The sequence below is a fragment of the Anarhichas minor genome, unplaced genomic scaffold (genome assembly GCF_050575085.1).
Source record: "Anarhichas minor isolate MPS153535 unplaced genomic scaffold, ASM5057508v1 ptg000136l, whole genome shotgun sequence".
NCBI lineage: Eukaryota > Metazoa > Chordata > Actinopteri > Perciformes > Anarhichadidae > Anarhichas > Anarhichas minor.
Window position 1 is genome coordinate 1,451,865 of NW_027466582.1, and position 53,986 is coordinate 1,505,850.

Consider the following 53,986-nt stretch of genomic DNA (forward strand, 5'->3'; position numbering starts at 1 on the left):
GAGTGCCCCCAAGAATCATCTCCGTACATTCTTATTTATACCTTTACAAACAAAGGAGACAGTGAGAAGAAGGGGGGGACAAGTCATACGTGTGCATCAGTGTCTGGTACATGTCCTCTTCATTACAGGAAGGTGCCTCATTCTCTGTCGCTGCCCTATATGGCTTGCATGTTTCTCGTCTTATGCTATTGCCCTATATGGAATGTTTTATGTCACAGCGGGCACTTTCCTCTTACAGAGTCTATGCAGAGAACATGTTAAAACATATTTTACCGTTACAATACATCTGCCAATCACTCCTCATGCATGCTCGTTATTTCCTTACTGTCATTGTTTGAGGCTGTCAATCATATCAGCTGTTTAGATCAGCTGGTCTCATCTATTCAATAGCACAACGAAACAATTTCATCGTTAGCCTGTCATCTTGCTGCTGTCTCTTTTAAATATGACTGTCTCTCTACCTTCAGCGGAGGGTTATCTTGCTGCTCAGGGCAGACGCCCCTCGATTACAAATCTCCCTGTAGAGTCTGAGCGCCAAAGACTCTGAAGACTTTATCATCACATATCATTTGTTCACAATAAACCATCGTCTTTTCTTTATCTGACTTATCTCTCCTGATTGAACTGCCCTTTGTGGACTCGTTTACATTACGCAACAAGCACAAAGTCAATGTTGACTTTTGGTTTCACAAGGACACAAAACGCGGTTTGAACGTCCTGTGATTGTGTGACCTATATCAACTCAAAGAGGACTTTGTTTCTTTTTATACTTATTATACCACTTAACTTCGGGTGACGGTGGCTCGATATGCTATGTATGTTGCTCAACACGTCACTCGTTCCACCGTAGGCTACGTCACTTACTGCAAAAACGTTGCTATGTCACTTACATACGTGGCTTATGTCGTTTTTTATAACTCCAACCATGACGTTTTCTCTGAACCAAATCACCTAGTTCTGTTACCTAAACTTAAAACACCTGGAGTGGCGCTATTTTAGGAATCGCTCCTGTCGCTCGTATAGAGTGCTGCTTGAATGAGTCCTAAAACCTGGAAATGAGTCAGCATTTTGCACTTCCGTTTCCCTCGTCTCAAAGTCAATGTTTTTGGTTGGATGCAGGATAAGTTGAATGTTGATGTTTCTGAACCAAAAATGCATCACATAAATGTATTAGCTTTAATCTTGAAAGTCATTATTTGATCTGTTTCTTAAAAACTGAAATAATGTGACACCTACTGAAGTGTTAAGCTGTGGAGGTGTTTCCTCTCTGAATATTTTAGAAGTTATAAAAAGACGATGATGTCAGAATCAGTCTTACATCACTTCCTCTCGGCCTGCTGGTTGGTGACACCTCACTCCTGCAGACTAAACAGGCTCTGATAGTAGCTGCATGTGTGCATGTACATGCATATATGTGTGTGTTTACAGACCATGTGCTTGTATATTTGATGTGCATGTTTGAATTTTTGTGTATTTATATATGCATGTGTAGAATCTTTAATACTGCACTAACTGTAAGTTAAAGTATCATAAAAGGTATCGGACCGTCTCCCTGCAGGTGAGTCACCAGATACTTAGAGGGTCAACAAGCAGTCGCTGCTAACGAGGTGATGAGCTCTCTGATTGAACAGGTGTTGCACTTTTCTCTGTTGTCTCGATTCCTGATGAACTCAAAGATTCACATTTAAAACAACCAGAAAATCAATAAAACATGCAATGAACCACCTCCACTGATGGATCTGATGTCACAGACCTCACTACAGACTTGCTTCTGCTCAGCTCTCACAGTAAAAAGTCCCTCTGTTCAGGTGAACACCTCCGTTTGCACACGGCTCTAACTTTACTCTAAATAACATTTGAATGCATCTAAAGTGATGTGAGCTCAGGCTGCGTTCAGAGGTTCACTGGATGCTCATGACCTCTTTACTGTAGCTGTTAGATGACTCCATGTTATTCTCACACATCGTTAAAACCCTGACGTGGTGACGTCACACACACTCTGATAAAACATCAACTTTTAGTTTTATGGTTGAAAACAAACTAGTTCAGCTACTTGTTAACATTTAGGCTTTTAGAGACGTTGAGTCAGACACTCGTGAACGTGTTCATCATTTATGTGTCTCATGTCCTCACTAGAGGGTCAAACCTCCAGATCTCTGCTGCTGTTGTTTCCCACATTCTCACCAGAACACTTCTCCTTCAGTTCTCAGAAAAGCTGCAAAGACACAACGAGGAACCAACAGGTGTCAAACACCACATGTTGCTCTGCTGCAAACATTTATCTTAAATAACAGTCTTCACACGCTCAGCTTCCTCTATTTTATTTTACCCTCCCTGTAAATCAGAATGTAGATTTTAATAAAATCAAACTATAAAGTTTCAAAGTGTTTCACTCTCTTGACATCCACAAGAAACTCAGAGAGAATAAAAGTTAATATCACGCATCAATTCATCAACAGAGGAGAGATGACGTCATCGTGAGGAAGTGAAGACAGGAAGTAGATGCTGCGTTCATGTTTAAGAAGCAGCGCGTCGGAGACTTTGACAGTCGAGAGCGTGAAACCAAGAGAGGAACACGATGGCTGAATTCAGATGGATTGTGATGTCTTCATTTCTGATGCTGCAGGTGTTGAGCTTTAGAGGTAAGAGTTCAGGTTCTGTTTGTAACTTCATGATGAGTTTATTAACTCTTGGAAACCAAAGAGTGAGACACGTTTGCAAACTTATCTAAAGTTATCGCAACACTATGAATTAACTTCACTGTTATATTCATATTTCATTTTATTTTCTCAACAGCAGCAGCTCTATATTCATCCTTCACTGTCAGAGATGGAGATGAAGTCACTTTGCCTTATAAGAATGTGACACATGATCAGGATGAGTGTAACTCTACTACGTGGCTCTTCACTGGTTCAGGAAAAACAGTACCGCTGTTTGAATATGGGAAGATTCATAAAGCAGCCGAAGCTAAATCAGACAGACTGAGTGTTTCAGAGAACTGTTCTCTGGTTATAAAGAATGTCACAGTTGAAGATGCTGGTCGTTATCACTGCAGACAGTTCAGATCAGGACAAAAAGAAGGTGAAGACGTGTTTTATCTGTCTGTTGTCACCAGTGAGTATTTACATCATGATGTTTTCAAACCGTCTTGTTGGAACAATAAACTGAAACATTATAATAATCATGATGACAGTGATTCCAAGAAGTTGATTTGACTCTTGTTGTCTCTCACAACGTCTCCATCTTCACCAACAGTGACTGAACAGAAGAACAATGATGAGGTGACGTTGAGCTGCTCTGTGTCGACATATGGAGGATGTAGACACAGAGTGAAGTGGCTGAATGAGGGTGATCAGTATGATGTGGTGACACCACAACATATCTGTTCAGCCGGGTTGAGAATTAAAAAACCTCACCTTGATCAGAAGTCAAAGTCTTTATTGAAATGTGAAGTGACTGATAGAGACACTAGAGAAGTGCATCTGTTCACCTTCAGCCCTCCTCAGTCCTCAGGTGAGAATATGATGAGCTGTTTAAAATCTCTTGTGGATGATCACACAAAGTATTTGTTCATATTTGAGCTTTTAAAATCACATCGTTCTTTAATCATGATGTCAGATGCTTGAGTTTGTTTCTAACTGTACAGTTTGTTGCATTTTATTTTATTGGTTAAGATGATGCTGCAACAACGACGACTACAAAATCAACAACAACAATTCTTTCAACATCGACAACAAGAAATAAATCAGAAGTGACGAACAACGAAACATCTGAAAACAACTCGAATGAGAAGAAAGCAGAAGGTGACTGAACAGAACAGAATACATTTACATTTAGAAAAGACATGCAGACAACAAACCTCTTTGTTGAGATATCAGAGATAGAGACAGCACAAGAACACGCTAACAAACACCTCGTCATCATGAAACCCTCTGACTACATCTAACTCTTCTCTTCTCAGGCTGGTGGAGGATTCTTATCTTTGTGTCTGTGGGTGTTGCAGCAGTCTTGATCATCACTGTGTGTGTCATCGCATGGAAGAGAACTAAAGGTGAGAACATTCACAGATCAGAGTTTAATAAACAAGACGTTTTAATCAACTTAGAATCTCACTGGAAGCTAAACCCAGTTCTCTTTCTTTTGTCTTTTCAGGGAACAAAACAAAGACGGACGATAACGTGGTGAGTTTAAAATCTGAATAATCAAACGTTCATATAATCGTGATTTTATACATCAAAGCAGGGTTTTATTAACTGTGTAACTCTACACACAAAAGAGTGAGTCAGTGTGTCACTGAGCAGCCATGACGGTGTCCTCTCTGTGCAGGCTGATCCTGAAGGTGTTTCCTACGCCTCCGTCAGCTACATCAAGAAGACCAACAGTAAAGCCCAGGTGAGCTCTCTGAGTAGTGATGACGTTATGATCAGGTTGACGTCACATTGACTGTAAATATTCATGGTCACCAGGGGATGAACCGCTGTGTTTTGTCTGTGACCCCTTCACCTTTCCTATAGAATGGAGCCGCCGTCAGATATTTCATGATCTAATCAGCAGAGAAAAGCTGCAGCGCAGTGAACATTTCATCCGTTATAAAGCAGCAGAATGTGGATTTTTCAGAACTCCTGTCACATTAAGTGTATTTGTACGTCGTTTATGAGTTTCCCTCTTCCTCTCCAGGCTCACATTCAACATGATGATGAGGATGAAGGTGACGCAGTGACCTACAGCACTGTGAAGCTTCCCTCCTCTTCTGCCGCAGCCTCGGCTGACCCCAGCCACCTCTACGCCACCGTCAGCAAACCCAACAAATAAGGCGTCACTTGTTAAACGTTGAGCTTCTTTTAACAGTCACATGACTGTTTGTATCATAGATTTAGTATTTTAAGACCAAAGCAAGCAGCGTTATGAATCGATTGATCCTGATAGTTGATCTGTGAAGACATGAGGCATTGAGAGAGTTGAGGAGGCAGACATGTTGGATAAATGTGTTCTTTATACTGCGTCCCTGCACGGACACCATGAAGGTTTTGCATTTATTTTGTTACCATTCAAGTGAATGTTGCTTTTTTAGTTCAGTAAATTTGACTGTGTTGTGTTTTACTGAGTAAAGTTTTCAGCTTACAAGAACACAAATGTATTTACTTGTGTGGTTTTAACACCTTTTGAGTAAAATTGGTTTATTCTGTGTTTTACATTTTTATTTTCAAATAAAGATGAAATAAAAACTCTGTTCTCAGTTTTCTTGCTCATCTTTCTCATATTTCAAACACAACAACCTAAATCATTTATGTTTCTGACCAGAGAGTGGCACCAGAGATCCTTCACGACAAACACCTCCACTGATGGATCTGATGTCACAGACCTCACTACAGACTTGCTTCTGCTCAGCTCTCACAGTAAAAAGTCCCTCTGTTCAGGTGAACACCTCCGTTTGCACACGGCTCTAAAACGCCTCGTATAGAGTGCTGCATGAATGAGTCCTAAAACCTGGAAATGAGTCAGCATTTTGCACTTCCGTTTCCCTCGTCTCAAAGTCAATGTTTTTGGTTGGATGCAGGATAAGTTGAATGTTGATGTTTCTGAACCAAAAATGCATCACATAAATGTATTAGCTTTAATCTTGAAAGTCATTATTTGATCTGTTTCTTAAAAACTGAAATAATGTGACACCTACTGAAGTGTTAAGCTGTGGATGTGTTTCCTCTCTGAATATTTTAGAAGTTATAAAAAGACGATGATGTCAGAATCAGTCTTACATCACTTCCTCTCGGCCTGCTGGTTGGTGACACCTCACTCCTGCAGACTAAACAGGCTCTGATAGTAGCTGCATGTGTGCATGTACATGCATATATGTGTGTGTTTACAGACCATGTGCTTGTATATTTGATGTGCATGTTTGAATTTTTGTGTATTTATATATGCATGTGTAGAATCTTTAATACTGCACTGACTGTAAGTTAAAGTATCATAAAAGGTATCGGACCGTCTCCCTGCAGGTGAGTCACCAGATACTTAGAGGGTCAACAAGCAGTCGCTGCTAACGAGGTGATGAGCTCTCTGATTGAACAGGTGTTGCACTTTTCTCTGTTGTCTCGATTCCTGATGAACTCAAAGATTCACATTTAAAACAACCAGAAAATCAATAAAACATGCAATGAACCACCTCCACTGATGGATCTGATGTCACAGACCTCACTACAGACTTGCTTCTGCTCAGCTCTCGCAGTAAAAAGTCCCTCTGTTCAGGTGAACACCTCCGTTTGCACACGGCTCTAACTTTACTCTAAATAACATTTGAATGCATCTAAAGTGATGTGAGCTCAGGCTGCGTTCAGAGGTTCACTGGATGCTCATGACCTCTTTACTGTAGCTGTTAGATGACTCCATGTTATTCTCACGTCGTTAAAACCCTGACGTGGTGACGTCACACACACTCGGATAAAACATCAACTTTTGTAGTTTTATGGTTGAAAACAAACTAGTTCAGCTACTTGTTAACATTTAGGCTTTTAGAGCCGTTGAGTCAGACACTCGTGAACGTGTTCATCATTTATGTGTCTCATGTCCTCACTAGAGGGTCAAACCTCCAGATCTCTGCTGCTGTTGTTTCCCACATTCTCACCAGAACACTTCTTCAGTTCTCAGAAAAGCTGCAAAGACACAACGAGGAACGAACAGGTGTCAGACACCACATGTTGCTCTGCTGCAAACATTTATCTTAACTAACAGTCTTCACACGCTCAGCTTCCTCTATTTTATTTTACCCTCCCTGTAAATCAGAATGAAGATTTTAATAAAATCAAACTATAAAGTTTCAAAGTGTTTCACTCTCTTGACATCCACAAGAAACTCAGAGAGAATAAAAGTTAATATCACGCATCAATTCATCAACAGAGGAGAGATGACGTCATCGTGAGGAAGTGAAGACAGGAAGTAGATGCTGCGTTCAAAATAAAGATCAAATAAAAACTTAACTTGTGTTTTTATGCTCGTCTTTCTCATATTTCAAACACAACAACCTAAATCACTTCTATTTCTCACCAGAGAGTGGCACCAGAGATCCTTCACGACAAGCTCTATGCACTTCACGGCACAAACACCCAAACACACACTCATGTGTTGAGCGTCTTTATTCTAAAATCCATGAGTGTAATTCTGTGCGCTGCTGAAACTGCTCAGTAACATCTACTGGACGATTCACTTTCCAAGAAGCTCAATCTTGATTTCATGAAAGTAAAAAGGGAACAATGACATGAATAGTTCTGCAAAGTTAAAGCACTGACTGTTCATGTGTGAGACCATCTTTTTCCTGTTTTCAGATCAATGAAGAAGAGAATAGTGAATAAAGAAAGTGAAAAATAAAATAGATATATTGTAAAGATACAGAAGAACAAAGGGAGAGATGGATGGAGTGATATTATATATGTATGTCTGCAAATTTAATTTAAAAAATAAATATATATCTACTATCACTATGAAACGTCCCCAGTTGATTACTTACATTAAGACAATTGTATTTTGTATTACAAGTTTTCTGAAAATGTAATGTTTAAATATGCAAATGAGGAATTTTGTTTGCAAATGTGTGCTAATTTGCATACATTCTGCAGAACAGAAATCATAACATTGAATTTAGGAGAAATCTACAGTGAAAATTGACCAGTGCATGAAAAACCATGTTTTTGCCTGTAGTGTGTCGCCTTAACATCACATCAGATATGTATTTATCATAAGGCTTTGACGGAGGAGTGAATGTCTTTAAATCACCAATAAAAGATGAGTTTGTTGACACCTGTCACTCGTCTAATAGAAGTCACAGTTTCCTTCCTTCCAAACTCCATCGATACAAATGTTGAAGCAGATTAGACTCGAATGTACATTTACTTTGTGTGAGAAAGCAGAACCTACACACACACACACACACACACACACACACACACACACACACACACACACACACACACACACACACACACACACACACACATTTATAGACAGTAATTAGTGTGTGTGTTGAGCATGAAGAAATTGCAGTTTTGGGGGGGGGGGGGGTTGTTAACGCAGATTAGGACAAAGGGCTGTCAAACTAACTGATTCTGCTTCACTGGTGCTCCCCTACAGTAGTACATGGAACATTCCAGACACATGAAGGCCTGTCTCTGAAGACGAGGGGATTAGGATGAGGAAATTAATTACAACATAATTATATATATATACATATATATATATATATATACATATATATATATATATATACATATATATATATATATATACGTATATATATATATATATATATATATATATATATATACATATATATATATATACATATATATATATATATACATATATATATATATATACATATATATATATATATATACGTATATATATATATATATATACATATATATATATATACATATATATATATATATATACATATATATATATATATATACGTATATATATATATATATATATATATATATACGTATATATATATATATATATATATATATATACATATATATATATATATACGTATATATATATATATATATATATATATATACATATATATATATATATACGTATATATATATCAGCCCCTGAAGATCGCTAAATGTGTGGTCAACTCTCTGAAGCAAGTTTCAGATAACAAGTTTTAAGTTTTAAGGGAACTTTAGTTTTGAATGTTTCTCTGTGAGTTAAATCCAAACTTTCATTTTGGTGAAATGCAAATTCATTTTTTATGTGGATTAAATGTGGATTTTTGTTAGGCTGAGATATGGCAAGCACCACACTTTATCTCTCCAACCCCACCCATGAATGAGAGTAATTACATCATTCTGCATACAAATGGGCTGATTTAGGAGTTTTTTTCTCTTTCTTTTATGCTAAGGGTCCGTTAGACCATGACCCACTTTAAACACCCAATCACAACCGGGAGAAAACCTCCTGAGCCAATGGGACGCTTGGCGCCACCCACCTTCATGCATAATAATAAGTAGTGGAATAATGGCACAAGGGGGGACTCTTGCAGAAGCCGCAGCTTGCCTCAGTGTGTTTTTGGAGATTACTTTGCTTCCCCGAAAAACCTTCACCATGGTCGACGCCTTCTGTGCCACTTGGAAACTGGTCGACAGTGACAATTTTGATGAGTACATGAAAGCGCTCGGTGAGTAACAGTTTTTATTCTTTATTTTTTCTTCCTTTCAGTTTGCTCTGTTTAATTTCACTCACACTGGCAACAGATTCAGAGGATGTTAACGGCCACATTTCACCCCTCTGCCCTGGTCAGGTGTGGGCTTTGCCACCCGGCAGGTCGGTAATGTGACCAAGCCGACCGTAATCATCAGCCAGGACGGTGACAAGGTGGTGGTTCGCACCCAGAGCACCTTCAAAAACACAGAGATCTCCTTCAAGCTGGGAGAGGAGTTTGACGAAACCACCGCTGATGACAGGAACTGCAAAGTAAGTTGAAAGAAAGAAAATCTTCTTCATAAAAAGATTAAGATCCACTAACTTTCAGATGCCAGCAGTGCTTGGATGGTTTCTAAGAAGTGCCCTGCAATAGTAGAAGTACTTTAACTGGGTTTTAATTCAAATAATCCTCAATATAAAAGTCACAACTCTTATTTAATCCAAGATCTCTTTCTCACCACGTTCATGTGTCGAGAAGATGTTAAGTTAAAACGATTGTACTTCTGATCAAACTTGGAGTCGGGGCGGTTCCTTTGTTCCTCTATTTGTGGGTCACTGAGACGACGGGACATCTTGAGATGTGAGGAACCAACATTCGGCAGCGTCTGTACGCGCTGATTCTTCGCTTCGCTCGCTGAAAGCATTCTCCTCTTTTGCCTTTCAGTCCACGGTGACCATGGATGGAGACAAGTTGGTCCACGTCCAGAAGTGGGACGGCAAAGAGACCAAGTTCGTCCGGGAAATCAAGGATGGCAAGTTGGTCATGGTGAGACGAACACAACCCTGATCACACACATTCCTGTCCTGTCCCACTTTATCGACATACACGACTTAAATGGAGCATAATTACATAAATATCAGAGTACTCTCACTGGAAGCACTGATAATAAAACTCTCTTTCTGTGTGTGCTCAAATGAAAATAATATTTCAAACTTATGGTGAATCCAGAAGTTTATATTAGTGAGCAACTAAACTTGTTGTGAGGGCAATGCTCAGTTTGTTAGTCATTAAGACTGCAGGTTGTCTCTTTAGGATTCTTGCAGAAACTAAGGACTTTAAAAACACAGGCCCAGGGGCCCAAAGTGTCAGGGGCCTCTCTAGCCTTCACCACCAAAATGTTATTTAAAGAGACACACACCAAACAGGAAGAGACTCAAAATAACCACAGAGAAACATAAAACGATTACGAATAGACGCAACGCAACAGAAAAGAGAAACAACATGACTACAAAATAAGACAAAATGACCACAAAGACACACAAAACAAAAGAGATGTGTAACAGCTACAAAAAGACGCAAAACTCACTACAGCTGCCAGGAGCTGCCTCTCTCGATCCTCCGCTCAGTCTCAGCTCTTCTCTGTTGGTATGATGGTGGATTTGTGAACTTTCACCTCTTCGTCATGGTAACCGTCTTCTCTCCCCTGCAGAATCTGACCTTTGACGACATCCATGCGGTGCGCAGCTACGAGAAGGCGTGAGCGCTCCGACAGCATCCCAAACCGGCCAAGAAGTGTTGATTTTATAATTATTATTGACTGTCTGCTTCTCTTTGCACTTCATCCTCCTCTACATGTACACGGCCTGCAGGCTGCGCATGTTTTGTAATTTTTTTTTTTAATATGAAAACATTTCTGTCATTATGAATGGATCGTCTTTGCAACCCTGTGAAACATGAAATTAAAATAAAACACAGAGAGTAAATGTTTGTCTCTTCTCTTGTTCATTGATGTTGTGATGGTTCCATCATTCAATATGGCCGACGAGAGAATAAACACTCATTAGATTTAACCCGATGCAGATCTGTAAATGTGCCACTTTATTATAATTATGTCAATTGACAAAAAAAACACTACTTCCCACCCCGGCTTCAAACCTGGTGGCGCAATAAGACAAAGTTGGAGAAATTGCATCAATATGCTAAATGTTTCCTCTCAGAGTGATCAGTTTGACTCTGATGAGATATTTGATTTTAAGGCCTCAAATGATTCTTCAATCCTCGCTTCAGAGTTATGTTGTCGAAGGGTCAGTTCACCCAAACATATTCTTTATCGCTCACCTCAGGTATCTAGTCTTTGGTTTTACCTGCCAAGGTTTGAGAAATGTTTTCATTGAAACTACTTTCTGACAAAGAAATAGTCCCGGGGAAATCTGTTGAAAGCAATGTCTGTAAGAGGGGCTGATTTTAAAGCTCTGAAAACCACCAATGAAAGTATGTTCACCTTCAATGTGTCACGCGGGAAACAGAACTCTTAGAGACCAATTTCTAAAGAGGAAACTACCCGCTTGGCTCGTGAACTGACCCTTTAATCCAAACATATTGAGGCGTCACGATAATTAAATTGAGAGGAAAGAGAAGAAGATTCATGTTGCACAAATTGTTTTGTGTGTGTGTATTTTTTTTTCCAATCTCTACCAGGAGAAACAAGCGATTGCTTGTGTGTGTGTGTGTGCATGCATCTGTGAGTGATTGTGCACCTTTGTGTCTGTCCACGGCTAATCTCGCATTCTGCTGCAGCCAACTGCGTTATATTTTGGGTGGCCAGTTACGGCTGCATGGTCAAGGACCTCTCGTGGTTAAAGTGACTCACACGTTCTCAACATTGCCTTGTATTGCCTGTTTTATGCTGCCAGCGACTGCCTGCTGACTCCTTACTCACTATGTTTTTTTTAAAAGAGTGAATAGTATATTTGCAGTCTATATAAACATGTATAGTTCTTGCTGTTTTTCTGTTGTGAAATACTTAGTTGTAGTTTGACCTCTTTGGCTCCTCTTTAAACCCTTAAAATTAAACAATCCAATAAGGAACACGCTGCATTAATCTGTGATGGGACATGTAGACATGACCGCGTATCAAGGGGTCATAAACCAAAAGGTTGGGTGGGTGTTGGGTCACAAAGAGTACCATTAAAATTTACAATGTGGTAGTTTTCAGGTTTACTTCAGTAAAAGTATATCAGACTGTAGAAATACCATTACAGGTAAAAGCCCTGCAATGTAAATGTTAATTAAGTATTAATTAAGTAAAAGTACACAACTGTTATCGGCAGATATTGAAAGCATCAAGCACCGGTGACTGCTCTAGATAATATATAATGTACAAGCACCATTTTACTGGTGTAGGTGGTCAAAGTGGAGCTAATCTTAACAGTTTTGTGTTTTGTTGTGTAGATAATCTATAATAATGAAGAATATTTTACAAGATTTTACAAGAAGTCTTAATTTGTAACCTATAACTGTCAAATAAATGTGATGGGGTAAAAAAGTACTATAGTAAGTAAGGAGGTAAAGTTTAAGTACCTTAATATTATGCATAATTACAGTATTTGAGTAACTGCTTAGTTACATGCCACCAGTGATTCTTCTCCATAAGTCCCTCCCCCTGATCCAAACATCACATGACCACTGGAGGCTACTTCCTGTTTGTTACAGAGGAGAGTGTTCCAGTACTTTCGTTTACATGTGATGAATGTAACACACTTTATTACCGTTTTGTAACACAATGAACGCGGTTCAGCTGTTGTGTTTGCTGCCGCTGCTGCTGTGCGGAGCGGCTCCTCTTGCAGCGGCTCCCGCAGGCAGCAGCCACCTGCCGGGCTCAGGTGAGTGCGCGTTTGGTAATTCAGCGACAAAACTCTGTGTTTTCCTGAATGTAGGGCTGCTCGGTAGATGTCCTGCTCGCCGAATTTACCCTGAGACATTGCGGATTGATGTTGGACGGTTAATGTAGCTGTGAACGTTACGTTCTTCTTTGCAAATGATGAGGAACGTAATAATGGACAGATTTATCAACGGAGTTTGGTCGGAAGCTCTTCAAATATACATTAAATGTTTTTTATTATTATTGAAAACAGGTTTGGAGTTTGTTTTGTAACCCTTGCATGAAATAAGACTTAAATCATCATAAAGACAGTGCTTTAAGATACAAAATAACAATGAAATAGGACTTTAAAAAGCCTGTTATCCCAGTGCAAGCATGCAAAAATAAGCCTAAAATAAACTAAATGCAATCAGAGCGATACATTATAACATTGTTGTGACACATTTCTAAAAGCTACGTGTTGCGTCTTCATCTCTTTCATCCCTTCTTCTTCTTCTCTGTCCATCCATCCAGGCAGGTTCTGGCACATCACTGACCTCCACCTGGACCCCTCCTACCACCTGAGCCCGGACCCCACCAAGGTCTGCTACTCCTCCAAAGGAGCCCCCGCCACCCACGCCGGCCTGTACGGGGACTTCCTGTGTGACTCTCCCTACGCTCTCATCCAGTCCGCCTTCGCTCACATGGCGCCGCTCACTCAGCCACAGGACTTCATCATATGGACCGGGTCGGTACCCTCATGGAGGGCGAGCGGTAGTGATTCTACTGCTCTGTTCTTCTTCTTCTTGCATGAAAATGATCGGCAATGTGACTAACCAGCTCATAGAAACTATCTGTGGCTCTACAGTAGTTTCATATCCTGTTCTCTCACTACTGTATGTGTGTGTGTGTGTGTGTGTGTGTGTGTGTGTGTGTGTGTGTGTGTGTGTGTGTGTGTGTGTGTTCTGTTTCATGGGAAACCACTCTGAGGTTTTAGACTTGAAGATTGAGGAAGCTTTTGTGAAGTGAAGCCTCTCTGGATTGCTCTCACTTCCTCTAGGAGTGCTGTTTTAATGGTTTGTTGTTTAGCCAAGATGGCGGCCATTTTTATTATGTTCACACATTCATGTTCCCCACAAGATGCATTGTAAGAACTTTTTAAAGCTACAGTTGTATAACTTTTTGTCACTGTATCATGACAGATAATCTGTGGATAAAACAGGTTCCTCTGCCTCCTTCTGGCATTTGCAAGATTCCACCGTGCCCCGAAGGAAAACGGCCAATCAGAGCCGAGGAGCCTCCAACGCAGCTGTCAGTCACTGCTGGTGAAGCTGGTGAACTCCCATCACACCGTCAAACTAGGCAGCGTGGATCAAATGTGAATCAAGAGTCTGTTTCTGCATTGCACTGCATTTCTCACCTCACATGTTTGCAGAAACATTGTTTTCAACATGGCGGTCGAGTCACAAAGTTCCTTATTTTTACAGTTTCTTGGAATCTTGCAAATGCACAAGAAGCACTAAAGGGAGGCAAAGGAGCCTGATTGTTTTTGCTCATATAATCTGTCTAAACCTTTATTATAATCATCATATACAGACATGACATTTGACCTCTGCATTAGCAGCAGGGGAGGAACTCGGGGTTCAGTGTCTCGCTCATGGACACTTTGACATTCGGACAGTAGGAACCAGGGATCGAACCGGCAACCTTGTGGTCGACAGCCAACCCGCTTCTCCCACTGTTAAGAGGAAGTTATTTACCACAGAGGCAGTGGTCGTAACACACACTCAGTCACTATTGTGCTACAGTCAGGATACAGTGACAGTTAGCAAATTAGACAGAGAAGTTATTTTTATTGTAGGAACCAGCTGTGACGAACCTCTGACTTTTCATATAGCGTCTCATAATGTATCCAACATCTTGGTTTAACCCCAAATACCTGCAAAACTAATGAACACACCCATCAACCTCTTATCCACCAAACAGAAAATAATCTTATTTTACTCTCTGCAGTTCTCTGTACTCAGCTGGTTACCGTAATTAAAGCTGGAGAGACTGATGGTGCACAGTGTGTTTAAAGGCCTGAAAGCTCCCGGCCTTAGTGAGAGTTCTCCACTCCACCGTTCTCTTGGAGACTAATGTTCACTACACTGTGATGATGACAGCAGCAGTTCCTCCGTACAGCTTTCTGTTAAATCAGCAGCTGATCAGCTCAGCCAGGAATTCATGAGCTTATTGAACATGCTTTAGAGAACGCCCGCCGTTTAATCCTCTACCCCAGGGAGTCTTTTATTCCATGTTTTAAGTTACTACGTAGGCAGATTTGTGCTTTATTCTATTGTTATCGGGCTTTGTAGCATGACTCTTAAGAGGAAATCTGTCGTGCGGTGGAATTCGTGTTATTTCTGCAACATTGTGCCGCTCTGCTGAGCCGACCGTGTTTGGAAAGAACTGATTTGATGAGCAGGAAGCACAGTAGTGTTGAGAAATGAGGGTTCTTCCTGGATTTCTACTTGTAGTGCTGAGTGCTAACTCATCAGATAATGCAGCTTCCTCACATTTAAAGTCATTCTCTTTGCAAAAAGCTCAGGAAAACCGAGAGCAACAAACCCCGTTCCTGTTCTGTGCCTCATTAGAATCACAGTGGATGTTCTCCTCCCTCTCCACCAGTGACAGTCCGCCTCATGTCCCTGTAGACGAGCTCTCTACGGACACAGTGATCCAGGTGATCAGTAATATGACCCAGACCATCAGACAACACTTCCCCAACCTCACAGTCTATCCTGCCCTGGGAAACCATGACTACTGGCCACAGGTAACTGTATTATGAGCTCATCGGATGGCAAACACTGAGAAGGATTCAGCCAGGCAGCAACCTCTAAACCTGCATTCTCTCTACTGTCCACCAGGGGGCGACTCCTCTGGTTGTATAGAAGTCTATGAGAAAATGACTCTACTTCTCTCTTGATTTATTACCTCAGTAAACATTGTAAACATGAGTTTATGGTCTCAATCTCTAGTTTCAAGTCTTCTTCAATACAGCATGATGTTCATTTAGTACATTATGGTCCATTTAGAGTCACACAGACCATAAAGCAGGGGATGCTTTAGGGCGGGGCTACACGGTGATTGACAGTTTGCTAACGGAGCCTGGAACGGCGTCTCTAGCACGGCGTCACTCCTCCGTCCAAATATGGTCACTTCTGTTCATTGGTTTAAAAAAAAAAACAAGAAGGCGACGGCGATTAGATTAGATAGTTTAAATATTGCATTTAAGTGGAGGAGTGTTTCTTATGATAACTGCCTTGTACGTGAGATGTTTGTATTGTCGTGCTGCTGCGTAACAGTTGGTGTTCCTGCTGTTTTCAGGACCAGATGTCGACCTCCACTAACGCCATCTACAAAGCTGCTGCCCAGCTGTGGAAGCCCTGGCTGCAGGCTGAAGCTCTGCTCACACTCTCACAAGGTAACATCTTCTGTCACATGACTGCTTATCTAGGCCTCCCAGACCTACAGAATGTGGCTGTTGGGTTTAGCTATAATGCAAGTTTTTAATATCCAAAAATGAGAGCTTTTGTTTCATTACACTGCCGACACTTTAATACGATTCTCTCAGACGTTGGTATTTAGATTGAAGAGGTTTGCATGGAAATAGTGTGTTTTCATACCTAAAACATACATGTTCTATTTGCTATATCTTCACTCAGTTCTACTATGAATCTACTGTTCTCTAATCAGATGATTTCAAAGATGTGACAGTCATTTTTAATATTGTGAAAGACGGGACAAATATCTACACAAACGTCTGCAAACTGTGAAGTTCCTGCATTCAAAACATGAGGAAGTGAGAGAACCACAGTCAAAATGTGGCTGATGGTTATAAATGATGGTTCATACATTATGTAATAAGTTGATGCACATGTGTCAGTGTTGGTATTGTGTTCATTCACATAACAGAGCCGCAACTAACGATTGTTTTAATATTGATGAATCCGTCAATTAGTTTTTGGATTAATCGCTCAGTTTATAAAACGGTGAAACTACAACCATAACGATTCCTAAGACGGTGACGTCTTCACATCGCTTGTTTTGTCAAACCAACAGTCTAAAACCAAGAGATATTTAAAGTTCAATAACAACAGTGAAAAGCAGCAAATCCTCACATTTGACCAGCTGGAACCAGATGATATTTGGTATTTGTGTCCCAGTGACTACAGCGTCTTTATCTTCCGTACTGTGTTGTGTTGTGCTTTGTTCTGTTGCTGCAGGTGGTTTCTACTCCCAGCTGGTAAAGCCTGGTTTGCGGGTGCTCAGTCTCAACACCATCCTCTACTACGGCCCCAACAGAGTCACCAAGAACATGACGGACCCTGCAGGACAGTTCGAGTGGCTGCGGAAGACTCTGGAGAAAGCCGCTCAGAGTCTGGAGAAGGCAAGAATGTTTAATAAGAACTGGATACGACGACGACGCTCCAATTCTGCCCAGTGGGCACTCGCCACAAAATCCCCTTGAAGCCAAAAACTATATTTCCCCGTAGACCTCCTTTGTTTAACAGGACACCTCGAACTGCAAACAAGCTCAACTGTGACTCTTTATATTTAAAGTTATTTAAAAATGAGCATTTCTCATTGGACTGAATAGGCGCCACCTTGGGGTCCGGTATCCAGTTCTTATTCTACATCTCTGAGAGAATATTTAAGATGTGCTGTCTTGAACTCTGACCCTTTGAGTTGTGTGTACAATGAAAGAAACAGTAAAAGCTTCATGCGGTTATTTTTTGACACCTTTACTTCCGTTCTGCACTTGAAGAGCTGAGATTTAGATGCGTGTCACTCCCTTGCTCCAGGTGTACATCATAGCTCACGTACCAGTGGGCTACCTGCCCTTCGTCAGGAACACCCCCGCTGTCAGAAAGAGCCACAACGAGCGGCTGGTCGCCATCTTCAGGGAGTACAGTGATGTCATTGCGGGACAGTTCTACGGCCACACCCACCGCGACAGCATCATGGTGCTGCTGGACCAACAAGGTAAAACATATTGATCTGTGACTGTGACCCTAATCTTCACTTCCATCGATAAGTCGTCTGCTGACGGATCTTTTGAGATCAGCTTGTTCAGAAAGGGAACGCAGACACATTCACTACTTCATGCAACTGACTCGTGGGGTATTTGTGTTTTCTCGTTCTGCAGGTAAACCGGTGAGTTCTCTCTTCGTGTCACCGGCTGTCACGCCTATCAAACATGTTCTGGAGCCTTACTCCAACAACCCGGCTTTCCGTGCGTACGTGTACAACACCAAGGACCACGCTCTCCTGGTGAGGAGCCTCTACGAGGAGCTTCAACAGTAAAATAACACAATGAGACCTTAAAAGACATGTAATACAAAGTTTGACAAGATGTTTGAGTTTGCGAACATGTTGACAAAACTCCGGTCGAACTAAAAGTGTCCTGCACTGACTACATGTTATTTAAAGACAGAAGAAGAACCGTCCTGATGATTAATCACGCTGTCAATCAGCACACAAACACTGTTTCTGGCTTTCAAAACGACTCAAAGCCCTTTTCTCCCTCTCTCCCCTTGTTGTGTTGTTTTCCTCTCCTCCTGAAGGATATCTGGCAGTACTATCTGAACCTGACGGAAGCCAACGAGAAACAAAGACCTGACTGGAGGCTTGAATACATCATGACTGAGGCGTTTGGACTGGCTGACCTGCGGCCACAAAGCCTCCTCCAGCTGGCCCTGAGCTTCAGGCTGCCGCAGACCAAAGCCTTCGACGTGTACTTCAGTCACTACATGGTCGGTTACGACAGCAGCATCGTCTGCGAGGGCGACTGTAAGCTCAGCCAGGTGTGCGCTGTGCTCTGCCTGGACCAGCTGTCCTACTCCAAATGCGTCGCAAAGGGACGACGGTTGTAAATTAGTCGTTTAATTTAAAGAAAATACTGTGATATAATGAATGAAAAGGGAAATGACAGGAAAACAGATGCAATCCAGACTACAAATAGCAACCAGCCACCACTGCATACTGTACATTACATACACCGACAGTTAATCACGTTATTGAAACACACGTTAGTTAAATATAAACTTCCAACGGGACCCAGAGGATGAAATGTGTAAGAATGAACTGTTTCCTGTTACAAACTAAATGTGTGACACGTTACGAGTGACATGAAGATGAAGAATGAACTGAGACAATAAACCATGTAGCATGTTGCTGTGTTCACGCTACGAGCCAAACGGCAACAAACCGACGCCCGATCACTTTTGTTCAGCGCTCCAATGACGCGCTGAAGCCTCGACCAATCACATGTTTTGGTTTCAAACTGTTGTGTTCCATCTAAATTGTTCAGATAGCCACTCAGCGCTAATTAACGACATTAACGAGCGACTCGTCGACCATGTAGCTGACCGCTGTGTTGCTTCTGTCGCTCGTCGTGTGACCACAGCATTAGACATAGAAAGTGTTGATTTTAATGCTGCGGTGTATTTTTCTACTAAATAAAGAAGTTTAAACCCGCTGGTCTGTTCCGGAGGCTTAACTTGGAATCCACAGTAACAACTTGAGCAGTTTGTCTCTGCAGGGAACAGCGACTAACCTCATCTGACCCTCTCACTTCTTTCTCTTCCCTCCCCCCTCCAGCCCCCCCGGGTCTCTTTTCATTCCTCTCCTCTCGTCTCTCAGCCGCCACCTCAAGCATTCGTGCCCCCCCCCCCCCCCCCTCCACCCACCCCGGCTCTTTTGTCCCTTCGCCTCCCTCCCTGAAATGTTGATCGCACCTCTTTAAAGCTCCGCTGGCAGCTTTTTGTGTGTCAAACTGCACCGACTAGAACCTCCCAAAGCTTTGCTGCAGTAGAAAAGAGCCAAAAGATGGAGTTGCACCAGTAGAAGCTTGTGGCAAAGGAGGCAGGGAGCCACGTAGGACGAAGAAAAGTTATTTTTAGACTCCTCTTCACTGCATTTGTTGTGAATTACTAGATCAGTTTATCTCTTCAGACCCCTTCAGTTAACCAAACATGAAGGGAAGAGTTACTTTTTGGTTAAAGTGGTCACAACCCAAACATAAATGCAACATGTGCCAGGGACAAGAAAAGCTTTATGCTAAGCTACATTAGCATTTGCATGACATGAAAGGTCTGGATTCCCAGAAGTGTGATGATACTTTGTATTATTCCTCAGATGGAGAGAAAGAGAGTCTGTGTGTTGAACCCTTTCCCCTCTTGTGGCCCCGATGCTTATTATTCCCGACTCCCTCAAACTCAGCGCCCGACGGAACGTAACCGTGGAGACGGAGTCGGTGCTGAGCGTGACGATGGAGAGGACTGCGTCGCCACGGTAACGGCGTTAAATCTCCCGGTCCTGTCTGTGAGGTCATCGTTAGCTGCTGCTGGTCAACCAACGACGAGCCTTCAACCAAACTACATTCAAAACACTGTTAATGTTGCTGTGATGGGAGAGAGCGCGCAGGTTTCCATTGTTCTTTATTTTAAACATATATATATATATATATATATATATATAATTATGATTTTACTGGCACCAAATAGTACAAAGCAGGAGAAAGCAACTAAGTATATTTACTCAAGAACTGTACTTAAGTTTATTCTGAGGTACTTATACTTTGCTCAAGTATTTCCATTTTCTGAGGCAAATATTGTACTTTTTACTTCATTGCTACATTTATTTGGTAATCTTTTGTTACTTTGCAGATTCACATTGATAACACAAAATATAATCAGCACATCAGTTATAAAACTATAGTTTAAGATAAGATAAGTATTCACAAGCAGTAAAACTTTGAATGCAGGACTTTTACTAGGAACCAAAGTACTTCTACACTGTGGTATTGTCAGAGAGCTTCTTCCTTCACAGCGCTTATGTTTTATAATTTTACAATTTTGAATAAAAGTAGATTTCATGGCTTTTGACAGTGATGAACAGAAGAATCCGCCTCAATGTCGAAGTGAAAGCATCTCTGCAGCGTGACCTCGATGGATCACATAAAGTAAATGTCTGATGCGTGTGTTTCACAGGGTCGACTGATTAGCTGAATGGACATCAGCTGTGTGGAGTCGAGAGCTTTCAGTCCATTGAGGTTTGAATACACCGTCATCTGGACGAGTCAACTGTTGGTGAGTCAGTTTCTGGTTTAAAGTTTATAAAAGTAGCTTTTTATGCGCTTTGTATCATGGTTTGTTTTAAGTACCGTGATGATGCTGATCTACAAAATACTTTTACTAGTTCTAATGTACTTATATGTCAGAAAAAAGACTGAAGGGACGGACGCACCAAATGTTCTGCTTCTGAATTTTTCCAAGATATATGGAGTCAAAAAAAAACACCCAACGCCAGGATATTGAATCATTTCTCATGTTCCTGAAACCTGCTGCAAGTTTATCTCTCAACAGGTTACACTGGCGCTTCACTTAAACACTCGTTATACTTGTTTAACCTATTATTTTACTTTTACAAAGAAGTAGTTCCAAATTGCCACATGTCCTATATCGCAATTTGTAAAAGAAAACAGGAGACGAAGACAAACATGATGATAAACTGGGAGACTTTTCGTCTTCCTAAATGTCCGTCTGTTTGTCTGGCCGACCCACGTCTTCAGGTTTGCATACATTTCTGCTTTTGTTCCAGTTGGCCGACCGGCTGCCTGGTGGCTGACTGGTGGCTGACTGGTGGCTGCCTGGTGGTGCCCCACAACCAGTTAATCTGAGGATTACTGTCAGGACAGTATAGCCGTCCAACTGGCCGCTCCTGGGGGGCTGGTGTGTGTGTGTGTGTGTGTGTGTGTGTGTGTGTGTGTGTGTGTGTGTGTGTGTGCACCGTTACCCCTCAGACTTCCCGCTCACCTAATCCCTTTAAACACCGTCCCTCTCTGTAATATCTCCTGGTCTCATATCTAATGTGCTTCATTGCTGCACTGTTCAGAGTTGCACTAGACTGCTGATGACACCCAATGACTTCACACGGTAGAGGAAGGGAGGGAGAGAAATAATATGAATATGTATCACATTCTGTAAATGTCTCCCTGTCGTCTCTTGAATTTATTAAAGAAGTCAGAATGTCTTGATCCTGAGTAAACGTTACATTTAAAGTTGATTCTCTTGAAGCCTTTTTACAGCCCAAGAGATCCCACTTAGGACTAGTCAGATGGAGCATCATTACTTCTTTTTCTTCCTCTACTTTAGACCCAGTGAGCATTAATTGGTGGTGAACATGTATGGAACATGTATGGAATGCCAAAATGAATGGCAAATAAGATGTGAAATGAAAAGAAGATGAAATGCATAACATAGAAATAAAACCCACTGAATACTAATATTAAAATCAGTATATTTGCAGCATGCACATCCGTCAATAAACACTGCAGCAGCATCAGAAGTCTCCATTCTTCTTTTATTCTTGTTCTTTTCTAATTTTTTATTTTTAAAACTATTTGGCCTCAAGAGCAGGAAAGCGTTGCTGTCGGACCGTAAAGAAAATATGATTTAAAATGTAAACTCTGAGTGTCCTTGTGTGCCTTTTCTGTGAGTTTGAAATCACTGAATGTGCAGTTAAAGTTAAAATAAATGAACCATCACTTTGTCTCTACAAGTTCCGCCTGTTTATTACTAATATAAGGAATGACACATTGGTACTTTATATTCTGTTGAAACAAAGGTAAAATAACACTGAACACAACATAGTTAGCCAGGTTTGCCTGCAAGGGGCCCACATGCAGCTAGTGTATCTCTGACCCGTCACCTGGAACCTTCCCTTGGACGTCCTTACAGTCCAGTCACCATGCACACAAGGCCTTTGAGGGGTTTTTGAGCATCTTTTCACCTCACATGCAAAGTCAGCAGTGGCCTGTGACCGCAGGTGACCTCCTCCTTCTGGACTTTGGCTAATCCTTCTGTGTAGAACAGGCCTTGTCTGGTCGGGATTGGACTAAAAGTGATTAGCGCTGTTTGTTGCCGAGTCGCCGTTATTAGTTACTGTAGGTCTGCCAACATGCAATATTTTAAATTTGACTTGCAGGTGAAGTTATTGAGACAATATAATATGTATTGCATATCTTGCATTAAAAACATCCTCCTCTCAGTCACACCTCTCTGCATCATGTGTGAGCTAATCGCTGTGCAGCTGATCTCATTAACAGACGTAAGTGAGGCAAAGAAAAGGATTAATCTGTCCGATCGTTCAGGTCCGAGGCCAATATTTTTAATTCTGTTCACACTTTTTTTGTTTGTTTCTGCTGTTAAAGCTGAAACTTGTCTTTTGGAAACACGCAGGGCAAAGAACTCAAGACGCAACATTTCAGACCAGTATCATGGCAGTTAAATAGTCACAAAATGTGTGTAGAGGGATAAAAGTGATGCCAATGGAAAGTCAACGAGGAGCTTTATTTATGGTGGAGACACGGAGGAGATGCGTCCACGTGACTAAGCAACAGTCAGAGCAAGTGACGTACTTTATAATGTCAAAAAACACACTTTTTGGCGGGCAGTGGAGGTGGATGTGTCCAACAAACAGGACCCGCAACCAGGAGACAGGTGTTGGACACACCGTTGTGGTTTTCCAAACTGTTCGTGACAGATTTCGTTAACGAAATTATTTGGTTTGTTGCCTCAACCTAACTTTCCTTTTTAACATATTGTCATCCCGAAAAAAAAACTTGTGCAGACGTACACAAAGCAAAAGTATAATTTGTGTAATTGTACACACAACTAATAGATTTAATTTAAAAAAACAGACATTGTCCTGTTGATGCATAATGCTCCTTTCATAACTCTGGTGTCCCGTGTGATATTCTCTCACACCCAAGTCTCACACGGTCTATAATGGGGAGGGAGAGACAGACAGAGACAGAGGGGTGGGGGGTGTCTTTAGTCTCATGCTTCAGTAGTAATTTGTCAGCGGCCATGAATGGGCTCCTTCATCAGCGAGGGGAGACAGCAACGAGCTGTGTGTGTGTGTGTGTGTGTGTGTGTGTGTGTGTGTCTGTGTGTGTGTACACTAGTGGGGGTCCGGCCTCAGATTGAAGTTTGCTTTAAGCTTCTTGTAGCCCAGATCTCTCCTTTGTATGGGCCCACCATAGGCAGTTCCCCAACAGCCAATCAGACTCCACAGAGCCCATTACTTCACTCTCTGATGGCGGCTGTGTCGAGTTGGACGAGCGTCCGCCCCCCTAAAAAAAAAAAGCTTTTTTATTTGAAGCGAGCAGGAGAAGCAGGACAAAGAGCAGAAAAAAGAGATTCTGTGAATAAAGAAGTTCACTTTTGAACTTAAAAACCCAAACTCCAAATTAAATGTTTATATTTTCTAACTTAGCCTTTCCAAAATAATATAAAACCAGATAATAAATAAATAAAGAATCACCACCCAAATGAAAAAAGACTTTCAAGAAGAAAACATTATTCTAATGTTAAATATTTGTCGCTTCTACGACGTAAAGATTTTCAGGTTTCCTCTCACTTGCATCAGTTTAACAGTATGAAGCAGAATGAACTGATTCAGGCAACAATATAAATGGAAAGACAATACTTTGTGTCAGGCGTCGAATAGCCTTTGGTGTAAATGTCCCGGCTTCTAAAAGAATGAACCTTTTCATTTTGAGGACTCCAGGAGCGTTGATAGATTACTGAACGGGCCTACTGGACCTCAACGACTCAACATGACTGCAAAGAGACACAAAGGTGCTGCACAGACTCACAACGACGATGAAAAGCAGCAAAATAACCACAAAGACACACAAAGAGACACAAAATAACCATAAAGACACACAAAGCAACTAAAAAGAGACTCAAAATAACAACAAAGAAACAAAACAACGACAAAAAGATGCAAAACAACTATAAAGAGTCTTAGAATGACCATAAGGAGAGACCAAACAACTACAAAGAGTAGTTGTTTTTGTTGTTATTGATATAATAATACAATAAAAATAATCATATATTATTATAAGTGTAATATAATAGTATAATAACTTGTATTCATATAGCACCTTCCAAAGCAGGGTCACAAACTGCTGTGTGTGTGTGTGTGTGTGTGTGTGTGTGTGTGTGTGTGTGTGTACTGTCAGTATGAACGAGTTGGACGGAGGCCAGCTATTGACGTCCCGGCTGCACGGTCGAGTCTCCGCTTCCAATTAAAATTTCCCCCAGAAACGGGGAGTTGGTACATTTCCCACTGGAGTAAAAGCTATTGTCCAAGAACACAAAGCTCTGATTATTGTGGAGGTGCTGAAATTTATGAATGGGCATGAAAGATGGCGGCCATTGAAACATCTTTGTGTTTCTTTTGTGCATTCATTGAATGACAGCGTAGTGTACTGTTTGGCATTTTGGCCGTCACCATCTAGGATTTTAGCTGCTGCCGTTCTGTTTTCTTGCAACCAGTGTCAATCACCGTGTAGCCCCGCCCTAAAGCATCCCCTGCTTTATGGTCTGTTTGACTCTAAATGGACCATCATGTACTAAATGAACATCATGCTGTATTGAAGAAGACTTGAAACTAGAGATTGAGACCATAAACTCATGTTTACAATGTTTACTGAGGTAATAAATCAAGAGAGAAGTAGAGTCATTTTCTCATAGACTTCTATACAACCAGAGGAGTCGCCCCCTGGTGGACACTAGAGAGAATGCAGCTTTAAGACATTGTCTTTTGAGTACACGTGTATCTTGGCGTGGGCTTCCTGGACAAGTCTATCATTAGATAAAAAAGTGTATTTATCTCAGAGAGACTTTACCTGGAAAAGGTGAGAACAAAGAAAGTTTCCGTATAAATCCCGTTAAACAATCTTTAATATTTCAACAGTTTAATTTGCTTGGTTAGAGCCACGACGGACATCAATTAATCAAAGCAAGTAACATTAGGAAGTGATAAGAGGAAGCAATGAACCCCAAAATCTAGTCGTCCTGCTACCCGGCCGTATTGCAAAGAGATGCAACAAGTAATAAATCTCTGGGGGAATCCAGGAGGTTAAACTGACTGTTAAAGCTCAATCTCTCTGTTCTTCCCTCGACCCGTCCCTCCATCCATCCTTCCCTCTATACACCCCCCCCCCTGCTCGGTTTGAAGGGTCAGTGAGTTTGCCCTCAGAGAGGTTTGTACAGGAAGAGAGGGGTAGAGGGGTGTGGCATGTTGACCAGTGTCTTTGATCCCTCTGGGGGGGGTTACAACCCCTTTTATTCCACCTGATCAACACTGTGCTGACCTCGTGGTCCGACCCCCAGTGGAGAAACCACGGCATCTGGGGCTCAGCAGAGGTGCACGGGGAAGGCTTTGTCTTCCCGACTGTTCCTCACTCATCAATTCCTCTGTTCATGTAAATTCCCTGTTGAAATGGTTTCATTTTATTTCAGATTATTTTAACACGTTTTTCTTGTTCAGCTGCAACCTAAGCCGCGTACAGATGTTATGAAACATCAGCTTTATTAAACTCCTTATTTAAATGAAATGTGTTGTTGTTGTTGTGACCTGTGAGAGAGAAAACAGATTTAAAAAAACAATGAAAGACGCATTTTTCAACCTGGCAAAGAAAATCGAAATAAGAGCTTTTTTATATTTTATTTCAAAGCTACGGCCGATGGATGTAAAGGGTGAGAAAAGGTGTTAGAAGCTCTGTTGTCATAAGGAAGGAATCACAGGAGAGGTTCTGGTTCAGTAACTGCATCAATGCTGCCACCTGCTGTTCTGCGGGTAGTGTTGCCTTTAGTAGTGGACGATGCGTTCAGTGCTTTGAGAGCTGACTTCAGCAGCTCTTACATGCACCAAACGTTACACTTTCATTCCTCTCTATAGTCTGAAGGTTGACAGAGGGGTTTGCTCACACTGCATTCAGAGACTCATTTATACTACATTTATTAATAAAAACATGGAGAAATAGTTTTTTTTAGTGCTGTATTTCCTGATTTATGAGTTCATAAACAGAGATATCTAAAATCCCTCTGAAAACCTTTGACTCTAATATGTCAAATGAAACAATAATGTTGAACCTGACGTTATCCAATGTTCAGATTTATGTTCTGGAGATGTATGAAAATTAGCACATGTCTGATAAGATAATGCATCATTTGCATATTTAAAACTTTTATTTTAGAAAACCTGGAATACAAAAAAATATTGTTTTATTGTTAGTAATCAACTGGGGAAGTTTCTCGGTGATATCTACTAGTTTCTGTCACATTGACCAGCAGAGGGCGCCGTGGTGCCTCACTGAAGAAAGTCTCAGGTTCAGGTCTGCGTGTTCTAACTGTTCTCTCTGTTTCATCCACAGTCAGGTGATGTGTGATTGAGTCTAGATTACTTTTTAAAGAGCAGGAGAAGAAGAAGGAGCTGTGCACGGTGCGTCCTCTCATCCTTTGGTGCTCGTGCTGGTAAAGGCTCCACATTGGTGCATTAGAAAAGTTTAAGCTACTGTTTTTGTTTGTTTTCAGTCATGTTTTGAGTGTTAATTACACATTTTATTTACTTCAACAGTTAGAAAGAATTAAAGGATAAACACCCAGTTACCAGTTCATTAGCTACACTGTTTATATTGTGTAGTGCTGATGGGTGACAGGCCTTTTCCCCGTACGTTGCAGACAATAAAAGACCAAATCAAAGGTTTTTTGGGGGACAAAAACCAGGACAGTTAAATGTTCAGCTGCAGCTCCTCAGACCTTCTGAATCCTGACGTCCTCGGGTGAACTTGAAGTCCAGTCGTTGTTTGTTAATCAGCTGTTCAGCCCTCAGAGACCAAATCAAAGAAGCACTCCAGAGAATGACAGCTGTGCCGGAGGTAATTCCTAATGCACGTCCACGATGCATTCAATTAGCTCTAACACCGGCCCAACAGAGCTGAGGGCAATTATTGCGACCCCCCCCCCCCCCTTCCTCCCCTGGGACCCCGTTACATTCCCTCTACCCCCCTGCATTCAGGGTTGGCCCCCGGCCCCTCCCCCACTGACAGCATATTATACAAACCCTGGTCTTTACCCACAGACACATTGTGTACGGGCAACATGACAACATTCATCATTTATATTATAACATCATAACCTGCTTGCATGTGTTCAGAGAGAAATAATGGGTTGTATGTGTTTAATTCAGTCCGGTTGTTTTATAATGTTTACTTATTTATTTTACCTTAGCTGTTTGATTACTCATTTATTATATAAACGTATGCACTGTGTGACAAATAATGGATTATCTTATTGTATTTTATCTTATCCTACTTATCTTATCTTAGTGAGTAAAAAATTACTAAGCAAAATAGCGGCATCATAACAAGTTTGGACCTGTTCATTTGGGAGTTGGAGTTCATTACTTTGTGGGAAATAAAAAAATGAATTCTTCATTTAAATCCCTCGCTAGGCACCCGTTTGTTTGCCTGAACCACACAGACAACTTGATAAATCTCAACTTTATCATGTTTCAAGTTTTTGATTTCTAAAACAAATCTTTTCTCAAAGTCCAGAACAAATAAAGGTTTTCTAATGTTTCTTTGTCTGCTTTTTACTTTCTCTGTGAAGGTGATTTTAGAAAGGAAAGAATCTACAGAACAAAAAGTCATAAAACATACTTCATCAGAAAACATGCTACTAAAGAGACAAAATCAACAATCGACTACAAAACTCTTGTTCTTTTGTATTCTTAAATACAATTTTAAGAAATAATAAAGTCACAACTTTCTAAACAAAGCTGACTTTGTTTGGTCATCAGCAGTAACAAAATATAGCAGGAAGAGAAAGAAGTGAGTACTAACAATTTAGGAAAGAAGATAAGATCTGCTTGTTATTTTTGTATTTCTTCCACTTGTTTAATTTGTTTAAGTTTGACTATATTGTTTTAGTAGACAGCAGTGGAGGTAACCGAGCTGCATGGCAGAGCTCTCCACTCAGCCATGAGACATAAGTAGGCGGATACAATAGACATTAATTCAGCATGTTTAAGTGCAGCTGCATGTCTGGTCACCACTGAGCAGGTGCCACCCCCACCCGCCTCCATCCATCCATTCATCCATGTAGCTGCGTTTCATTTGTCCAGCTGTAATAAACCCTCTTTTACTGTATGCATTATGATCTCACTGAGCAAAACCAGGGTGGTGGTGATGGTTCGTCCTTCCATCTTTCCATCTGAGGCTGCAACCAACACTTGACCCTCCTCTTTCACTTAATCCCTCATCGTGATAGTGACAAAAGAGCAGGTTCTTTTGTCACTTTATCCCTCCATCTCCCCCCAGAGGAAGACTTTACTATCAGGCAAAAACGACACCCGCTCGGGGCCCAGAGACGGACACGGACCCCCAAGAGTATATCCTAAAATAAAAAAAGCGTAATGTGCACCTGCAAGAGACACTTCAAGGAAGACAAATGATGTAGTTGATGTTAGACATCTTTATAAAAGATTCTGCAACAAAAATTCAACACATTTATTATCTAAGAAGGCAGAGAAGGGAAGAAAACTAGATCAGGAAGGGGGACGCAAACTCATCAACATCTCAGCACTCATGCTGCCACTTTATAGTAATGTTAGCATCGATAACTCCGTTCTCACTTGTGATATTTCATGTCATTGAAATAACACAGTAAGCAATAATTTAATTATCTGTGTTCAACAAAAAAATGTTGGCATTGTACGTTTCTACTAACCATGGATATGTTGACTTTTCATAAATATGCTTCATATCAACACATACGCTTGCAGAAACGTACAATGCCCCGTGATTATTGTTGTGAAACTTTTGGGTTCAGGCAACAAAAGTACTTAAAAGTATGTACCAACGTAACAATGTCACGTTTACATTGTAAGAACAATACAATGTAGCAACTGAAAAATGTATGTAATTTCCCAACGTAACGTGACAACGTGACAACGTAACAACGTAACGTGACAAAGTAACGTGACAAAGTAACGTGACAACGTAACGTGACAACGTAACATAACGTAACGTGACAACGTAACAAAACGTAACGTGACAACGTAACAACGTAACGTGACAACGTAACAAAACGTGACAACGTAACAAAACGTGACAACGTAACGTGACAACCTAACGTGACAACCTAACAAAACGTAACGTAACAACGTAACGTAACAACGTAACGTAACAACGTAACGTAACAACGTAACGTAACAACGTATCAATGTTTACAGGAGACATAAACGTTTGCATCTATAGTCAATTACAGATATACCCTTTGTGGACTCAGTGAAAGATGCTTTAATTATTACATTTTAAATTAGTCCGTATTTCTTTACTTGAACTAGGTAGCAATAAATGCACCCAAAATCAAAGTATACGTGATTTAGAGGTTAAAAATCTTTAAACGTATGGTCCTTTCAGGAAAAATAATGAAGGAAAAGGGTGAAATTGAGGCTCCTAGTTTTGCCTCAGGCCTCCAGAGCCCAGAGTCCACCCCCATCTTCATGCCTCCAGCCTTCATCTCTGTTCATCCTCCCTTCAGCGTCCTTTCTCCATCCCTGATCCATCACCATTTGGCCTCTACAGCTATATTCTCCATCTTTCTGCCACCTTGCCCTCTCTTTCTCTCTGCATCTCTTCTCATATCTGTTGCCTTTTCATCCAAACACTCCACCCCCTCCTCCCACCACCTCTTCCCTCCCCCCTCGCCGGTGGCGTCCATACACCGACCAGAGCACAGACTCTCTTGTTGTCAGTCACTTTCCTGGCGAACAGACGGCGGCAGCAACAGCAGCAGCAGGAGGAGCGGGGACGGTAATCCCCCCCCCAACCCAGGTCCACCCCACCCCTTTCCAAAAAAAAAAAAAAAAAAAAAAAAACTGAAACCGGTGGCAGAACCTCGCGGGACACCTGTGCTACTGGATACCATTTTGGGGGGCTCTTTAAGAAATGTTAATATCTAAATTGACAGCCACATTGTGGATGATGCTGATGAGAAGCAGTGGTGATTAAGACGGGGATGCAGACGCGGAAATAAGCGGCCAAATCTGCCTCGATTGACGGTGACGGAGCGCTCGGCACCACCACCAACAGCAGCAGCAGCAGCATCCGTCGGTCGGCGGATGGAGATGCGTTGTGAAGGCGGAGGAATGCTGATGATGATGCTGATGATATAGCAGGTGCTGCAGGCTCGTGTCGCATTGCCTGGCCGCCGCGAGCGACGCCGCGGAGACGGTGATGCTGTCGTCGCATCGTGTCACAGAGAGCCAGAGAAAGAGAGGAGCGGCTTTGACATGGAGGGAAGCGGCTGTGTGTCGGCTGTGAGCTCGGGCCGCCCGGATCAGCAGGTTGTATGTGCCGCCTGAAGCCCGGAGGACCGGAGTCAGTATACGCATGGTGGTGGGGAAATCACAATAAAGTTGAATTCTTCACGGTGGGATTGAAATTGTTTCCATGCGTAAAAGTGAACGGCCCATATGTTGATAATGCTTCATAGGAGCGTCATAGCAGCAGCGTCTGTGCCAGTTCAGGGTGGATTACGTCTACAGAGCAGCAGGCCTCCATCTGAGGGCAGCTTCTGAACCATAAAGAAAACCACCACCCTGTTGCTGGAGGTAACAATTTATTCTGTTGTTTCACTGGAAGCTGGTGATCTGTGGTCCCCCGTGGAGGGACAGCTGTTGCTAAAGATGACTCACTTGCAGGCTGGCCTCTCTCCAGAGACCCTGGAGAAGGCCAAGGTGGAGTTGAAAGAAAACCCGGAGACTTTGCACCAGGACATCCAGGAGGTCCGGGACATGATCATCACCCGGCCGGACATCGGTTTCCTCAGGACAGACGACGCGTTCATCCTCAGATTCCTCCGGGCGAGGAAGTTTAACCACTTCGAGGCGTTTCGGCTGCTGGCACAGTATTTCGAGTACCGGCAGCAGAACCTGGACATGTTCAAGAACCTGAAAGCGACGGACCCGGGCATCAAGCAGGCCCTGAAGGACGGCTTCCCCGGCGTGCTGTCCAATCTGGACAGATACGGCAGGAAAATACTGGTCCTGTTCGCAGCCAACTGGGACCAGAGCAGGTAATAAAGAGGCAGAGTGCTGGTGGTGATGGGGCTGTAAAGTCTGTGTTATCTGATCAGACGCATAAAGAGAAACACATAAAGGACAGAAAAGAGTCAGTGTTTTAAAATCCACTATAATTAAGTGGAGTCTGGTCTATGGAGCTGTCCATTCAGCACCACAAATTGATCGTTAATGAGGAAACAACAGGAAACCAACTCGTCTTTCTTCTCTAATCAGTTGTGGAAAAATACATGAAAAGCCCAAAAGTACATGGACACCAAACATATTTCAGTTTTCCCACCAGAGTTGTAGGACCTGGCTGCAGAGCATTAGTGAGGTCCAACACTGATGTGGGGCGATCAGGTCTGGTTCTAGTTCATCCTCAAGGTGTTGAATGGGGGTTGAGGTCAGGGCTCTGTGCAGGACAGTCAAGTCCTTCCACACCAAACTGGGAAAAGTCGAGGCAATTCTCATTTCTCCAACCCCGAAATCCCAAATGAGAAAATTTGCTTCAAAGGGTGTTATAAAATCAAAACGACATATGACACCTATTATCCGATTCAGATAAAGAAATGATCCCAATAAAACACCCGTTACAGGTGTGAAAAAGAGCCGACAAAGGAAGTGAGTGATGAGGGAAGTGGTTAGTCTGGTGAAAATGTCTGAGGTACCGGTAACTAGAGGTGGGCAATATGCCAAAAATAACAAACACAGTCTCACGGCAGTTTGTGAAATGCAATATTTGTTTTGTGTACAGGGACGGGAAATGTCCGCTTTTTTCGTGTCCCTTGGCACAACTGTTTTTCTCAGGATGACATTACTTAAAAATGTACATTAGGTTTAGGCAACAAAACCAACAGTTGGGTTTAAGCAACGAAACCACTAACAAGTAGGTTTAGGCAACAAAACCAACAGTTTGGTCTAGGCAAAAAAACAACAACATAATTTTCGTGTTTTTCATTCTCGGTGGAGGCATGCCAGAAATTGAAGCATGCAAGACAACATGGGGTAATATTTGGGGTAGTAATTGTCGACTCAGGACCGTAATTAATATACAAATTGTCATTTTGTGGGTGAAGCATTTTTTTAAACACAAATGTTACGTAACAAATAAGTCAACATTCGGGGTGAAGTGGCATTACTGAAGTACGAAAATTACATAGCAAATAAATAAAAGTTGACTTCTGGTTTTACACAGGACACGAACAGCGGTCTCCTGGGTGAAAGTCTCTAACCTCCTCCCATCGAGGACTTGTAAATTACCCGTCGAGGCTCACATTTTAGAAGGTTACATGCAAATAGATCACGTGGGTTGTATACGAATTATAGTGCATGACTTGTCCTGAGTATAGCTACGAACAGTGTATGAGAACAGCCTGAACGCTGTTTCTGAATTTAGTTCTTTTGACGATCAACTTAAGTGCCTAAATAATCTCTCCACTTCTCTGGCAAATAAAAACTGTCGTGTTTTTCTCAGGTACACGTTTGTGGACATACTGAGGGCGATCCTGCTGTCGTTGGAATCGATGATCGAAGATCCGGAGCTGCAGGTCAACGGCTTCATCCTCATCATCGACTGGAGTAACTTCACCTTCAAGCAGGCGTCCAAACTGACTCCCAGTATGCTGCGGCTGGCCATCGAGGGGCTGCAGGTAAGACGCTCAGCTGTCTGAAGCTTTGGTGGTGTTGGTGTTGTTATGATTGGTTTAGTGGTTGGGTGTGAGAAGTGATGGACTTTAATACTGGATTTATACTGGTACTGGTTTGCACCCCAAACATTTTTTTAACCATCACTATGAGAATTTCCAAGTAGTTTTAGTAAAGTGACCTATCTTGTCATTTAGGTCTTATTGACTTACTCCTAACCTTATTATTAAAGAGTACCATGCAACACAGTCTCACTTGGTCAGTGCTCCTAAGCTTTAAACTGTGATGCTCTACGTACCCGTCTAGCGTCAGTTCTGGACGTGTCGGTTTTTCCGCTCGTTACATGTGTAGTGTCTTTTCAAAATAAACATCCGTCTTCACAGGACGTTGGGTGGATGCAGCGCCCCGTTCATTCCTATTGACGTTGCTCAGTGTAAAATCACATTGATCTTCTGCATCCATTAGCCGGTAGAGCGAGCACACTAGCGTTTCCTTTAACCCCGCCTCCCAGCCCTCAGTCAACGTTGAATTTTAGTTACACAGGGGACACGAACAGCGGTCTCCTGGGTGAAAGTCCTGTTGGTTTGACCCATCCATCCACACGGCCAGCTGTGGCTCAGAGGTAGTCCATGTCCATCTCCTCCAGTCCATGTCGATGTGTCCTTGGGGAGGACACTTAACCCCAAATTGCTCGTGAAGGCTGTGCCATCCGTGTATGAATGTGTGTGTGAATGGGTGAATGATGACACGTTGTGTAAAGCTCTTTGAGTGAAAGACTAGAAAGCCGCTATACAAATACATTCAAAGTCCATCTGCTCTTCATACAGCGTCCGTTGCTCTGAGCTTCCAGTAATGACGCGGGTGGGTTGACATCGGAGTTAGTTTAAAATCCAAAAATCTGCAGTCTTGTCCCTCAACAAAGCCAGTCTCTGTTTCCTGTCAGAGCCGAGGGGGAAGAGGGAACTCTTTGGCCTTTCTTGACTTTAAAGTTTTCCTTTTCTGACGTTGGCAGAACAAACCTCCAGCGTCCGCTCTGCAGTCAAAATGTTCCACTTAAGAACAAGTCAAGCACCGCGTTAAAGCTGCGAGCTGGTTTAGAGGAATAATGACATTTCCATTTAGATTACACACGACTGCCGCTGGCTGGTGTTTCTCAAGGTTCGTTTGGCAGGTGATGATGTAGTGGTTGTCAGTTTGGGTTTCTTCAGCTCTCGCATTCTCTAATGAGAGTCCAGTTTCTCTCATGTGGCATATAGAGAACAGATACATGAGATGTGACAGTGCTCGTTGTGTGTTTTGGGGATTTTTCATGGCATGAAAAGGCATTAGTCCTCTCAGTCGTCAGGACAACTTTAACGGCATTATTGAAATGAGTTACAGGAGAGAAGTGTACAGCTGTCCTCTGGTAACCAGCCAAACCCGGGAGGAAATATCTTGCCTGGTTTGTGCGTGTGTGTGTGTGTGTGAATGTGTGTTATCGCTTTTTCAACATCTTTGTGAATCATCTGCCAATTTGTGCTGGGCTCCATTAGTCAACGTGAAATCTAAGGGGAAGTGTTTCTCGGGGGAAGTATTGAGTGAGACGCAGCGTGGTCTGATGTGCTTGTGAATGATGCCAAATTGGCAAAGTTGCATTTCAAAGTTCCATCCTCTATTTCTGTGTTAAAGCTGACAAAATACGAGCAGGAAATGTCAACCCTGAGGGCAAAAGATGGTGATTATGATTCAGAAGCTGTTTGGTTTCAATGTACAAATTAGTATTTTATCTTTAAAGTTGCAACGTACAACTTCCCCCCCCGTAGAGTTTCCAAGCGGCATTATTGTTGACGTCGCAAAGACAACTGGAACGCGTTCTGATAGTCGACTACTCGCGATAAATTTCCTGATTTCCCCATCAGGGAAAAGGAAAGAAATATGTTCAAATATATTCTATTGTAATTCATTCCCATTGCAAAACTCAGAGGTTGTGCCTTCTGCTCAGGCAGCCTCGCTCCAACCGACACACCCAAAAGCATTTTATCAATGAATATGCAGATGATTGTGTGATGTCATCGGGCAACTTTTGGAGCTAGTGCTAGCTGCTGTCACTGGTAAAGATTTTCCAACACTGCATTTTGTTTCCTCCCCTTCTGGGGATAGTCGCAACCGATAGCTACAAAAACAAAAGCGCTTTCCTCTTCCTGTTTTGGTTGCGCAAAGGTTGACGCATTGCTTGTGTGTCATAAATGGAGCCTTCCTTTCCCCAGGAGATCATAGCTGGTGGCAGACAGAATTGCGAATAGCGAAAGCAAAGCTAATTGAGAATCAGTCTAAACATTGATAGTGTCATTGTTCTGCAGCCGTTACATTGTGCAATCAACCTTTGCTTCATGTGCTATTCATGCTAATGATGTTTTTTTTAGATAGCTGACCCTCATTAACCAATCATTAACCGTTCACCGGCAACATTACTGCTTTGCATGCAGGGCTGCAGTGGTTGAAGTGCTAACAAGCCAACTACAAAGGATCCACAAACTGGTTAAATGCATCATTTATCGCCAGCTGCAGTGTTTGAGCAAAACAGGCTTTGTCGTGGAAACATGCAGCAACTTTCCCAGTCGGCCTCATCAATTAGTTTAGCTACAAGATTGTCAGCTGTGTGTCTGCCTGACTGACTGAACAACAACAACAACAACATCTTATTGTTGGTTAACGGTTGAACGATTCATTATTAACATCCCTTCTTCATAATGATAACTTGTCACTCTTAACATTTCAAATTTCTTCCATTAGCACCAGACAGCAACCTCCGGTTCTGCCGAGTGAAGTCGATGCGAAGTGTCTTAAAACCTACATTGTCTCTAGTGTCCACCAGGGGGCGACTCCTCTGGTTGTATAGAAGTCTATGAGAAAATGACTCTACTTCTCTCTTGATTTATTACCTCAGTAAACATTGTAAACATGAGTTTATGGTCTCAATCTCTAGTTTCAAGTCTTCTTCAATACAGCATGATGTTCATTTAGTACATTATGGTCCATTTAGAGTCAAACAGACCATAAAGCAGGGGATGCTTAATGTAAATCAGTATCATATACTTTCTTCTTATCTGTTTTCTACTTATGTTCCAGTAAATGTAAATAAATATAGTATTTCTACAGAACCAGTGATACTTTTCCCCACCTCCTCCACGAGTTATCTGCAGTGTCGGCAGTTAAGGTGGTATGTTGGGAAAAATTTTCCACATTTTGGGAACAAACTGTAGACGCAAGCAGGTGCATCAGCGTGAAGAGTCCACATATAACACACTTCTGACGGCTCTCCAGACGCAGATTAGAGCCTGAATTATTAATGGGGGCTATTAGCTGAGCCCTGAGTCATTCCCAACTGTGCAACTGCTCACACAAATGGCTGCTCATCATTTGATGCAGAAAACAGAAGGAAGAAGCGTAATCTGATTTGAATATATTTGACAAATGAAATGCGCAAAACAGGTTACAAAACTCATCAAGGACGTGGCGATAAATTCAAACTTATATTCATCTGGACGTGAAAACTAATTGAAAGGTTGTAATTAAATGTATTTTCTTTATTGTCAACAAAACAAATCCTGCTGCCTCAAATACTCACAAATGTGGATTAATCCGCCACTGAAAATAGTCCCCTACAAATGCATGATTTTCTCTTGTTTGAGTAAAGTTTGCTAAAAACTACAGTGCTACTACATTGTTTTCTACTTGAACTACATATTTTTTATATTTACATCTTCAATGGGATCCATTGAGCTTAGGGCCAAATAATTTAGAGAGAGGCACAGTGTTGGTTTCAATCTTTTCATGGGATTTGTTGGAAATCTAAATAAAAATAGAGGTGTCATCATTTTACATTACAGCTAAGATTCAAACACATAAAGATGTATGAGCACAGATTTAAAATATAGGACAGGTAGACCTGCAGCCACAACATCAAACAACTGACACCAGGAGCAGTTACAACCACAAACATATTAATATACAGTATATACAGTATATATATATTTGGATTTAACCTGAATAGAAAAGCCGAACCAGGGATGGAGGCTGCAAATAAAATATAAACATTTGTTGCATTATTTCTCCGTAAGTAACAATGTTTATCTGTTTCATCCCTGTAAAATACATTAACATATAAACAAATAAACACAATCAACATTTACAGTTTGTGGGGTTAGTAGAGCTCAGCCATATGCACGCACACACACACACACACACACACACACACACTGAGATCTAAACACTGTTAAACAGCCACAGTGAGTCACGTCAGTCTCAGCAGGTCGGGTTACGAATCTGAAAGACCAGGAAGTGTTCAGAAGCAGCTGAGTCAGACCCACCTGCAGGGCGGCCGGACGGCGTTTCTTCTGCACGAGGCTTTGATGTAGTCTGATGGCCGATTTACGCTGAACACATCACTCAGTTAACATCTGTGTGCATCAGCAACTTCATATCTGCTGCTGCTGCCCTCGTTTCTCCTTTGTTTCCAAAGATGTTTCATTGTGCTCGTCGCTGGATTATCTGATGTCTGTATGAACCGACAGCAATGTGACGATTAACAGTAGACTTTTACACGGCAAAACACACTTTTTTGTCTGCAAAGTGGCCGCCATTGGTCGGCCTGTTTGGAGTTTCCCCATCAGCCGTTGCTCGTGGGCTCGTTTGGTAGAAAAAGAAAGGTTTTCAGTTTGTTGTAATATTCTACATCAGTGTAAGTACATTTCAGATCCAGGAATTCACATTATAGACACCACCGCTCACTCTCCCTGTAACTATTTGGCCACAATTAAACACATTGGCCAAACTCGGTCCGGCCATAAACAAGGTTTCAACCTAGAATTATGATTGATCTAGTTTTTAAATAAGACATGACTGACTGTATATTTGTGATCTTCAGTGTGACAATCATGCAATCCACACTTCAGCTAAACAATAGATTGAATCTGTAACGGTGACAGACTAGTTGCCTTGAAGTAATATTTAATAATCTTATCCAAATTGAGCTTGACAACAATATTCATCCTCAAGAAGTGAAAAACAGACTTCAACATCCTAAAATTAGATATTACGACATTCTTGAATCGCCCTTTTTTTACAATGCAAGAAATCTAAAATCTTTCTCTTCCCGTTCTGCCCGTGTTGAGTCATCTGCTTGCCTCTCCTTTGTCTCGTCCTCCGTGTCGTTGCTGCTACATCTGCCTCAATTGTGATTTACTCTTTGTCATGGCAACCCTGACGGTGTTAGTGTCGAGCAAATACAAAAAAGCATGTAGGCCACATGCCGGGGGATCCAAAATGTGTTGCACAGTATACTGCAGATGCAAGACGGATACAGTAGTCTGGATCCCTGCTGGTTGTTACACCCCCAAAATACACAACAGATCTTTTATTCGTTTGTTTTTTGTTGTTTTTCCTATTTTTGTGTCACTCGTCAAGAGGCAGGCTGGGAGATGTGGGAGAGGGAGATGTGGGAAAAACATGCAACAAAGGGCCGTTATTGTTCACGTGTTTAAATTCAAACTTTAGTTAATCTCTTACCACACGCGCCAGTATCTGCAACATACATCAATTCTGTCCTCAACTATAATGATGCTCCAATTGTTCCATTTGTCGGGAACATTGCAATAGCTGTTAGAGGGATTATCGGCACGATAGCTAATCAAGATGGCCGTTAGATAGTATTATATTTTCTGCACAATAAATGAGATTTCAGTGCGAGTGAGGAAAGCTCTTGGAAACGGTAAAGGTTAATCCTCTGGGGAGTTTGAATGTTCTTGGTAAATTGCACGGCTATCAGCGTGATGAATCTTGGTAATAGATTAATCTAGATTTTAAATTTGATTGCGGAGGCAGAGAAAGGAACAGGAAGTCACCAGAACTCAAAACATCAGGATTCATCCTCTGGGAAGTTTAGTTTTCTATCACAGCGATCTCAGTCAAGACGTTTGGGCACCGCATTGTGAGAATGCTACAGTGATACGACTAAAGCAAGAGATCGTAGGCTGTACGTGCACTATCAAAATAAAAATAAAATGTTTCGTTGCATTAGTGATATTTAAATATTGCTGTTACAGTCAGAACCGGAAACAGCTGCGCGTGCGTTTACTATCGCTCACTAGCGCTCTTGATTCAACTGACAAATGAACCTAAACGAAAAGGAAATGTGTGAACTCTTAGGAGGTAAAGTATTTTGCCATCTTTGAGCTGGACGGACAATTATACTGCAAACACACACGACGTGTAGACCTGGAAACCACTTTTACAAGTTAGTGTTGAGGCCTTTATACTATGTAAATACATAACATATACTAAATACTAATGGTCAACGAGGGACTATGTGTCTCTGTGGCCTTGCTCCTCTTAATGTGCTGTCTGAGACTGTACTGTCTGGGCTTCGTGTGCTCGTTCCTCTCAGATACGGTACACACAGCACGTGCTCCATTTTCCCAGTTGTGTGAATAGCACATGCTCCAATTAAATGTCTTTATGCCGGCACACAAGAGATTATATGAAAGAGTCGGTGGAAACACAGGAGGTGAGCCGGTGAGCGGTACGGGATTCAAACCCATCCAGTCATAATCCTCCAGGATTACAATGTTACAGAAGGATTACAGTTTCAAGTCTGCAAAACCTTCTTTTTGGGTTGTTCTTCTCGAAAACAAAATCATCAAAGTCATGTTTAAGAAAATGTTTTTGCCATTTTTAATATTGCAGCTTTTACCATTTCTCCAGAATGTCAACTGTTCAGGAGTTCAAAAAACAACCTCACTTATAGATTATCATGGCGGAGATAATAAAAACAACACAAACATTTGACAATAAATACATTTTGACAGAATGAAAAGAAGGAAATATCATCATTTTACATTTCGTTTGATTGGATGTCACAGTTGACCCTCCTCAAACTTTGCACAACATAAAGCCGGTTGTAAGTTTTATTGTCCAGAACATTTCATACACAAAACAAATCAAAGGTAACATTTAAAAACGTACTTATTTACTTATTTTTCTTAAACGTATTGATTATGTTTGCAGGGTTTTACTTACTGTGACTATACAAGCACAGTGTACACGGCGTATAGACGTCTGGTGTCTGAGGTCAGAGATGTCAATTGCCTCGTTAAGGTGATCTGTCACAGCTTGACACCATCTGACCTCAGGTCAGCAACCTGCCACTCAGTAATGAATCTCTGACAACCAGCAGACCCAGCACTGAAGCTGCATGTGAGTCACCTGCATTTGAAGCTTTTAATGTCTGAATAAAGTGATTCTTACACTTCTCTAGACACTAGGTTAGATTTTGGTGCTGCTCTGCATCTGGGATGTTGTTCAGAAGACAGTTTCTGTTTGTGGCCAAACCTCTTGATGTTGTATTCATGAGCTTGTGGGAAAGTCCAACATACGGGACTTCTTACTGGGCTGATACAGCACATTCTCACTCCCTGGTCTGTATACTAAGCAGTGATAAATTAGATGACGTTAGTTGTCTCGTCACGTTAAGCAGCTGAGAACTGCTCAGATTATTCCCAAACTGCTAGACATCACTGTCAAAAGTAACGTTGCACAGAAAGTGAAGGTAAAAGTAGAGATTTGTTTACTTCTTAAGACAGCTTGTATTCAAACACGCATGGATTGTGGGGAGACGCCTCAGCTGTTATGATGACTTTATTTACTTCCTGTATTAACCTGGATTCATGGATAAAGAGCAACAAAGTCGGCATAGGGAGGAGGTCGTAGTGGATTAATGGGTCAAACAAACACAGGACTTTAACCCAGGAGACCGCTGTACGTGTCCCGTGTGAACCAAAAGCAGTACTTACGTGATACACAACATTCTTAATTAACGTACATAACTTAAGTTATGCAAAACATACTTATTTTAACCCAAACCATTATATTGTCCTTCTAACCAAGTAGTTTTGTCTGAATTTCCCAATGTTGTCCACACATTGAAGCGTGTTCGACCCCCCTGCATGTTAATAAATGACGTCAGTGCGTTAGAAAGTGACACCAGGGGGTCCTGACCAAGAGTCCGTATGTGGGGAGTTGGGAGTGAGAACGCGTTGGCGGATAATAGAAGCCGCTTCCTCGTGCTTTTTGCAGACAGGACGATAACGAGGCTCAAGCTTAATTAGATAATTAAAGCCAAATCAAGTAGCTGCTTCGAGTCAGTCATCACTGTGATATGAAAAGCTGATGCCATCACAGTTACATAAGTGCATTAGAAGTCGAGCCGGGTCCAAATGAAATTAAATCTAATTGAGTCTGGTTCGGATCTGTTGTTTTTGCTGCAGATGAGTATGTTTTGTCAGCTCTGTTGCATTATTAAAGACATCGTTTTTTGAGGTGAGGTGCAGGAAAAAATGTCCGCTGCTCTTTTTCGAGGATCTTGCTGCTGCCGGCCATGGTTTCTATTTGGGTCTGTCAGGGTCGGCTGCATTCTGGATCGGGTCTAATTGTCCTCAGGTCTAATTTGATTGGATCTGAAAAGTCTAAAGACTTCTAAAACAGGTGCTCTTTTTTCCCCCCAAATTTAAAATCTCTATAGTTCTCTATAGAACTCTTTGGGATCATTCTTCAGTAACGTGAGACTGTTAACGTCCCGAACGTAAATATGGAGATTCTAGTTTTCTGAGCCTCTCTCCTTCATCGAGCTTTCTTATCGTTGTAATAAAATCTCTTTGGTTTTATACAGTAACGACATCGACAAAGAAACTGTCTGCAATGTCCGCTAAAAAGGATTCGACGAATGGGATCAGTGCATCCGTAGCTTTTAGCAACAATTAGGAAAACTTTATCGTGAGATGTTTCCTGACGTGTATACAAATATCTCAACCGTCATTGGATGGATCGCCACGATGACGTTTGTCGCAGACGTTCACGCTCCCTGTGAGTGTGAAAGATTATTCTTTAATTAACACCTTTCCTGTTATATTTAGTCATGCCCTGTCATCGGACATCTTGACCTTTTTTTTTTTGTCAAACCTCCTTTTCCCCTTCACCATCCAAGTGTTAGAAAGGAGAGTAAAGAGAAAGGAACTGGACTCACTGGTTCAAGAAAGAAAATGTCACCTTATCCCTCCTCCTCCTCCTCCTCCTCCTCCTCTGGCCTCTCCACCCCTTTTACTTTTGTTTTCTTTACCCTCCCCCTCTCACTCTTAACCAACATCATCATCCTCCCCTTCCCCCTCATCTCTCCTCTCCTCTCTCAATTCAGTCACTCCATCATTGCAGATAAATGTCAGTTTCTGTAAAAAGAAAGCATCTCGTGCTTCATCCTCAAGTATAAAAATGAACTCAATAACGGTTATTTCTATAGAAACACAACATCGTCCAAATTTAAAAGAAATAGTGACAGAAATCATCCAACGCTGCTGTTACATTTTTCACATTTTTTTCTACTCGTTGAACCTAAAAGAAGCATCTTCTTCTTCTTCATCAGAAGCCAGATGCACGATATCGAACCCCCGCCCCTCCTCTTCTTCCTCCCCCCCCTCCCTCCCGCTACATCCCACCATCGCCGCGTTGCCACGGCAACATGTCGGCCTGCCACGCCGTGGGCTCAGCCCTCTCTCCTCCAGACGGGTTTCCTTTTGTTGTGCCGGAGACATGAAGACACATTTCTCCGTCTCTTTTTCTTCAAAAGTCGCTCACAGACGGCTGCTCGGTCGGTCGGCGAGTGCGCCACAAATGACTGTAAATGTATGATGTGTGTGATGTATAATTAATGGTGTAATGCTGCTCACTGTGTACACGGTATAAATACACACACAGAGGAGAGAAACACTTCCTTTAACCATTTTATCTTTCGTGCATCTTCATCTTGAGAGGTTGCCATTTTTTTATTTTGAGTTAAATGTTTTGACAACGATGGGACGGATTTAAGGATGAATTGTAATTACTTTGGTGACTTTTCTTCTAGCGCCGCCAGAAAGTCAAATTTGTCCTTTATCCATGATTGTCAGAATTCTTTGTACAGATATTCATAGTTTCCAGAGGATGAATCCAACTGACATCAGGCCAAACTTTAAAATTGTAATAATTTGGATTACAACCAAATACCATAGTATATAAGAAGTGGAAGTAGTCACATCACCCAAACTGCAGTTTTGAAGCCTCGAGTTTGGCATTTTGACCGTCGACATCTTGTTTTTTTGGATTCAGACGTGACCATATTTGGGCAAGAGGGTGGAGCTGGAGAAGAGCAAGGCCCGACAGTGCCAGCTACCATTAGCAGCTATCGCTACTTAGCTAGCTAGCTAGCTTTTCTAGCAAGGTGCATCCCTAATTCACTTTAACGGTGATCTCAATTGGAATACCAGGGATGCTCTGGCCAAATACCTACAAAAGTAATGACGTTCTCATCAGCATCCACTGTGTGCACTTTGTAACCCTAAATCTAATGCTAACTAGCTAATGTTAGCATGCCAACACACTAAACTAAGATGGTAAACTTTGCTAAGCATATACCAGCATGTTAGCATCGTCATAGCATCTTAGCATTTAGCTAACGTCAAAGGTAACCTTGGCTTTGGTTGGTTAACATAAATGTGTGTTTACAGCTTGTTCTGTTTCCCCCGAGAGGCCCAAAAAACAATTCATGCAGATTAATTAAGTTACCTCTTAATGTTAATTTGGGATAATCATGTAGTTAGTCATGCTTTCAGCTTTTGATCAGTGAATAAGTGGAAAATCTTAAGTAGTTGATTAATCAATTAATTAATCACAAAATGAATCTACAACAGTTTGTGATTATATAGTAATTATTTAAATAATGTATTGTACCATATTGTCAAAAGCAGCTCTGTTGTAAGACAAACAAGATGTCTCCTTGGTTATCCTTCACAGCTGAGTGACATTTTATATTCTAAATGAATAATGATCTAATCAAATGAATAATTAGCTGATTAATCACTAATTAAAGAAACCGTTACTTGTAGTTGTAGCAAATCAGTTTAGTAAATGTAGTTTGGTGAATTTCCCCTGGTTGATTTTTGACTAAACTGATTTCTAAATTACTCATCCATTAATAATTCATTCTCCTTTACAATAGGAGTGCATTTGTCCCTTTTACAGAGCCTGAGTATATGTGGAGCACATGAACACTCACAGTAGTACAGCACCAGTCAGCGAACTCTCCGTGGATTTACTCCGCATTAGCGTCGTTATGTAACACGCAGACTCCTCCACAATAACTGCGACTCCTGAGAAAAGTGCGCCAACAACATCTGCGAGAAAAGACAGGAGATAGAGTTTGACCGACTGTTTCTTCTCAGGCGGCAGCTTCTGTGTAAAAAACACTTCTTCAGAGGGAAGCAGTTGGAAACACCTGTCTGTCTGATATCTTGCAGCATTAATTCAAATCTGATGGTCCTCCTCTTTCTCATCATCATCATCATCATGTATAATAAATGATAAAAGGTTTCTGAACACCCTATCATTTTAATCTCAAGCAGTAGAATTAAGATAGCAGCTTCATTATATGCTTTAAATTAGAAAATAACAGGAAATAGGTTTAAGTGAAATAAGTGTGTTTATTGCTTTGGATTCTTCCATCAATCACGGGGATCCGAACCTATATATTGGAGTCTGTAAACAGGAAATGGATCTGTTTTGTTGTGAGTGAACAGTTTGTCTTCACACGACGCTGCAGTATTGATTTCGTCTCCGCTCTTTTATCTTCCGACTGCAGCTGGAAGACGACGGCGGCAGCAGCTGTCCGTTCCGAATGTTCTCCCGCTTCATTAGAAGAGATCACACCAGGTTTTCACTGATATGAGGTTTTGAAGATGGTTTAAAAAAAGAAGCTGCCAACTGCTGATATTCTGCCAATATTCAACATCCGCATTCGGTTTGTTGTAGAAAAACAGGATTCTGCTAACATTCACTAAGTAGATTTACTCGCCTTAACTTACAGGGTAACTTTGATATTTTACAACCAGGACACTATTTAACCACGTGTTTGAGTCTTAAGTGACTAATGAGAACAACCGTTTAACATAAAAAGCTGGAGATCAGGATGTAAAAGCTCAGTTTACAATGTGGTTCACCAACAGTGTGGTCTCTCTCTCTCTCTCTCTCTGTATATATATATCTATATATATATAGATATATATATATATATATTAACATTTAAATACATGTGATCTCTCGGGTGGAGAGAAACTTCATTTCTCTGCTCCCCTCTCGGAGCTCCTGAGTGCAGTTGGCAGTATTTTTAATAACTTGCAGAGTCTACAGTTTAATTGGTGTGACCTTCCCGCTCAGTGTGAAACTCTTAACGGGAAAGAAGCTGTAAAAGTAACTTTTGATGCCTCACATACTGTAAAAAGTCACTTTTCAGGCTGTTCTCCGGCAGCGTTCGTAGCTACACCTACGAAATGTAATCAATTTGTGTGAACCAGGGAGTATGAAGACCGCAAGACCCAATTGTGGGTTACATTCATTCAATTGCACAATACATCCGTGGTTGTTGCCAGTTTTAACTGTACTTATGTCTTTTGGTGGTTTTAACTCAAGACAGTATTTCAGACAGTAAAGTTCCTGATTATCTTTGACATGTATGATAATTGTTATATCTAAGGGGCAAAGAAAGGAACATAAATGATGTCAGCATGAGTTCAAAGGTTGAGGGAGTAAAAACGGAGATGACAGTGCATTGACACGATGTGCAGCGGGAAGAGGAAAACAGATCATAAGAGGTCCAATGTTGAACTAGCGCTGCTGCTGTCCTTTGGAAAAGTGAACTAAAAGGTTAAATGTATCCGGTTCGTCTTTTGACTTTTAGTGCAGCGTGTTTGACGAGTGAAGCTGCTTCCTGTCACATGCTGTAAGACTCACTGATGACGTAAGACTCACTGATGACTTACTCCTCTTCAGCGTTACCTCCAGTCAGACGTCTCCTCTTAAAGGTGCTTTTTTGTAAAGAACAACCCAGCAGCAAAACAATACCGTCACCCCGGGCTACACTTTATATCCTGCAAAGAAGAAGAAAAAAGCACTCGAATGGATTCAGAACTCACTTTACCCCTCCCTCGTTTTTGAACTGGGGGGCACGTTTACTCGTCCTGCTGTGGATGGGAAGTGACAGCAGCAGAGCAGAGCGGAGGGAGCTCATCAACCTGATGTGCTGCAGAAAGACGGAGATGGGGAGGGAGAAGATGTACGACCACAGACCCCCGACACACTCAGAGTGGTAGACGACGCACGTCAGATGTCGTAACATCAGCTGCTCGCTGGCGGACTGCTGAGAGACTCTCGCTCTCCAACAGGAACGTTACAGCATTTGTTCTCAAAACTGGGATTCAGTTTTCTTTCTTTCTTTATCAGGACAAAAAATATTGACTTTATATTTGAGTTATTACGACTGCTTATGGTCGATAAGCTGAGACTGACTGCAGGTACTGAGTTCTTTGGTTTCTTTTCAGCTTCTTTAAAAGCAAATTTTTCTAGTAAACTAGTCAATTTGCAAAAACAGATAAAACCCATTCTTAAAATGAATAAATAAACACCAGTCTGATTGATATTCCCTGGACTGCACTAAAGAAAAACAAGATTTAGGAAAATAAATCAAAACAGAGATTTCTGTTTTTTGCTAAAGAATCCTGAAGCCAACTAGATTAAATTCAATGAGTGCAGCCTTTAATCCACAGACGGACGTTTCCCAGTGAAGAAGCAGCTGTGTCAGCTGACTTCCTCTGAGCTTCGCTTCACCCTCGGAGCGGATGTCGACACGTCGTTACCGCTGAGTGTCAGTGCGCCTCTGAGTAGATTCTGTTGTGTTTTTAACCTGCAGTGTTGGTGGCAGCCTGTCTGTTTGTGTCCCCCCCCCACCTCTGGCAGCACTGATGCTGCGTTCAGGTCACGTGGGACAGAAGGAAGTGATGGAAAGATTGTTGCGGTTAAAAAGCTTTCACACATCAGACAGCCCAAGATGGCAGCTGTCAGTGTTACTGCTGACGAGTTTGATTTACATGATAAATGAATAGTTGTTATGAAGTTAGTAGTGTGACTTTGTTATGTTGAGGTGAAATGTATTAGTTTAGAATTAAAAGTGAATAAGCCTTTGTTTTTTGTGATTCTCCCCAAAAAATGCATGTTTTAAACAAACATTTTACCCCAATTTAACCATTTCCTGCAGCAAGAAGACACTATTCGCAGCAGTTTACAATAAGCAAGGTTTTATGGTCACAAGAAGATGTTGCTCTTTGTGGCAGAAAGTGACACTTCAGATCTGCTGATTCCACGACAGATTTCCTTTAAATATGCAATGTGTAAGATCCCCGTTGATTTATTTCTCACGTAACTTGCATACTTTAGTAACGGTACTTCTGTAGTTATTTTAACCCAAATAACGATCTTTTCCTAAACCAAACTAAGTATTTCACGATATTTTCCTGAACCTAAATAAGAAGTTTTGTTGCTTAAACGACAGCTGTTTCCTGTGAAGATGGAAGTTTATTTTGAAAAGACTGTATGCAATGAACTGGCGACCTGTCCAGGGTGTACCCTGCCTTCGCCCAATGTCAGCTGGGATCGGCTCCAGCGCCCCGCGACCCTGAACAGGATAAGCGGTTTGGATAATGGAATGGATGGATGTATGCATGTAACGAGCGGAACTTGACACGTGTTGCTGACTTTTGTAGGAAAAACTTACGTAAAATGAGGAGCAACTTTTCCAGTATGTAGCCCAAACATACTCGACTTTTACTTCGTTTGAGATTTTTATCATTAATTGATCATTTTCACAAACTAGGCGGCAACCTCCAGTTCTGCCGATTAAAGCCAATGCTGAAGTCCCTTAAAGCTGCATTATCTCTAGTGTCCACCAGGGGGCGACTCCTCTGGTTGTATAGAAGTCTATGAGAAAATGACTCTACTTCTCTCTTGATTTATTACCTCAGTAAACATTGTAAACATGAGTTTATGGTCTCAATCTCTAGTTTCAAGTCTTCTTCAATACAGCATGATGTTCATTTAGTACATTATGGTCCATTTAGAGTCAAACAGACCATAAAGCAGGGGATGCTTTAGGGCGGGGCTACACCGTGATTGACAGGTCTCTACCAGAGTCGCATACGGCGTCTCTATGTCACTCTTCTGCATTCCAAATATGGTCACTTCGTTCATCGGTTGCAAAAAAGTCAAGATCGCCGAACTCGAGGATTTAAAACTGCAGGCCACAAACCAATGGGTGACGTCACGAGGACGACGTTCACGTCTTATAAAGTCTGTGGAAGAAACGCATGAGAAGAAGTGAAACTGTTGGTACTCAAACGTTGATGACTCCTCATCTCATCCCCTTCACTACGACGTGCTATACTCTCCTCCGTTTGAAACAGCGTGAAGATGAATTCTGAGTCATCATCAGTGTAATTACTGAAGAAGAAAAGACCGTCACCAATGAGATTGTCGGCGTCTTCACCGCGTTTGACATGTTGTGGCTTCAGGTCAGATTTAGAGGGAAATCTTGCTCGGTGTCACAAAGCAGCTGGTGGGCGCAGTTCCTCCACAGCAAAGCGAGCTGTGAAGAGAAACTCATTTCTAACGTGTTTATCCTCTTCAGAGCAGCCGCAGGCTCCCGGGAGGGGGGGGGGGGGTGTCGGATGAAGCAGAGGGCTTCATGGGAGATTTAGAGGAAAATAAGAAATGTATACGACCCTGGTTGTGTTTTTAAAGAACGACTCCTCGGTTCTAGACGTCGTCCTGTTGGTGTTGACGGACTTCTCTTCTGTCACCTTTAACCTTTTGCTGCAACAGAACACAGCGACCTGCAGCGAGAGGCCGAGGATAAATCCCCACAGTCGCTCATTTGTTTACCATCGACATTTTCCTCCTGTAGACAAACATGAAAGAAAATGCTGAGGTACTCTTGAGTGGCTGCTTTCTGGAATTGACAATTTATATTTACTGAATGTTTGAGCTATTTAACATACAAATGACTTATTATTTCAACCCTGTCAGAAATACAGATATCAAAATCATCCTCTGGTAAAATGACTATGAGTGCGCTGGCCTTCAATAGACGGCAACAGCAGTGAGTTCAATAACGGCAGACAGATGACACAAAATACGATAAAAATAATAATATTTCATCCTAGAAATAACATAAATAGCACCTTGAAACAGCCCGAGAGCAACTAAAACCATGACAAATAAATAAGACAAATCTAAAACCATAATTTAATGAGACATCAAGATTCAAAAATACACACAAATATTGACGGAAGATAGTTCATGCAGCAACGATTTGAATTCACATAGCAATTTTGTCAAATCATGGAATATATATATATATATATATATATATATTCCAGCCAAGATTAGTTTGATTCATCAAATGTCAGATTCACAAGATCGTCATTAATTCATTTCTTTGTTTCCATATCGTATTGGATGTTTATTGTTTGTTTTGTTGCATTGAGTTGTTGGGGCAGAATATAAATATAGATTTTTTAATGTCTGCGTTGGACACCGTCTGAAAATATTCACCACAGAAAGATTAAACTTGCTTTTGTCCTTGTTCACATGTTCCAAACGTCTGAGCTTGTGGGAGGAAAAGGACGTCTATTTAGTATTAATCGTCTCCTAACTTCCTTCAGTCCTCTTTACCGGCTGCCACTCTGAGAAACCTGCTCTTTCTAAATCTGCTTCTCAACATCTTTGATCTCCTTCACGTATTATTCTCTCTAAAGCAAGTCTCCACCTTTAAACACTTTCTCTCTACACCTTTTCCACACTCTTCCCTTAGCTCCTGTTTCATTCCTCCTCCTCCTCCTCCTCCTCCTCCTCCTCCTCCTCCTCCTCTTTCAGTCCCTGCGGTGCAGCAGAGGCTCTGCAGCTCATATTCCATTTTCAGTCTTTCATGTATAATGCAGCAGGTCCCTTCATCAAAGTGAAAATGTCTGTCAGGGCAGCGGGCAGGCCAGAGTCAGAGGGATCTGAGAGGGGGGGAAGGGTTGTCGGACCTCGCTTTAGCCAGAACATGTTGCACCAATATCCTGTGTGAAACAATTTATGTTTCATAATGGTTGAAAAAGCGTATTTGTATGCTTTTATTTTGAAAAAATAAACACTTAAATTTCATTAAACTGTAAAATTGTTGAAAAAAAGCTCCTTTAAACATATTTCCAACATGTTCTTCATTAAAACTCTTAAAAAAATCCTAAAATAACATCCTAATAACATGCTAATAATATAATATGTTATATATGTTGTGTACAATATTGAACTAATTCATTCGACGAAGGAAAGTAGTCGTCAGTATCTGTTGGGCTTCAGCCTTTTGGGAAACAAATTCACAATTGTCACTGCAAACCAGCCATATTTTAATATTTAGTGTTTTTATATAACTATTAATATATTAATAACTTTTGACGCATGACAACATGCACACAGTAAGTTGTAAGAATGTAGACTTGAAGAGTAAGAATCTGCTTTGGGCTTTAGTCACACACACACTATAGAGCGCCGCATGAATGAGTCCTAAAACCCAGAAATGAGCCGGAATTTTGCACGTTTGTGTTTTAAAATGCATTTTTTGTTAGACGCATGGCCGTGGATGTCCAGAAACAGCATCTTGCTCTGGACCAAAGCGTCGGACAGTCTGGTAGCCGACATCCAGCGGATCGAAAACCTCTAAGCATCGACTTCGGCCTCGATGATATCGGTCACAAACCCTAATTTACAAACCGGGCCCGACCTCAGAGACGCTCGCTGTCTCCGTGTCTCCCACACGCTGCTCACAGTTTGTATACAAACGTCTGCCCCGAGCCTTTTATTTTGCATCAGCTGGCTTTGTTATGTCAGAATATAATTTCACCACACTGCTGGACCACAGCCAAGAATGACTCACGCACACACACACACACACACACACACACACACACACACACACACACACACACACACACACACACACACACACAGTGGAGTGTAATCATCATAATTGTGTCCAGCGTTGGAGGAAAGACTCCACACACCAACCTGTGGAACAAGGACTCATTTCCCTGCGGTGTTGTTGACGCGGTGTCTCCAAATAAGACCGGTCCATTTCCTATTGACTATGAGATTAGAGCCCATTTACAAAACTAATCTAATGAAGGGGGGGGGAACTCACAGAGGTCATTTTTCAGTTGCTGGAACTCAAAGAAGACGGGAAAAATAAACCCTCTTGATTGAAACCGGCGTATTTGTGATAAAACACAGGGAGATTATGAATCTTGGTTTTCATTCGTCACAATGATTGCAGCTGTCATTACGTCTCTGAATGGTCTGGTTATAATGGAATTATGTTGCTTTGTGTCTTTCTCCAACAGGACAGTTTTCCTGCCAGATTTGGAGGAATCCACTTTGTGAACCAGCCCTGGTACATCCACGCGCTCTACACCGTGATACGGCCCTTCCTCAAAGACAAGACCAGGAAGAGGGTGAGGCTACGTACAATCAATATTTCTACTGTAACGACGACTCCAAAAACTGACTGTACACTTCCTGCTCAGCACCAAACAGCACACAGACGCAGTTAGAGACCAGCTGGTGGACACAGTGGAGCATTTAGCAGCTAGAGAGGAGTTGGTGGAGACCACAATCCGAGCTAAAAGAGAGGGAATAGCAGACTTACATTCATCAGCGTCACTAACACAACTACTTATGAATGATAATGTTGCTCCGTACCTGCTGGACGTTAATATAAGCAACTGGTTGGCCCAAAAAAAGGCTTAATCACGCTTTTGTAGAAAAAAAAACATTCCAATATTGGTAATAAAGTTTTAGAAGAAATAGTCTGAAAGGTTTTAACTGACAAAAGTCCCAAAAATATCTTATTTTCTGTATTGTGATGAATTGCTCTTGAGTCAGATTTAACTGTTTGGAAATAAACTGCTATTATTAAGAATTTTTTCTTTAAATGCAAAAGTAATTTGGTTAGAGTCCTCTCTTGAAATGTAAACAACATTTGTGTGTAGCAATACAATTGAGCTTCCTGTGCCAATATGGCTAATATATTACCTTTAAATTGGTATTATAACAATATTTTGCTGTAAAGATTGATGAGGGAACATTAATATTAAAGTCAGCCTTTTGTCACTTTTGTTTTGTCAGAACAAACTTTTTAAATGTACGATGGATCCACATAAGTCATGTTTTTAAGCGATTCAAAGTCCCCAATCTAAGCTGTCCTACTGTCTGCACCTTTGCAGATCTTCATGCACGGCAACAACCTGAACAGCCTCCACCTGCTGATCCACCCTGAGATCTTGCCGTCGGAGCTCGGCGGGATGATGCCGCCGTACGATATGGGCACGTGGGCGCGGGCGCTGCTGGACCACGCCTACGACGAGGAGACCGACTACTGTCCGGAGTCCTACACCCTGTCAGTGCAAGACCTGGAGAGGGACCTGGAGAAGAACCTGTCCCCGAAAACCATGAAGAGGTCAGCTCATCCCCTTTAACATCTCTCTTACTTATTCTCAAAATATTCCCAGCTGCTGCAGGGATTTGAACCATCGACTGCTTATCGTAGCGCAATCGTAGATAAATAAATACAAAGACAATTACAGAGCAGTGAGGGGGGGGGGGGGTAAAAACAGTCTGAGAATAAAGTTGTAAATTTACAAATAAAACATTGATATTCTCTGACATTGGTGTCGTGCTTCCCTGCAGGTCTCAGTCGGTGGTGGAACCCGGCGTCCTGAAACGACCGGACAAAGCCAAGAGCGACGAAGACAACATGCAGCCGCTGCTCTCGCTGGACTAAACCGCACACGTTCAACAACAGCTTCAAAAAGGCATAATCAGCATTTACACACACAAACACACTGACCTACCTGTGCACCCAAACGCCCTGCAAAACACCTTCCTTCAGAGAATGCAGCTGCGGTTGGATTCCTGTTTCTCTTGAACTCGAAGAAAATAAAAAATTCTAAAAGAGCTGATGGGAAGCAGGAGACGAGAGGGACGCTTCCCTCACACAGAAGGGCTTCCTAAGAGCTACTCGTAGTGTTCTATACATTTATTTATATATTTAGTTATTTGTCAAGTGCCAATCCCCCCCCCCCCCCCCCCCCCTTCCACCCAAAAAAAACCTGTAAAGTAACATCTTTGATCAATCCAACCCCCGGCAGTGTGGAGCAGGAAAACACAAGGAAAGAACGAGTTGTTGTCGCCACATGTGTGTTTCCGACAGGTTGTATATTATATATCAGGATGGGCGGTTTGGAAGGCTGGGATTCGTACTCCACAGAGCTCTTGGGGCCACAGTTCCCCGGCTGCAGGTTTCTTCTTTGTACAGTAGTTTGAAGAAAAAAACGAACGGCTCAGGAAGTGGTGACAATGCCGAGCTCGTTCAACCTCCCGGACACGAAACTGGCAGAGAGGCAGGCACTGGGTTTACTGGGAGCTTACCGAGGCTTACGTGCGTCTTTGCTGTGAAAATATAGCGCGAACTGTCGGCCTCGCTCCGGTTACCTCGTGGAAAAGCAAACCCCCCTTTACGGTAAGAGTTGGCTCTATAAATACTGTGTTTCTTCCTATTTTTCTGACCCGTGTGTCACAGATCTCCTCTTCCATTAGGA

General features: G+C 41.7%; 3 protein-coding genes across 5 annotated transcripts; all 3 read left to right on the plus strand.

Moving 5' to 3' along the window:
- Positions 1–9,058: 9,058 nt before the first annotated feature.
- LOC142941768 (fatty acid-binding protein, brain) lies at positions 9,059–10,918 on the plus strand. Its single transcript, XM_076083833.1, has 4 exons — positions 9,059–9,184; positions 9,308–9,480; positions 9,875–9,976; positions 10,641–10,918. The coding sequence occupies exons 1-4, from the start codon at positions 9,112–9,114 to the stop codon at positions 10,689–10,691; spliced, it is 399 nt and encodes a 132-aa protein (XP_075939948.1). The 5' UTR covers positions 9,059–9,111; the 3' UTR covers positions 10,692–10,918.
- A 1,706-nt stretch (positions 10,919–12,624) lies between these two features.
- On the plus strand, positions 12,625–19,313 carry smpdl3a (sphingomyelin phosphodiesterase acid like 3A). 3 transcript variants are annotated; one of them, XM_076084259.1, is made up of 8 exons: positions 12,625–12,813; positions 13,326–13,539; positions 15,462–15,606; positions 16,161–16,257; positions 17,060–17,223; positions 17,639–17,819; positions 17,983–18,107; positions 18,401–19,313. In XM_076084259.1, exons 1-8 carry the CDS (start codon positions 12,714–12,716, stop codon positions 18,707–18,709), a joined length of 1,335 nt encoding a protein of 444 aa, XP_075940374.1. In that variant the 5' UTR covers positions 12,625–12,713; the 3' UTR covers positions 18,710–19,313. The 3 variants fall into 3 exon arrangements, with proteins under 3 accessions (XP_075940374.1, XP_075940375.1, XP_075940376.1); XM_076084260.1 differs by lacking the exon at positions 12,625–12,813 and adding an exon at positions 13,994–14,169 and having other exon boundaries at positions 13,403–13,867; XM_076084261.1 differs by lacking the exon at positions 12,625–12,813 and having other exon boundaries at positions 13,403–13,867.
- A 12,072-nt stretch (positions 19,314–31,385) lies between these two features.
- On the plus strand, positions 31,386–53,169 carry clvs2 (clavesin 2). The gene is made up of 5 exons (XM_076083555.1): positions 31,386–31,774; positions 33,235–33,409; positions 51,731–51,841; positions 52,613–52,845; positions 53,076–53,169. Exons 1-5 carry the CDS (start codon positions 31,386–31,388, stop codon positions 53,167–53,169), a joined length of 1,002 nt encoding a protein of 333 aa, XP_075939670.1.
- The last annotated feature ends 817 nt before the right edge of the window (positions 53,170–53,986 follow it).

Excerpts from the sequence above, each read along its gene's own strand:
- clvs2 (XM_076083555.1), top strand. The coding sequence starts at position 31,386 with ATGACTCACTTGCAGGCTGGCCTCTCTCCAGAGACCCTGGAGAAGGCC. Across the intron at positions 31,775-33,234 it reads GCCAACTGGGACCAGAGCAG|GTACACGTTTGTGGACATAC; the intron begins GTAATAAAGAGG and ends TGTTTTTCTCAG. Across the intron at positions 33,410-51,730 it reads TGGCCATCGAGGGGCTGCAG|GACAGTTTTCCTGCCAGATT; the intron begins GTAAGACGCTCA and ends TTTCTCCAACAG.
- smpdl3a (XM_076084259.1), top strand. The coding sequence starts at position 12,714 with ATGAACGCGGTTCAGCTGTTGTGTTTGCTGCCGCTGCTGCTGTGCGGA. Across the intron at positions 15,607-16,160 it reads ACCATGACTACTGGCCACAG|GACCAGATGTCGACCTCCAC; the intron begins GTAACTGTATTA and ends TGCTGTTTTCAG. Across the intron at positions 17,224-17,638 it reads CCGCTCAGAGTCTGGAGAAG|GTGTACATCATAGCTCACGT; the intron begins GCAAGAATGTTT and ends CCCTTGCTCCAG.
- LOC142941768 (XM_076083833.1), top strand. The coding sequence starts at position 9,112 with ATGGTCGACGCCTTCTGTGCCACTTGGAAACTGGTCGACAGTGACAAT. Across the intron at positions 9,185-9,307 it reads TGAGTACATGAAAGCGCTCG|GTGTGGGCTTTGCCACCCGG; the intron begins GTGAGTAACAGT and ends TGCCCTGGTCAG. Across the intron at positions 9,481-9,874 it reads CTGATGACAGGAACTGCAAA|TCCACGGTGACCATGGATGG; the intron begins GTAAGTTGAAAG and ends TTTGCCTTTCAG.